Source organism: Erigeron canadensis, chromosome 8, assembly GCF_010389155.1.
Source record: "Erigeron canadensis isolate Cc75 chromosome 8, C_canadensis_v1, whole genome shotgun sequence".
Classification (NCBI taxonomy): domain Eukaryota; kingdom Viridiplantae; phylum Streptophyta; class Magnoliopsida; order Asterales; family Asteraceae; genus Erigeron; species Erigeron canadensis.
The window spans coordinates 448,326-509,273 of record NC_057768.1 but is presented as its reverse complement, the minus strand read 5'-3'; the positions used below and the strand labels follow the sequence as shown (position 1 = coordinate 509,273).

General features: G+C 32.7%; 5 protein-coding genes and 1 long non-coding RNA gene across 10 annotated transcripts; 2 read left to right on the top strand and 4 right to left on the bottom strand.

Moving 5' to 3' along the window:
- Positions 1 to 3,520: 3,520 nt before the first annotated feature.
- On the bottom strand, positions 3,521 to 5,693 carry LOC122580472. The gene is made up of 4 exons (XR_006320800.1): positions 5,596 to 5,693; positions 4,480 to 4,587; positions 4,351 to 4,399; positions 3,521 to 3,784 (listed from the first exon to the last, which is right to left on the bottom strand). It is a non-coding gene; the product is annotated as an uncharacterized LOC122580472 (long non-coding RNA).
- A 6,911-nt stretch (positions 5,694 to 12,604) lies between these two features.
- LOC122579748 (nudix hydrolase 2-like) lies at positions 12,605 to 19,710 on the bottom strand. Of its 3 annotated transcripts, none has more exons than XM_043751975.1 (9): positions 19,631 to 19,710; positions 18,608 to 18,819; positions 18,288 to 18,353; positions 17,741 to 17,878; positions 15,777 to 15,848; positions 15,313 to 15,363; positions 15,156 to 15,190; positions 14,251 to 14,359; positions 12,605 to 13,064 (listed from the first exon to the last, which is right to left on the bottom strand). In XM_043751975.1, exons 2-9 carry the CDS (start codon positions 18,758 to 18,760, stop codon positions 12,858 to 12,860), a joined length of 831 nt encoding a protein of 276 aa, XP_043607910.1. In that variant the 5' UTR covers positions 18,761 to 18,819; positions 19,631 to 19,710; the 3' UTR covers positions 12,605 to 12,857. The 3 variants fall into 3 exon arrangements, with proteins under 3 accessions (XP_043607910.1, XP_043607911.1, XP_043607909.1); XM_043751976.1 differs by lacking the exon at positions 19,631 to 19,710 and adding an exon at positions 19,299 to 19,568 and having other exon boundaries at positions 18,608 to 18,787; XM_043751974.1 differs by lacking the exon at positions 19,631 to 19,710 and adding an exon at positions 19,299 to 19,567.
- Positions 19,711 to 24,788: 5,078 nt separating this feature from the next.
- Positions 24,789 to 28,909, top strand: LOC122609991 (GDP-mannose transporter GONST3). 2 transcript variants are annotated; one of them, XM_043782958.1, is made up of 3 exons: positions 24,789 to 24,970; positions 25,137 to 25,215; positions 27,504 to 28,909. In XM_043782958.1, exon 3 carries the CDS (start codon positions 27,508 to 27,510, stop codon positions 28,624 to 28,626), a length of 1,119 nt encoding a protein of 372 aa, XP_043638893.1. In that variant the 5' UTR covers positions 24,789 to 24,970; positions 25,137 to 25,215; positions 27,504 to 27,507; the 3' UTR covers positions 28,627 to 28,909. The 2 variants fall into 2 exon arrangements, with proteins under 2 accessions (XP_043638893.1, XP_043638892.1); XM_043782957.1 differs by having other exon boundaries at positions 25,137 to 25,230.
- Positions 28,910 to 29,517: 608 nt separating this feature from the next.
- Positions 29,518 to 33,506, bottom strand: LOC122609992 (nudix hydrolase 2-like). The gene is made up of 9 exons (XM_043782959.1): positions 33,409 to 33,506; positions 33,182 to 33,324; positions 32,890 to 32,955; positions 32,662 to 32,799; positions 32,192 to 32,269; positions 32,055 to 32,105; positions 31,606 to 31,640; positions 30,153 to 30,261; positions 29,518 to 29,929 (listed from the first exon to the last, which is right to left on the bottom strand). Exons 2-9 carry the CDS (start codon positions 33,311 to 33,313, stop codon positions 29,744 to 29,746), a joined length of 795 nt encoding a protein of 264 aa, XP_043638894.1. The 5' UTR covers positions 33,314 to 33,324; positions 33,409 to 33,506; the 3' UTR covers positions 29,518 to 29,743.
- Positions 33,507 to 35,203: 1,697 nt separating this feature from the next.
- On the top strand, positions 35,204 to 41,665 carry LOC122579003 (NAD-dependent protein deacetylase SRT1). Its single transcript, XM_043751081.1, has 14 exons — positions 35,204 to 35,505; positions 36,422 to 36,451; positions 36,551 to 36,643; positions 36,933 to 37,052; positions 37,215 to 37,315; positions 37,530 to 37,638; positions 37,926 to 38,005; positions 38,209 to 38,287; positions 38,378 to 38,431; positions 38,719 to 38,815; positions 39,028 to 39,110; positions 39,733 to 39,797; positions 40,369 to 40,474; positions 41,189 to 41,665. Exons 1-14 carry the CDS (start codon positions 35,407 to 35,409, stop codon positions 41,489 to 41,491), a joined length of 1,419 nt encoding a protein of 472 aa, XP_043607016.1. The 5' UTR covers positions 35,204 to 35,406; the 3' UTR covers positions 41,492 to 41,665.
- Positions 41,666 to 42,232: 567 nt separating this feature from the next.
- Positions 42,233 to 55,443, bottom strand: LOC122609996 (transmembrane emp24 domain-containing protein p24beta2-like). Of its 2 annotated transcripts, XM_043782965.1 has the most exons (12): positions 55,062 to 55,443; positions 49,937 to 50,255; positions 49,667 to 49,807; positions 48,920 to 49,039; positions 48,630 to 48,842; positions 48,075 to 48,293; positions 47,331 to 47,678; positions 46,732 to 47,223; positions 44,489 to 44,692; positions 43,374 to 43,560; positions 42,764 to 42,871; positions 42,233 to 42,510 (listed from the first exon to the last, which is right to left on the bottom strand). In XM_043782965.1, exons 1-12 carry the CDS (start codon positions 55,376 to 55,378, stop codon positions 42,377 to 42,379), a joined length of 2,802 nt encoding a protein of 933 aa, XP_043638900.1. In that variant the 5' UTR covers positions 55,379 to 55,443; the 3' UTR covers positions 42,233 to 42,376. The 2 variants fall into 2 exon arrangements, with proteins under 2 accessions (XP_043638900.1, XP_043638899.1); XM_043782964.1 differs by lacking the exons at positions 46,732 to 47,223; positions 47,331 to 47,678; positions 48,075 to 48,293; ... (3 more) ...; positions 49,937 to 50,255; positions 55,062 to 55,443 and adding an exon at positions 44,841 to 44,990.
- Positions 55,444 to 60,948: the final 5,505 nt, after the last annotated feature.

Below are 60,948 nucleotides of genomic sequence, written 5' to 3'. Positions count from 1 at the left end.
CAAATCCTGGAACATGTCAAAGAAGACACACTCCTTCAAAATGAACTCTCTGGGGAACTGCTTTACCTACGGAAGAAGAGACACCTATGCGACCAACAAGTTCAGGAAATGGAAGCACCAGGTCGCACGGTCTCGAAACACGAAGAGACATATTCGTATTATCTGCAGGCGGAGAGCAAAATTGTGAAGAGGGCAATCAATCATGTTTTTAAGGCCGGTCACACATTGACCGACCAATGCACTTGGGCAGAATCGTTCCACGACAACTGCGGTGAAGACAAATCAACATGGGAAGTGAAATGTTCAGAACACGACAAGTGGTGGGCCAATGAAACGGTTCACCGTGGAATCGGAAAAATGTCAATCAAAGACGACGAAGAGTAACCGTATCATTATTATGTATTTCTTTTTTTTTTCCAGTACTGTTTTTTTTATTATTGTAGTATCTTTTATTTTTAAGTAATGTAATGTGTTTTAATTATAATAAAATGTGTTTGTTTAGTTTTGTGAAAAATAAAAATGAAATAATATAATAATGGATAAATAGTGTTAAAAGTGGGGGTTATAAGGAAGGGGTGTTCTTAGTGTGTCTGGAAGTGATGAATAGTGTTAGAAGTGGGTTAGAAGTGGTTCCTTATAAGTATAGGCCTTAAAGGTGCTAATGTAGTTATTATAAGGGTTGAGAGATCTATAATATAGATTATTTTATTAAGGGTGTTATATGTATATTTTTTTTTTAACAACAAAATAATAATTTTATTGATAATGACCATTTTAACAAGGTGCTAGAGGTCTAAGTTACAAACAAACAGAAACAAAAAACCTAGAAAAAGTTGAAAACTATGTAGAGATGTTTAAGTTAATAAATAAAAGAAGGAAATATTTTTTATTTTACAAAGGTTAAAAGTTTAAAGTGAAAAGAGAGTTATTTGCTTTATTAGATAATATATTTATTAGATAATATAGATAATTATATTAAAAAGGAAAGACAACCAAAGATAGTTAAAAGTTAAAGAAAGGATTTTAATTGTATTTTATGTATTATTATTTTCATATTTTTATGCATTACAACTTTTTAGCTTAACTTAAAGTATTAAACATGCCATTTTTAAGTTGTATAATCCACTTCTTAATTGAATTTTTTTTTATTCTTTGAATAATGATATGTGTTTGCACAGGTCTTTTCCCTTTGTTTACTTTGTTAAACACATGTTAATTAGGTGCATTTAGTGCACCAAAATTCTTAATCAAATTTGAAAAAAAAAAAAACTCATTATATATACATTCTAGACTAGATGTTATCAATATTTTATCTTAAAATTTCTAAGGTTTTATTAATGACAGCTTAAAAGTTACTCGTATTAGTAAGCATTCATCCGATGCATTCAAATTTATACATCGTTGTTAGAAAAATCAAAAGTGGGTTTTAATATAAACTATCACTTAGGCCATTAATGATGGCAAGTAGTGTTATTGTTAGCATTCCCAAATTGCAAAAAGAGAAATTATAAGGGTTCTTTTTTTCATTTTTCATTTTTTTCCCCTTTAGTTGTACAAAATCATGTGTTGTATATACTAATAACCAGAATTTACGTGATCCTTATCTATTCCATGTGTGTTTTACTATTTTAGCAAAAACAGGTGAATAAAGGATAAGGAAAAGAGGCAATGAGTTTTTGGTCATGTACAAAGACACTCACATGCAACACCTGCTATCACATTGTTATATATCTACCTCAACATTTTTGTTTGGAATGTAAATGTTACAATTGTTTCCACAAAATAAAACTCATCCACACATTAATGTAAGGTAACAACAACGATACTTAATTACACAACCATACACGAATGTGCATAAAATAAAGAAAGTGCATCTAAAAAAAATATCAACCTGAGAACTAGAAATGAAACTATTGTGCATAAAAGGTCAAAATGAACAAAAAAGACAATTGTGTAAAGAAAAGACCTGAAAAATATTGTGATTACCATTAACATTTTGCAAATACGTGATTACCTGAAGATAAAAAGAGTGCTTCCAAAAAGCAAAATGACTTAATAAATATTGTGCATAATATGGAACAATGAATTTGATAATTTATTATTGATGCAATAAGGGCTTTAAATAGCCAATTACAACTTGTTCTCCAAGCTAAACATTATTAAATAAATAGAAGATAAACACACACACACATATATATATATCTAATAACATATATTAAGTAACTTCCTTAATACGCCCCCGCAAGATGGCGGACCCATCAGTCACGCCCAGTTTGGATCTAAACTTGAGAAATGGACTTTTGGCAAGAGGTTTCGTAAGTGCATCAGTTGGTAGCAGAGTGAATGTGAAGAACTTTCAATTTACCGGCAATTACTTGCACACACAAAGTGATAATCAAGTGCTATATAAATTAAAAAAAACGAAAGATGAGCATGAACAAAAACAAAAATTGTATAAATTAAAAAAACGAAAATTGTATAGAAAAAAGACCTAAGCTACCATGTGGGTGATGTGAATACCAACATGTCATTGGCTTAGTAATAGTAAATAGTGATTATCTTAGATACACACACACATAACAAAGATTAAGGTCGTTTAATCTCTTTCTAAAATGAATGATGAACAACATACAAACCAAGTCTCATGAACCGTTACTATTAATTTTGATTCAATAACTTATGTGAATGATAAAAAAAATAAAAAATAAAAAACCACAATTCATCTATAGACCTCCATTTCTCGTCAATGGTTATAATCTATAAGTGGATGGCAATGGGGTGGGGATTGTCGGGGATCTCAATCTCCATCCATGTACTTGATTTTCACTTGTAATCCACATTCCCGTCTCCATCCTTGTCGGGGAATGAAATTACACCTCCATACCCGTCCCCATCGGGTATCGGGGATACCTTTTTTGAATGAACATTAATTTATCTTAACAGAAGATATATAGGAGAATGTGTATTTCGACATTTTCTTTCTATGTATAAACTAATATATATGTTAAGTAAATGATTAATAAAGTATAACACATAAAAAGTATTAAACAAAAGCTTTAAATTTGAAATTGATTCTAGAATATAGATAAGAACTTAAAATGATATTAATAAATATATATAATATTTTTCGGTTCGGATATGGGGATCGGGGATTTACGGTTTCCCATCTCCGTTCCCATCGCCATCAGGGATTAGATTTACATCCCCATACCAGTCTCCATCCCCGGTCAACTCGGGGATTCCCCGGTCAAATCGGATGCGGGTATCGGGTTCTCCATCGGTTACGAGTATTTTTGTCATCCCACCAGAGAACAATGGTTGGTAATGTTTAGCGAAATTTTGATAATTGGTTAACCTTATATTGTATTAAACCCCAATTATCATCAAGATTGAAGAGTATTCCTTGCACAAATACGTGTATTAAGTTCATGATGTGGATACCAAGATAAACTTAATGAATATTGTAAGATAAGAGCATATTTAGAAAATTAGAACTTATATTTTGTTAATCTCATAAGAAAAACACTTGTTACAAACTGCTCACCACATCCATGGTGGACAATACCACCATTTACAATCCAACTCAATAACCAAACAAAATCTATCCTATACAACAATTCAACATCCAATCTATTCTAAATATGTAAATGCTACACATCAAATTAACACCACCAAAAGCCATCTGCAATATGCAAACCTCTACAAGACCATCCTTCCAGACCTGCTCACTTGTCATTTTCAACATCACTTGGTCATCCAAGTCTTCTCATTTACACACCAAATCCTGCTCACCAAACACTTTTAATTAAAAAAAAAAAAAAAAAAAAAAGAATTCTCTATTTTCATCTCCTAGCTCTAGCAGCCACAAGACTTAAGGATTTGCTTCAGTTTTTTAGCCACCATGCAATCACTTTCTATAATGTAAGTTCACCAAAACTACACATTATTGGCCCCTCATCATAGAACTGAGAGTACCTTCTTTGCACAAATTAAAAGTGAGAGCAACATGAGACATTTTATGCTTTACGGTAATGATAAGAGTTTGAATCGTACTAAATGCGCTAATTATTTTTCATGAGATTGTAAACACCTACAATGAAGAACTTCTGGGTAAACACCGACAATGAGCATGTGGCAGCTAATAACACTCATCCAGTGATTATTCACCCAACTCTTTTCACTCATCACAAATCCATTAGCCGTAACCATGCCATCAGTAGTCCCCTATACACACCCCAATACTGTTGGCATGCCTTTAAATTGTTTTCAAGATGCTCTATGCCAAAACACATACAGTATGTCGTAATGTTTGTCATTCGTGATATGCAATTGTACCTAGTTAACACATACCTTAGCTTTTTGGAAGCATCAACTAACTTTCTTCCACTTAACAGAGTTCCTATGGAAAGATTTACTAATAAAAGTAAATATATCATCACAACTAATTAATAAATGCACTAACATGATAATTTGCTATACCGGATGATTTACCAGCATACTCGTGAGCTAAATAGATATACAGAGTATCCAAAACGATAGGCGCCTTAATCACTTCAACCAAGTATTTACAAATGGTCCAAGTTAAACCTGCTCCCCAAATTGAAAACTGGGTGAGAATGGATCAAATTAATAAGTTGGAAACTTAAACATGCAATATAACAAACCAACTATGTGCTAAGAATTAAAAAACCAAATTAATCCTCTATATGAATCAGCTTATTTCCAAAACCATGAAGCATTCCGACTCTAAGCATCAACCATATAACATTATCAATTTCATTCAGGTCAATATGAGCCAGATTTGGGTCTACATTCAGGTCAAATTCGGGTCTAATCCAGATTTGCTATGACGTTGATAACTTTAAAATTTTAACTTCTTTTTTTGTGACATAAGCGTTAATCTTGCTCTTTAAGAGAAGAGGATTTAATATGAATTGGGTATATTTGATATTTATAGGGTTTAATGTGGGAAAATGTGAAATTCTCTCTTTGTAAAAAATCACATTTCATCTCCAACCACCGGTCGTCCTTATTAGAAAAAAAAAACCCTGCCATTACTTTGAACTATACCCATTCACAACACCAAAACCCCTTGCAGCAAAGAATTAATTTTACTAACCAACATCCATACAAATGCCATTAATTACTCTAACAGAAAACAAACCTAGCAAACCAACATAAATTGAATAAAAATGTGAAAGTGAAACCAAGTAAAAACAAGATTTAAGATTTTTTTTTACTAAAAAGAAGAAAAAAACAAACTCGAGACCAAAAGAATTAAAACAAGTTGATTCAGAAGTTAACTTTCATGATTTTGTTCATGGTACAAATACTTAACCCATTTTTTTCCTCTTCCAAATTAGAACACTTGCAGCAAAACAATGTAACTCAAACACCTCTATGAACAATATAAATATACCAAAGCAATAAACAACAAACACCCATCTAAAACCATATTCCATAGCTAAAATAATGATTACATTAAGAAAATTCACATTACAATCTAGGTTATGATATTTAATTAATTATATATCATAACCTAGATTATATTTCGAACGACCATGATTTCAGATCCGTTTAAGTTCCACCACTCACTTTAGCACCACTGTTGGGTTTGTATTACTATCATTATTCTTCGATGATCATGATTGCGATAAATTAGAAAAGAGATACAAAATAAATCTGGATTCAACGATATGAGGAATGAGGGTTGTGAAAGAAGAACTAGATGTTCATTATGTATATATAGGCGTAGTACTATAGTAGGGTTACAACCCAAGTTTGTGCTTGGGCCTAAAACCATCCTCATTCATGAACTAGTTTTGTGGGAGGTCATCTCATATTAGTTGGCCCATTTTTTATTATTTATATTTTAAATGAGAGCACATGTACTATTATTTAGGATATCTCCAATGGGGTGTCCTTAGGTGCCCTTGAATATCCTCTGCCGTTGAAGCTTGTCAAAAATTAAGGATTTTTTGAAGGATACCCATGCATCGGAAAAGAATCGATGAAGTAATGATATATTTGTTTAGGGGGAAAATTGTTACAATGCCCTCTTATAAAATATCAAATATCCCCAAAACACAAATTTAGCTAATATTAAATCTAAAAATCAATAATAGTTATCTCTGAATAATAAATACTTACAATGCCCTCTTAAAATAAAAACTTTCTTGCTTATTCCCCAAAATCAAGATGGAGGTTTGCTTCTAAATGAAGACTCACTTCGTACTTGATTTACCAAAGAAAAACAAAAAGACTCATAGGTCTAAAATGTAAAGACTAAAAAGTAGATCAAGATTCATGAGATACCTACACAAAATATTTTTATTCAAGCAAAGCCATTAAATATGATTACAATTTAATTATCGCATATTTGTTTTTCCCCCTCAAAAGAAATTGTTTTAGATGGTTTTATGTATTTCTGATTACTTTGAACTTGTTTGACCTTTTTCCTTGATAATATCGTGTACTTACTATGAAGAAATAAGCATCTTTAAAAGGGTATTGTACTCATTATATATTTTGAAGATAATTATTATTGATTTTTTAGATTTGATGGTAATTAAATTAGTGTTTTGGGGACATTTGATATTTTAATACGAGATGGGTACCCGCTGGCGGTGGCGGCAACGAGTGTTGCTAGTGGCGGTGGTGGTAACGATGTGGTTATTAATCCAAAAGCAATTGACGTAAATGGTAGTGTATTTATTTTATGCTTAAGAGATGTATCTTTTGTAAATACTTTTATTAAGAGTATTTTGGAGATATTAGGTGGAACATGAATTGAATAAAAATGTGAAAGTGAAACCAAGTAAAAACCGATTTAAGATTTTTTTTTTTATTAAAAAGAAAAAAAACAAACTCGAGACCAAAAGGTTTAACACAAGTTGATTCAGAAGTTAACTTTCATGATTTTGTCCATGCTACAAATTCTTAAACCATTTTTCCTCTTCCAAATCAGAACACTTGCAGCAAAACAATGTAACTCAAACACCTCTATGAACAAAATAAATATACCAAAACAATAAACAACAAGCACCCATCTAAAACCATAGTTCATAGCTAAAATAATGATTATATTAAGAAACTTCACATTACATAGCTAAAATTAAAAATATTATACAACAATTGCATCAAGCAACTGAACATACAAAGCTAAAACTTAAAAGTTATAATAATAATAATTATAATAATAACAACAACAACAACAACAACAACAACAACAATAATAATAATAACACACCCAGCAGTGGTGCTGGTATGACTTAAACGATTCAGCAATCATGGTCATCGAAGAATAATGATAGTAACACAAACCCAGCAGTTCAGAGGTAGAACTTAAATGGATCTGAAATCATGATCGTCGAAATACAATCTAGGTTATGATATTTAGTTATTTATATATCATAACCTAGATTATATTTCGGACGATTATGATTTCAGATCCGTTTAAGTTCCACCACTCACTTTAGCACCCCTGTTGGGTTTGTGTTACTATCATTATTCTTTGATGACCATGATTGCGATGAATTAGAAAAGAGATACAAAATAAATCTGGATTCAGCGATCCGAGGAATGAGGATTGTGAAAGAGGAACTAGATGTTCATTATGTATATATAGGCATAGTACTATAGTAGGGTTACAACCTAAGTTTGGGCTTGGACCTAAAACCATCCCCATTCATGAACTAGTTTTGTGGGAGGTCATCTCACATTAGTTGGCCCATTTTCTATTATTTATATTTTAAATGAGAGCACGTGTACTAGTATTTAGGCTATCTCCAGTGGGGTGCCCTTGGATATCTTTTGCCGTTGAAGCTTGTCCAAAACTAAGGATTTTTTTAAGGATACCCATGCATCGGAAAAGAATCAATGAAGTAATGATATATTTGTTTACGGGGAAAAATTGTTACAATGCCCTCTTATAAAATATCAAATATCCCCAAAACACAAATTTAGCTAATATTAAATCTAAAAAATCAATAATGATTATCTCTAAATAATAAATACCTAAATGCCCTCTTAAAAATAAAACTTTCCTGCTTATTCCCCAAAATTAAGACGGAGGTTTGCCCCTAAATGAAGACCCACTTCGTACGTGATTTCCCAAAGAAAAACAAAAGACTCATAGGTCTAACATGTAAAGACTAAAGAGTAGATCAAGATTCATGAGATACCTACACAAATATTTTTATTCAAGCAAAGCCGTTAAATATGATTACAAATTAATTATCGCATATTTGTTTTTCCCCCTCAAAAGAAATTGTTTTAGATGGTTTCATGTATTTTTTATTACTTTGAACTTGTTTGACCATTTTCCTTGATAATATCGTGTACTTACTTTGAAGAAATAAGCATCTTTAAAATGGTATTTTAGTCATTATATATTTTGAAGATAATTATTATTGAATTTTCAGATATGATGGTAATTAAATTAGTGTTTTGGGAATATTTGATATTTAATACGAGATGGGTACCCGCTCAATGTGGTGGCGGTGGTGGCAACGGGTGGTGCTAGTGGCGGTGGTGGTAACGATGTGGTTACTAATACAATTGTAATTGACGTAAATGGTAGTGTATTTATGTTATGCTTAAGAGATGTATCTTTTGTAAATAATTTTATTAAGAATATTATGGAGATATTAGGTGGAAATATTTAAATTAATTAATAAAGGAGATAGATAGTTTGGATAAATATGGGTGTAAAGTATTATAGGGATATATTAGGTAAAATTTAGTGTGTGAGTTAAGAATGTGTTGAAAATTAAGAGTATTTTAGGTATTTTAAAGGTAGAAATTTAAAATAAAAAAAAAGGGTAGTTTGTTTATTAATATAAAAAATATAGATTTAGGTTGGGTACCATGCTAGTTTACAGGTAATAAATGTAAAATACATCAACATAGTAATATATTAATAATATAATTTTAATAATACTTGTATGTTTTTGGATATTATATCTATACTACTATATAAAGCAAACTGTCATTCCCCTTTAAGTAATTAAGAACCTGAAATGACCACATTACCCTTCTTATTTATTCACTAATTTAAACATCTTTACATATATACCTATAATACCCTTAATAAAATAAACTACAACATAGATTCTCCAATCCTTAAATAACCATATTAACCCTTACCGCCGCACATCATCGCCACAATTGCCGCAGCCACACCTTTGTCGTTACCACTATCATCGCTGCATCGCGCGGGCACCCCGTCTCGTTAGAATATGAAAGGCTAATATTTTCAAACCATATATATTTTAACATAATTAAATTATAACAACGGATGACTGATAAGTTGGAAATGTATTCATTGACAATATTTAAGTTATCTGTTAGAATATTGTATGCAAGTAAGATAAATTGAAACAATGTCTGATATTAGTTTATTTATGTAGCCCGATTTTAGCAAACTTACATAAACCACAATTATTTGACACGGAGTTATTTTACATGTTACGGACCCGTTCATATTATCAAGAGAAAATATCACAAATGGTCCCTATGGTTTGTCATATTCACATTTTGCCCCTTATGCTTTTTTTCGTTGCAAATGGTCCATGAGTTTTTCATTTTCGTTGCCAGCGGTCCTTGACACTAACTTCTGTTAGTTTTGACCGTTTAAACCCTTCACATGCGAACCACGTGAGGGTATAATCATCTTTTTGCTAACCACAGGAACTATATGTGATAAAAACCTTTTTAGTTATATATATGAAAAGAAATCTTCCAGACATAATCATATATACATATACATATACAGGAACTATATGTCTATATGCCAAGTGCCAACAACTCATTTATCCCCACCCGCATTATTCTCTATTCCTAAAGATAATTTTCTAGATCTTCTTCAAGAATCTCATTTTTCACCAACTCCAAACATATACATATCAGTATACATATATAAAGCACTATACATATATAGGGAAAAAAATCCATCAATCTATACATAAATATCATCTGTTCCATATATATATATTACCGGCGAGATGAGATCCAAAAATTTTTCTTCTCTTACTCCAATCTTTCATCTAACAAAGATCTGATTGATGGAACTTTTTTAATGGGTTCGACTTTGAAATCTGATGGTGGGTTTGGGTGTTGGATAAGTTTGGGTTCCTGTTAAATGTAGGCTCGGCGGTGTACCAAAGGGGGGATGGTGGTGGCGTGGTGGTGGTCGGCCGTAAGTTTTAATTTGTGTTATATTTTCATCTTTATATTGTAACAAATTTCTAATTCTAAATTATGTTATTGTTTGATATCTTATTAAATAGAACCATTGTTTATAGAACCATTATTTACAGTAAAGTTGAGATCTTTATTTGTTAAAGTGTGTATTTGAATTTAGGATTTTTAGATTGTTTGGGATTTTTTTGTGCTTAGTTTTGTAGATATGAAAATTTGTTGAAAACCAGAATTTTATTATATTTCAAAATTATTGACTGAGTATGTGTAATATTGTTTTTTTCAAATGTGTTGTTTTATGTTTATGGTGTTGCAGCTCAACATATTACAGGAGAACATGTATTATTATTGGAATCAAACATTGTTTTTCTTTATATTTAGTGTATATCAATATATTTATTTGTTTGGTTTATATATGAGATAGAAGATAGATATTGTGGATGGTGGAAATCTGGGTTGTGTTTTGTAATAAGATGACAAGAATTGGTACAAAAAGTTGAAGAAGATGATTAGAATGGATTGATTGAAATGGACGATTATACCCTTACCAACGGGCTAAAACTAATGGAAGTTAGTGTCAGGGACTGCTGGTAACGAAAATGAAAAACTCAGGGACCGTTTGCAACAAAAAAAAACATAGGAGGCAAAATGCGAATATGACAAACCACATGGACCATTTATGACATTTTCTCTATTATCAATGTAGTTAAATTTATGCCCCCTATATACCTTTTTTTTTTATCCGCCACTGAGCCCATGTATTCTTTCAAATAAATACGTATAGCGTATAGAGATACAAAAAACAATTTTTTCACATAGTATAAACATTCTCAAATACATAGCAATTTCATCACCACATTACATCATAATCTGGTGTGGCAAGGCTGTTTAATTGACAGCGCTTATTTTGTGACATAAGCTATAATCCTGCTCTTTAAGGGAAGAGGATTTAATATGAACTAGATTTAAATACCGCGTAAAACACGGGCCTGTTAATTTAAAATTTTGTAGTTATTTATGATTAGGCGATAGAATTGACACTCGGAATTTTATAATTTATATCCGGACTAAGTTCTTAACTACCGGCTACATCAAGCTAAACGTCACTACGCCAGTTTTTTCTCGCGCCCGACCCCAAATGTCTTATCGCTCTACTCGGTTCCTTAACACCGCTTTGTTATACTTGAATACGACATACAAAAAAGTCTTCGTTTTAATGAAATGGAGACGGTACTATTGCTAAAAATAGAAAGAAAATAAGTAAAACACGTTATGTGAAAAAGTTAAAGATAGAGTATAGTAGAGTTCACCATATCGACTTTATTCACTTATGTTCCCCCACCTACAATCTAGCTTTGTAATTAAACTATATTCATACATGCCTTGTGCAGTACAAAACAATAAAATACAGCTAACTAATAATAAATCTCATTCGTGTATCAGTCACTTGTAAAGTTGTCACTTGCAAGTACAATTAATCAAACTCTAGTGCTAAAGAAATAAGTGTTATTGATTCCCATAAAAAAATATACATAACATAATATGCATCCATTTTTCTATTATGATGATTGAGAAGTAATATAAGCGTAAGAGAAAATAAACTAAACTAAGGATGATTATTTAGACCTAGAAATGAAGAAACGCAATGAACATTAAAATTGATATATGTAAGCAGTTGAGGGACATATATGATGCAGCATCCAAAGGTTGATAGATATCTGTATTTGGATTGGGATTGGGATTGGAATTGGGATCTGGAGGAGGGTAAGCACAGGTTTGCATAGGTGGTTGACAATTCCCGGGTAGTGGTGATGGTGGTGGTGGTGCAGCATACAGAGGACCGGTAGGCAATTGTGGTGCTGGGGGCGGTTCACATGAAGGATCAATAGGTGCAGCTGGGGATTCATACACAGGCTCACTTGGTGGCGGCGGTAGTGGTTTTGGTGGTGGCGGACATACAGGGTCACTTGGTGGTGGTGGTGGCAGAGACACAGGCGGTATTGATGGGGGTGGTGGTGTTCCATATAAAGGCTGAGAAGGCGCTGGTTCACATGGATATTCACAATGTATGGGCAAAGCAATGCTACTAGACCCCATGAAACTCAAGTAGAAAAGAAGTAACAAAAACATTTCTCCCTTGACACGATGAACAAAATTATAAGATGATTAATAAGCACTGATATGACTCTAGACAATGACATAAATAACATAGAAAGTGACACTAGGGAAAGTGTGGTTTGACAGATATACCCATCGGCGCGAACATATATACGGTAGAATTACACTTGGAAATAGTGAATTAAAGCCATGTGGCGCACCATTCGTCATTTTGCTTAGTTGGTGGTTCAAGGCTTGACCTCAGCTAGGTGGTGCACAATTTGAACACATTTAGCTAGGCAATGCATTCAATTACAAACTTACAGCTATTCATACAATTATGAATATGAATGTTACATAAATGCTTATTCGAGTTTGAGGGTTACAATAGACCATAAATGGTTCACACTAAAAATCGGATTTGAAGGTTACACATTACTATCAACTATGAAGGTTAAGATAGACAATTTGAACAGTTTATTTGAGCTAGGAAGAACTAAACAAAAAGTTCAATGAGGAATCCTAATAATCAAGTGTGAGGTATATCGTAACCTGGTTTGTTAGGATAGTTCATTTAACTTTTTATTTAGTTCTCCCTGGTTCAAATAGATATAACTTGGATTACCATCAGCATCTGATGCTACTGGCACTGGCAAATATCCAGAGTATCTCCCCTTGACCTTTGCCATGCATAACTCAGTAATGTACTTTCTTAAACCTTTTTCGTGGGGAGAAAGTTGACTTGCATATTCCTCCAATGGCATCCACTGCGGACATGCTTTTGTTAGTAAAGCGTCCTCACTTTTAGTTTAAAAACTGCTGAGATATTTTTTTAGGGGTGGCAATGGTAGGGCCGAACAGGTCGCTAATGGGTCAAAACCTATGCTTTCTAATGTAGGTCATAACAGGTTGGTCAGGTCAGGTTGGACAGGCATATAATATATTTTGACCAGAAAATTAATAACTAAATGATGTTTTAAATATGATTACAGAACTATTTTGCTTCCATTGAACTTAACTTTATCTACTAAAGAACTTTCAAAAGTATCTAAGCATTTAGATACAATTCAGATGACTTCAACCAGTTTAACCCACTGCACTATAGTTTGATATATTCTTTTAACCTGTTTGACTTGTTTCTTTTTTAGTTAAATAATTCCCCCCTAACCCATTTGACCCATTAGAGATTGGAATATTACCCAAATAGGCCCATTTATATACAAATGGGCAAAATACAGGCCTCTATTAGATTACTGCGATAAACATTTTTAATATATAATTATATATGAGGCTATGCCTTCTACGCCATAAAGTTTTCTTTGGCTAATGTGTTGGTGGCTATCCTAGGATTTGCGAAGAACAAAATAATACTAGACTTTATCAGTTACTTAGTTATTATGAAGTCAACAAGGAATAGACAAACAGCTACTTTGCTTAGTCGCTTAGGCCTTAGGGAGTTACGGCTGGCAAAATGGGCAGGCTGAGCAGGTTGGGTAACAGACCGAAACAGAGAAACTTTGGTTCAAAGGTATAATATATAAATAAGTCAGTTTAGGTAAAGCTTTCTTCTAGAGAGGGCATACACAATCCACTAGTCTGAGCGTGGATCATTTCGGTACAAATTTTATTGATAAAAGGTACAACTAGAATAAACTTTATGAAGCGAACAAGCTAATCGGTTTAAAATTTGCCCAAAGCATATACAACCCTGTAAATTGATTTATTCAAAAGAATGGCTCATTTAATTAATAGCAGCTATACTGATCATGTTTAAATTTTGGTTATTTATGGAATAAAAAATGGACAGAAAAAAGTAAGCAGGTCAACCCGACCCACCCATTAACCAACCTGCCCGACATACCCATTTTCTTACCACTTTCTTCCTGACAGTGCATAGCTGTTAATAATCATACAAAAATAGATGTACCGAGGAGGATTAACACAAGTCAGTACCTGGGCAGCCTCAATTTCTGTTTCTTGAATCTGGATGTCAAATGATAATGGGCGCATCATGCACATGAAGAGTATTTCCGATTTCCCGAAGAAGACCTTGTGCTCTTGACTGCCAATTGGATCATTTATATGCATAAAGATGGGATATACATAAAGCCACAATCTACAAGAACTGAGGAGATTTTGGATGTGTTTCGAAAGTGATTGTATGACGTTAACAATCAGAATCAGATAATTAATTGTAATGAATGGATGTAGTAAATTGTGTTTGATGTGATTCTACTGTTTGACAGTGTAATAATCAGAATATCAGATATTTGAACGTTTGGTAAACTATAATTATTTTATACAATTAAATATGTAAAATGATAAAAAAAAATAAAAAATAAAAAATAAAAAGACATTTTTGGGAAAAGAAAGAAGCTCTGTGAAGTGGTAGACTGGTAGTGAATGTCTCCCAAATTAACAAAAACAATGGGTAAATTGGTAACTTTGTAACTTCGTTTATCTTTAGATAATTGGTTTCTTTGCAGCTAGTGTGAATCTAACTATCCAAAACATATACTTTTAATTGCTTACAAAGTTATTAATCATGAGCAGAACTTAGAAATCCAAATATAAGAAGTTAAGTACTCAGACTTCAGTGAGTTCAGTCTCAATAATCAGTTCCAAGATGAAAATTCAAGCAGCCCTTTATATTTTAATTGTTTTTTTTATACTATTTCTTTTGGGTAACCATGGGTGTCCTACTCGCTAACGAAACATATGACTATCTTTAGATACATTAATCTTCATGCAGTCTCAGAGTTAGTAAAACATGTACGGAAGTAGCTCTACATTATTTCTACTTTGACTTTTTCAGCTGGAATGGTGACATTCAGAGGATAAGGCTCAAATGTGTATACCTGAATGCCAGTACTTCGACAAACTCTGTATCTATCTGAGACAAGAGAAATCATCAGCTTTATGTAAAAGATAAAAGTTATCACAAGATTTGGCATGTAAAAGTAATAATTAAAAGTTACAAGTACCAAAAATGCACATCAGAAGCATAAAACTTACTCCTGTCTCTTCTTTGACTTCTCTAACCACCCCTACACAGATATCCTCACCCTGTATAAAAGACTCTCAATCAGAATAGTGGGTCCAATTGGGTTACATTTGACCACATTTACTTTTGAGTGAGTCGAATTAGGTTATTTTTATTCCTGGTGGATCAAACGGGTAAAACAGATAACTAAAAAGAAAAGGATTAAACCATTAAACACGTAGAGAGCCAACCAAAGTGTATTTAAATCACACAACCTACTAAATCACTTTAATCAAACAGTCAGAACTGATTGTAATACTAGGACCAGGAGAAAGGTGTTCCCCGAGTAAACCCAGCCCAAGAGGTACAAAAATTAGTTATTTTGACCTGAACCTGTTTTAACCAATTAGCCAACCAGCCTGATACCGCATTTATCCACCTTTATATATATGTACCTAGTTTTTGAAAAATAATGAACTTCCATTAAAACATACACCTCATGAATAATACCAGTAGAGATCTTCCAAATTCCACGTAGAATCCCCATTTTCTCCTGGACAACAAGCATCTATAACACAGCAAAAAAAAAAAAAAAAAAAAAAAATTCAGTGTTGGAGAGACAAAAATCATCTATTCAGCTTCTATATTAGCCAACTATATATTTTTGGGTTGAGCAGGGATTTGCCAGTTGCATGCTGAATTTTAGAAACACAAGCTGGTGGGTTTGCCGATCCACTAAATGTACTACGATACTACAATAATATTTAGACAAGTGAGCATGACTAGGGAAACACACATATATCTGACCTATGAAACTGAAAAATCAAACTGATGTCACACCAGATAGGACTGAAAAATAAAAAGGTAAAGGAAGGCACCCTATCCCCGGAACCACAATTGGATCCCCATCATGACCTCTCCATAAGGTATTTGATGCCAGTGAAATACCTTCACTTAATACCCACATGATTGTGCATCCCTAAGGATTGAACCCGTGTCCCTCAACTTCACATGTGGGTCCAAGCTGTAGTGGACACGGGTACCACACTACCGCTCCGTCTATTCATGGATTCGTCACCAGACCGAACTGGTACCTGCTATATATTTGGTTTAGTTGTCTGTTCATGATAATTTCAATATATGGTTCTCAGTCCAGTCCGTAAACCAGAACCAAACCCCGTTCTTTGCTAGATTTTCCAAACTATGAAAGCTCAAGTTTGTATTCAGGTTACAGTCACCAAATCTAAACCAGATCTGGACCGGTACCAAACTAGGTTTAGATTGGTCCAGTTATTAGTTCATTTATTAGTTTATTCCTCACTTTTTGGTTTCATTCTAGTCTGGTATGAAGCACATTCCAAAAATTACCTGGTTTCATCCAGATTAACACCCCTAGGCAACGCTGATATAGTGATATTAGAAGAGGGTTAAGAGGTTCCTTTCAGCACATTCATGAATCACAGAACTGAACAATTATTTTTAATGCCTAGTGTACACAAACAGGTACAGCTATACCAACAACCAGGAAAGAAAGGTTCTACCATATTAGATACGAAATTCAGGGCATCACAAATTGGCCCCTCCGAAACTGCATTTCTAGTCTAACAGGAAAAAAAAAAAAAAAAACATCCCCTAGTAGTTCTTATGGGGACTATCGATACCAAATAAGCTCCTCTATCTAACAGCTATTGAAGTCTCCTACTGCTAATTAAAAAGGCATTTACTCAAAACCCAAAAATGGGAAAGAGCCCGAAAAGACACATATTTTTTTAACTTAATTTAATCTGTACTATAAACCTTTACCTTACAATACAAACATATTCTTTTTATCAGGCTATGGTGATGATGATCGCATGGCTTGTTTGATGAAACTTATTAATAGTCGTTAAGTGACCATTGTCAACTAGTTCGGAGAACAATCTTTTAGTTATCTATGAATAACATTACTTCTATTAAGTAAGAGATTCCTAGAAGAAAGATAGATGCGGGTGATCAACTTTCACCACACAGAGAAACCAAAAGAGCTACATAATCAGTTAGATATCATCCAATAATCATGGTCGGCAAACAACTCCTACAATGTATGATATGAGAGACTCTGATCATACAAACAAACATAATAGCAAAACAATCAATACAAAAAACAGAGATATGAAAACTTGTCCACAAAATATACCAGTTAACAGGTGAGCTTTCAGATCCAAGTCATCTAACACAAATATACGGATAGAGATTCTCTAAAGTTGGTATCAACTACATAGGTAAAGTTGGACAATCCTTAACCTTTGGATTGAAATCAAAGGTTAAGATTCAAAGATCAAGTTTAAATCTTGACCTTTGATTTTAATCCAAAGGTTGAGATTCTTTCGACTTTACCTATAAAGTTGGTATAACTTTAGAGGATCCATATCCCAAATATATTGACTGTTTACTGAAATGATGATAGCAGCTGCAACATACCTCTCGCTTATCATTTAAGACAATGGCACCAACTCGAGCTATATGTGAAGCATTTCCCGGGATGGGATTTACTGTCTGGGGAATCCAGTAAAGAAGCATTAGATACTTGGGTTCAGCATGATGGTACCAGAAACCCTCCTGCCAATAGCATAGTGCATTTCAGCAGAGATAGAAACCTCCTGAATTGTTTGATGGACTATAATTTGATTATCACTAACAGTATCATTTTTGTGATCTTATACTTTTAACACATTTAATATTTATAAAATTGAAAGAAGGAAACAAAAGGTGTTGACATGTCATCCCAATACAACTCCACCATTCTGGTCCCGAATTAAAAATGGCTTGTTACTCAACCAACACAATTTCCAACCTTTACATCTCAAGAAGGAAAAACATGATCACAAAATTACTATCAAGAAGGAAAAACATGATCACCATATTCAGAACATGGTTGATTTAACATGGTAGGTTATCAGTTTCTATCCCTAGCAATATCCAACACTAACAAGACGAAATGACAAAGTACGCGAATGGAGATAGGTACCTTAACTGCAGCATCAACGAGATTTGAAAGTTCAATAGGCAATTTAATCCAAACACCCTTCTTGCCCTGTCAAACCCATTTCAAAACGATAACAGGATAAATACCAGAGAAGTTTCATGCATCATGTTCAAAACATCTCAGTGACTAGTTGCATTATGTATTGAATTATGGAGCTTAGATGTCGGTATCAGCAACAGAAATATGTGGTTTAGCAATATAATAAGGGGATAGCATAAAAAAAGGTACATCACACAAAGATAAGTAAAGCGAAAAAGATAAACTTTTGTAGTAGCAGAATGAATATATTGAAAGGAAGGAACCTGCAAGGTCCAGTGAGACATGGAAGTCTTAAGGAGCATACGAAAGACATCAGAGTCCATAGGTTGTTTCATCTCTACGACAACACCACCAAACTCATCATCAATAGCAGGAAGTCGTTGGGCGTCATTTTCGATAGTCACTTTGTCGTCCATCAAAACGATAGGGGTGTACAAAACTTGCTGCTTCAATCGATCCAAGGTCTAAGAATCATCTATTTAAAACATCATCATGTGTAAATAATAAACAGCAACAACAAACTCCTAAAATTGGTATATTTACTGAAGCAAGGTCTATATAAACCAACTACTGCTAGAATCATGAAACATATATAGGCCTAATTAATTACGTCACAATGTACGTATCTATCTCTCTACCTACTATATATGCAGGGTATCCATTGAATATATTAGACTTTCCATTATATAATATGTAATTAGCAAAAACAATAATTGGAACATTTTACACGGAAACACATGTAAAAATTGGTAAATATATATATCAAGTATTAAGACAAAAACATCGAAAGACTAACATCCCTACATTATATAAATTTCACATCAAAATTTGTTAGTTATTGCCTATGTGACATGTTTAAAAATACAAAAAAGCCCAAAAATCATTACAATATTGCTCCTTAGAAGGATTACAGATTAGTTACTTTTATTAAGACAAAAACATCGAAAGACTAACATGTGAATTATATATCCTCCTCCGAAATTAAATTCTGTGTCTTTTCTTCTTCTTTGTTGTTTTGGTTTTTCACATAGATAGTTTAATGTGGTTAAGTGGATAGGTATTAGTAGGACAATTTTAGGCTAGAGAGAGAGAGAGAAAGAGAGGGAGTGGTTGTGAATTTTCATTGATTTGATGAAGAATCAATCAAACAAGTTGCTTGTTTTGGGGTGTAGCGTAGACCACCTGCCCCGTGCACGGCAGGCAGGACAGGACAGGAAGAATCATGCCCACTGTTTGTTACAAAACACGGTAATGTCAAATCATATGGGGTCTTTTTTTCATGTTACCTGTTAGTCGTCCCGCGCTAAATGTATTGAACTACCGTGTCAATGGGTTCGGGTCGAAGTGTAGAACATATCAAACCCAAACTGATTGATATTAAAATCGGATTGGAAGTCTCAATGAATAAAACGAGTAATGAATTCCATTCTGGGAGAAAGATTCCCTTAAAGTTTCTTCAATTTTACTAGTAATCAAGGGCCAAGATTCAATGATACTTATTTAATTTTATCTTTTAATTTTCAATCAAGGGTCAAGATGTTCCCAACTTGACTAGTTTAGATGGAAAAACTTGAGGGAATTTTTATATGAACAATGAATAAAACATAGATAAGATGAAAATACTTTTCTTTCTTAATTACGAAGGTTGCGAAAACCTACTCGTTGTTTTCCAAGCAAACATTAAAAACATAAAATACTCTTTGAGCATAGTGTTCTTTGAAAAATTTTAAAGAAAATAGATAATACAATTTTTCACCTTTCACTAGAAAAATCTTCTTTTAGTGAAAAATAATTATATCTTTAAAAAAAAGTTATTAAAGTGGAACAGTCCTTGTGTGACCCAACTTGATTCTCTATCATCAATCATTTTTTTCAACTTAGATTCAATGCTATAAAAACTATTGATGGTGCTTGAAAATACTTGTTTCGGTATAATATTAGAATAATTGAGTTGTATTCATGTGCATACATGAATTTTGGTGCAAACAAAGGGATGAATTTGAGCCCTTGGATCAACAATCAAGATCAAAAGGACATTCACAAATCACAAGTATCTTGGATCTTCCTCCCGGATCTGCTTCCTTCGTCATCTCCGGTTGTCATTTTCATCTCTGGCGATCTTCAGTTCGTTTTCCGGTGGATACGGTACGGGCATTACCCTTATCCGTTCTATAGGGATGTCATCGGACGCATATGAAAATGGTATGAATTTGATGGGTGGCGATTCAAGTAATTGTGGCGGTTGGATACGGTACGGGCTTCTCCCTCGCAGGCACCGTCGCTGGAAGAGGAAAGAGAGAACAGATGTGGTGGCCGGAGATGGAGGTCTGAACGGGGATGATGGTGGTTATAACCGCTGTCGCTGGAGATGACGGTGGTGGTGGTGGTGGTGGTGGTCGCCGACAAAAGAGGGCAGGAGAGGAAGTGATGGGAAAAAGGGAGAAAAGGAGGGTTAATCCTAACCATTTAATAGGAAAAATTCAATGGCTGAAAATTGATCCTTTATTTGCACACAGAATTTCATATGTAAATGAATAATCCTATACAATAATTACATGAAATTTTTCATAGTCCACAATTGTGTTCTCATTTTTCAATAAACATTTTACTCCATCAATATTTAACTAATTGTATTTGTCTAAAACTTTTTCTTTCTTTCTATTATTTTTAAATATGTGTTGCAAGTTGTGGTTGTTTTACATTTTTAAATGAGGGCAAGTTGTGGTTGTTTTACATTTTTAAATGAACTTTCTCCCTTCCATTTGCTTTCTTAACTTCCAAATTCAAACACAGTACTCACGCTGTCGGTATCTCCCATTAACAAAAGCACGTGTGCACACACATATTATGTATCAGCTACGCATCACTTTTTCCTTCTGTTTATTTATTTTTTAGATGAAACGAGAATTATATGATAATAATCAATGGAGTAAGGTTTTTGTCAATCAAAATATAGATTTGATTATCATCATTACATAACTTTTGAGCCTCTCTGTGTATGCCATTTTTTATTTTTAATTGGTTAGGGATATTGGAAAGTTCATCGAGCCAACATCGATTAGATCATAGTGTTCTTTGAAAATTTTTAAATAAAAAAAAAACAAAACTTTACAATTTTCATTAGAAAAATTGAAAGCATCTTTTTATTATTTTTCATTTTCATTTTTCATCCCCATTTTCGTCACGTCTCGAACATTTTTTTTTTATTTTATAAAATGAACAATGCAAATAACATTTTCTAATTATAACTCGTTTTAAAATTTTAATGTGTTCCTCTGAAATGAACCCCTTTCATCTTTTAAAAAGTTAATATGAAAAATTAGAAAATATTTTTCATAGTTAAACACATATTTAAATAGGTGGAAACAAATGTAGACATCTTCTTCTAGTGAAGAGTAATTATATCTTTAAAAAAAATTATTTAAGTAGAACCCAACTTGATTTTCTATTTTCAATTATCTTTTTCAACTTAAATTATATGCTATAAAAATTATTGATGTCGCTTGAAAATACTTGCTTACGTATAATATTACAACTAAATTATTTTCCTGCGTAATATGCGAGATAAACATATTAAGTATACAAACATTATTAGAAATAAAACATATTTGAAAAGTGATAATACTATTATTCGAAAATCATTTGTATCAAAAATGGTTAGTAAGAAATGTATGTTTTGTATAATGATGGTATACCTTTTAAAATGGTGATATTATTATTTTGAAATGGTTATCATTGAATAGAGTATACCTTTTAAACGGTGATATTATTATTTTGAAATGGTTATCATTGTATAGAAATCTTAAAATATTTTTGTTATATTTTTTATATATTGATGAAGTAAATTAAATGTAGATAAAAACATATTTAATACAGTTATAAACTTAATAAAAAACAGATTATTTCCTTATACAAAATCAAATATCAATACTAACTTTAAACTTAAAATATATCTTCTATTTTATTTATATGTAAACTAAAATTTTATTCATACTTATTAACTTTTTAAATATTTATACATTATTATCATATACAAATTACTAAAACTAAAAAATCTAGCCTAAGCAAAGTGTTAGCCGAGGTGAAATAACCACTAGGACTGTATCAATCACATAGTGAAAATTTTTTTAAATAGTAATAAACTAACACCATGAACACTGAGTTTAAGTTGAGATGAAAAATTAGTAATCGATAACATCTATATACTTTGATGAAATTTATCCATATTTTGTCAAAAAAAAATACATTTTTTAGCGGTAAAATTGGGCTCAATATCATTTCATCTTCATATAATGAACACCAATATTAGGAGAAATCTATCATAATAAACCTCCACCATGCATAAAGCATTTTTTATTTTGCTCACATCATGATAAAGTCTCAAATTTTCCCAATTTCAATTCATGTATTGATAAGGTAAAAACACTTACATCTTAAATATATGCAAAATACTTAATATACTCAATTTATTTTTTAACAGGTATTGTAAGATAAGTTTAAAATGAGATGAAAAATGGGTTTATCATACCATCTATACACTTTTATTAAAATTGTTTTTGTTTTGTTAGAAAACTTACATGTCTTTTGAACAAAAAATTTAGATTAAACGATATTGCTTCTTTATATACATAATCTCAATTTCAGGGGAAATCTATTTTAGGAAAACCTTTGTCTATCATCTTATATAAAAATTTGAACTCAAGACCTCAATATTTAAACTTTTTCTCAAATATGAATTTATCTATTGATGGTTAGTAAAAAAAAATTTACTTTTTAAATATATGCAAAATACTCAATATACTTAATTAATTTTTGAAAATAAACATAAAAACTCAATACTTTTTTAAGATAAGTTGAAATTCAGATGACAAATGAATTTATCATACCATCCATACAGTTTATAAATTTGTTCATTTGTTGTTTGAAAACTTACATTTCTTTTAAACCGAAAATTTAAGCTAAACGACATTGTTTCTTTATATATGTAACTTCAATCCCAGTGAAAACCTATTTTAAGAAAACCTTGTTTGCAGTCCTGAAGCATTTTGTTGCTCATATTAGGATTTACACCCAAGGCGTCAAAGTCTCAAGTCTCTCTAAGTGCTAATTCATTTATTAATGATTAGTTAAAAAACCTTGCATTTTAAATATAGAAATAGTCAATATAATTTTATTTATTTATTTAAGTAGAGATTAAAACTTAACACTCTTTGTAAGATTTGCGTCTATGCTTGACTTACTCAAAGAGATATAAATAGTTATCGACTCGTTATTTTTTACTCAAATCGAAACCTGCTTTTTCGACTCGATCATGACTCTAAACGTGAATCGAATCGTAAGAGTTAAGATATTTGATAATATATAAATTTATAATTATATATAAGTATTTATTGTATAGCTATAGCCCTATAGTATTGTATTGATATATTAAACTAAAAATAAAAGTACTATTAAAATAAAATAAAGTTTAAAAACATATAAAAGATTTATGTTTTAAAAAGGTAAACAGTTAAAAAAAGTATTATTGGAAGTCAAAGATGGAATTCATCGAAAGTATACTTTAAATATTTTAACGTGGATGTACTATTTAATATCAAGAGTATATATATGAAGAATATATTTTAAATAATTATCTAAAGTATAAGTATTAATATTGTCATTTATTAAAGATAAAATATTTGAATTTGATCTAATGGTTTTAAATCAAAGATGGAATTTATACAAGAATTCTTATTTGTTTAAGAATGAATTTAAAACCTTCTTATCTATATATCTATTAAAAGAGTAGTTATACTAACATTTTAAAACCTCTTTCAATTTAAAGCTATTTTTTAAAAATTGACACATAAGCTTTTATCCCACGTGTCATTTTTATAAATTTTTATAATAATTATCTTATTTAAACATCTTTAATGAATTTCAAAAATTCTATATATGGCAAAGATATTTTAATAAATTCTCATCAAATATAAATATTAATAAACTATTTTGGGGTTTATGGAATTTTTTATGGTCATCGTTTGATTTTGACAAAAATATATAAATATTATTTAGATTTTTACATGTATAGTCAACTTAATCAGGTTCAATAAAATTATTAACATGTAAGTTTGTTGTTACTCAGACATATAAATTATACTCGGTAATTTATAAATAAATTTTTTTTATCATTAAACCAATTCTTTTTATTATCCGTGTCAAAATTATTTTTAAAAAATAAATTTAATAACCGCATATTGTGCGAGTAAAACACCTAGTATATATATATTGGTAGACAGATAATTACATAGAAAATTTTCAATTAACAATTTAAGTTCTCATTTTTCATAGTCCACAATTGTGTTCTCATTTGCTTCCGTATAATATTACAACTTTTTTTATTTTATTGTTTTTTCAATATTACAATAATCGTTTTCATAGTCCATAATTGTGTTCTCATTTATCTATTAACCCATCAAATTTAAGTAATTGTATTTTTGTCGAAAACTTTTTCCTCTCTATGAGTATTTAAATTTGTGTAGCGAGTTGTTTACTTGTTTGAGTTCTTTCTCCCTTCCAATTACTTTCTTCACTCTGCAGTTCTCACTGTCGGTCTCTCCCACTAACACATATTATGTGCCAGCCAGGTACGCATCACTTTTTCGTTCTATTTATCCTTTTTTTTAGATGAAACGAGCATTATAATTATAATAATCCAATAGAGTAATGTTTAGTCAATCAAAATATAGATCTGAGTATCATTCATTACATAACTTTTGATTCTGTTTGTGTATGCCATTTTTATTTGGTTAGGGCTATAGGAAAGTTCATCGACCCAACATCGATTAGACTGAGGCCCAAGAGTTGCAGCAGCTTACGTGATTCGTGTTAGGTCAGCTTCTCATTGGTGAGTTAATTATTAGGTGATATGTGTGTGTGTGTGTGTGTGTTTATATATATTGAATCTGATGCCCAGAGTGAGTGACCTATTATATATATATATATATATATATATATATATATGAAGTTTGAGAGTAATATTGAATCTGATGCTCACTCTTTTTTTATTATTAGGAGATGTGTGTGTGTGTATACATATAGAATCCGATGCTCGCTCTTTCGATTTAGCATATCTATTATTTAGATATATAAGGTTGGTTAGTGTTGTGCTTGCTTTTGGCTAGTTTTTGACCTTTATTATGTAATGGAAATATGTAGATAGATGTTTAAAAAGCTCGTAGGTTAGGTTGGTTAGCGTTGACTTAATTTGTTATTATTATCTATATCTATATTATCTTATAAAGCATTTTGCCCTTTTTTAAAATCTCAGAAGATGATTTAAACTACCTAAATTACCCTCATTCTTTATTCACTAATTTAAATACTCAACCTAATATACCTATAATACCTTTAAATCCCAACAACTCATTTTTTTCTTTCTCCTCAAATCTCAAGCACTCATTTTTTTCTCTCCCCCTCATAAATCATTTTATTCCTCTAACTTATTTAAAATCTTTTATCTGAAAAACCGTATATCGATAAATTATAAAAATTGTATGGGTGTTCTTAAAATTTCATGCTCTTTCATTAGAGATGTCATTTGATATACTTTCGACGAATTTTTAAATCCGAGTACGGAGCCCGTACGACTAATGCATTTGGCTATCACACTCTATGACTTATCACCTCTATGATCTATCACCCCCACCATCTCATCGCCGCATTGTGCGGGTACTATTGCCCGTAAATAATAATAAAGTAGTAATGGCGTTTTTAATTCGCATAACAAACACTTTTTTGAAAACTGATGGAATTGAAGTTTGAATCTCGTGGTTGAAAATGTGCAGAATTGGAATCCTTTAGATGGAATCCTACCACTCTTATTGATCTATCTTACTTCTATGTTGATTTAGTCTCCTCATCTCCGTCTGCATCTCATTTTGATCTTTAATCTGCTCCATACTTTGTATTTTCGGTGCTGCTCTATGATATCTAGCTGTTTTTTAAATTGATATTGGTTTATTGCTGTTCAAATCGGCATGTGTTTGCTGCGCACTCATGTTTTCAGTTTTATGCCTGTATCTGTGTATAATATTTATCTGTTAGTCGTTAAGCTTATGCGTTGAAAGTATTGGAGTCAAGTACGGGTGTGTTAAGAGACTTATTAGATTTATCCAGTTCTACATTTCACACACAAAGTTTGAGTTTGATTAAAGTAATTCTATCAGTCAGTCCTTTTTTAATGGCTTTAATTTGCTGGCACAAGTATATGTCACATTGTATTGCTATGAAATTATTGCCCATTGCAATTTACTTACTAAAGTTCTCTAGGGTTGTAAGAAAGTTGGTAGTGGGTAATGTCTTGATTTATGTTGTCATGTTTCAGTAAGACTCATGTATCTTGCTTGAGTATGTGTATGCCATTTTTTTGTTTTTGTTGATTTCGGCTATAAGAAAGTTGTATCATTGAAGCCAAACTCGATTAGGCTGAGGCCTAAGAATTGCGGCAGCAGCTTACGTGATTCGTGGGGTCCGCACCTCATTGGGGTCTTCAGGGGATAGTTTAGTTTTTTGAGTTAATTATTAGGAGATGTGTGTGTGTGTGTGTGTTGAATCTGATGCTCAGAGTGAGTGACCTAATATATATTGCTCATGACAATTTACTTGCTAAAGTTCTTTAGGATTTTCAGAAAGTTGCTAGTGGGTAATATCCTGATATATGCTGTCATCTTTCAGTAAGAGTCATGTATCTTGTTTGTGATAAGTTAGTATCGGTATTGAAGGTCTTACTTTTTGTTTGCTCAAAAGTAGTTCACTTGTAAAGATTGAGCAGAATATATACGTTTATGTGACCATTAAGATTTAGGGGTATTGTTAGAAACAAAGAATTAAGATCTTTAATGATGGCACAAAGAATTTCCAATATCTTGAGTTCTTATCTAATGTTCAAACACTGTAATTCAGGGAAAGATATTAATTCTTGTAGTGTAGCAAAAAATACTGTTTGATGCATGGTTGTAAATCTCGGTTATCTCGGCCGATATATCGCTTATCGGTGGTCGACCGAGACAATACCGAAAAGCGATATTTACAACCTGGGTTTGATGGCTGTCATTCTATTTTGTGTTTGCAGTACAGTTAATACAGAGTTTCTTAATAACTTTACTTATATTCTTGCAGAGTGATGTCAAGTGACGTTGAAAACCCTCAAAAGAATACAGTTCCCACTCCTGCTGTTATTGAATCAGAATCAAAATGGTATAGTGGTTTACTTCAGCAAGTTTCGGTATATGGTATAGCTGCTGGATATTGCTTATCAGCCTCACTACTCTCCATCATCAACAAATGGGCTGTTATGAAATTCCCTTACCCAGGCGCCTTGACTGCATTACAGTATTTCACCAGTGCAGCAGGTGTCCTCCTTTTTGGGTCCTTCAAGCTTTTAGAACATGACCGTTTGGATCTGATGACAATGTGGCGTTTCCTTCCAGCGGCATTTATATTCTATCTATCCCTCTTCACAAACAGCGAGCTCCTCCTTCATGCAAACGTTGATACCTTTATTGTTTTCCGATCAGCTGTCCCAATTTTTGTTGCCATAGGAGAAACCCTATACTTGCATCAACCTTGGCCTTCACTAAAGACATGGCTTTCACTTGGTACTATATTCGGTGGCAGTGTGCTCTATGTCATTACAGATTACCAGTTTACCTTCATGGCGTATAGCTGGGCTTTGGCCTACTTAATAAGCATGTCCATAGATTTTGTCTACATAAAGCATGTGGTAATGACTATTGGGTTGAACACTTGGGGTCTCGTGTTGTACAACAATCTTGAAGCTCTTCTACTTTTTCCACTGGAGCTTTTAATAATGGGAGAGCTAAAAAAGATAAAACATGAAATCTCAGACGAGACAGATTGGTATTCTTTTGATGTGATGTTGCCTGTGGGGTTATCTTGCTTATTTGGTTTGGCAATTTCTTTCTTTGGATTTTCTTGTCGTAGGGCTATATCTGCCACTGGTTTCACTGTGCTTGGTATTGTGAACAAATTGTTAACCGTTGTGATCAATTTGATGATTTGGGATAAACACTCGTCGTTTATTGGAACAATTGGGCTTTTGATTTGTATGTTTGGTGGGGTGTTGTACCAGCAGTCCACTAGCAAGCCCAAGCCTGCAACTGTCAAAGAAATAGACACACAAGAGGACCAAGAAGAGGAACAACAAAAACTCCTTCAAATGCAAAGTTTCACCGAAAGCAATGATCATGAGAAACAAGTTACTGGCGAGGAAGCAAAATGAGGGTATTTCTCAAAAGTGCTGTTTCATTACATTGGTGTATACATGACAGTTGTTAGCTCACTTAATCTCTCATAGAAGGTAGAAGATCCATTCTTTATTCCACCCATGAATGACACATGTTTTTTTTGGAAGATATCATAGATGAATGTTTTAGAACAGGGCTGTATTTCTGTTACTATTGTAGCCTTATAGGTACACTGTTTAGGCTGTTTTTTTTTTTGTTTGACTCAAACCTCAATAAGTGTTCAAAAGTATAAGATGGTGTTGATATTTTACGCACATATTTTTAGGTTTTGTGCCGTATGTTCCATGTTCAAAAGTATAAGATGGTATTGAAAAATTTTGTATTCCATTAATTTCAGCTGTTTTTAAAGATTGTTTGGGTGCTATTTTCAGCGGTTTTTGACACTTTCGCCAGTAACCATTTCTCATTTCAAAAATACGTTTTCATAAGTTTCATTGCTAGGAAAGTCTTTCTAAAATTGGGTAAGTTTCATTGCTAGGAAAGTCTTTCTAAAATTGGGAGTATCTCATATTCTTTTTTATCCGTAGAATTAATAAATAGCACAACATATTTTAAAAAATTCACATTATATGATTTGAACGGACTCGTAACCTGGGTCCTTATTTCAGGGTAGTTACACTTACACCCCTATGTACCTCATTCAAACGCAGATGTTTCATGAACCCCAGGTTACAGGTTTAGCTTGTTTCAACTATCATATTTAAGACTACATCCGATCAATTTCAGCCTTTCACTACATTCAATCATTTTCAGCCTTTCACTATGTTCGAATTTTAATCCTTGTCTGTCTTCCAGGTTTAAGACCCCAGTTTCTAACCATGAACCCCGGCTTGTGACCACAAACTCAAACTCAAAAGGTTATTTAATTTAAAAGAAAACCAATAGTTTGATAATTAGCATTAAATGTATTCACTAACAGATACATAAGAAAGGAGTATATATCTTCATATGGACTCTTAAGTTTAAATGTCACTACAGACAATAAATGTAAATAGATGAAGTACCCAAAAAATTGATTATACAGGCAAAAAATGTCACTATAGACAATAAGTGTAAACACCAGATCTGTAGGATTGTTTTTTGTATATTTCTTTAGTTCAGATCTCGCTTGTTGAAATACATGTAACTTGGCCTATCGTTGAAAAATGATGTTACTGGGTGTGGAGAAAAACCAGAATAATTCCTTTCTGCCTTTGCTATGCACAACTCAGCTATGTACCTCATTAGGCTTTGTTTCTGAGCAGAGGGTTGAGCTGCAAACTCCTCCAATGGCATCCACTGTACAAAAGCTCTTAATAGTTAAAAGATGTCTCACTTGTATTTGAAACTTTTGTTGTAATAATATTCGGTAGCGTCATACAGAGTTTTTGTTTGCCTATTCTGGCTTCCTAAAGAATTCCACTTGTGAATTGTGATATCTTCCTTTTATGACATTCCATAACTGTTATTTTGATCTTAAATAGTAAAAGTTACTGTGAATAAACACAAGCCAAGTCAGTACCTGGGCAGCCTCAATTTCTAGCTCTTGAATTTGGATGTCAAACGATAGTGGCCGCATCATGCAAACAAAGAATAGATCTGACTTCCCAAAGAATGCCTTGTGCCATTGCCTGTCAAGTATATCCTCTTTAATGTATAAAGACAGCATATTTATCAGCATTTACACTGTCTAATAATGCAAGTAATGGTATCAAACTCATTGAAAGTTACTCGTATATACTAGTGCTGGGCAAAAGAATGACTCGGATGGGTTGGGAAACGAAACTGGAAGAGTTTTGGTTCCAATTTTCCAAATAAACTTGTTTACTTTGTTCACTTCAGGTAGGGTGGACCCTCCTTTTGGCCAAAATCTTTAACAGTTAAACTCTTAGATATACAATTAGCATCTTAACTTGCTAAGCATGGTAGAAAAGTTATACATGCACTAATCATCACAATTTTTACATAAAACTATTTAAGGGTTTTTACGCATGAAAAATACACTATGTGACTTTCAACCCGTACGATCCAATCCCAATTTAGCTATCCTTATCTGGGATTTTGCTAATTATGGCACTAAGGGATACTGTTGAAGGATAGTGTCTCATAAACACCATGTGGTGGTTGGTTTGGTTTTTAGAAATGGTTATTAATTCGTCATCAAATGAGTGAAACTACAATTATTAGGTAAAGATAACTCTTTTTTATTAATTATTACCAAATGAGTGAAAAGAGGCACCTCTGTGATTACAATTCATTGAGTAAATTTTATGCATAAGGATTGTACATAGCTTAGTAGCTACCGCTAACAATATGGAGTCATGAATTCAAGTATAAGACAAATGGACAGTTAGAGGTGGCATATTTGGTCCATTTGCTTGAGAATGGGTCATTTGGGGTTACCTTTTAATCCTTTTATACTTAATAGATCAAATGAGCCCAAAAAAAAACTCCAACAGAAAGCGAAACACGTCATATGGGTTTTAAGTTGCCCTAAGTGTGTTTTTGATGCATACATGATACAACCTCCCGAATCACATTGTACAAAGAAATGTATTAATACTGCAGATTTGACGTTTTTGTACTTATTTTACCAAAGTACTTATTTCTCAATTTTTATTTTAAAAAAAGGTTGGCCAAAAAGTGTTTTAGTCAACCCAACTTTATCCGTTTTAAACCCTAGCAAAACTAACCTGTTTTAATGTGCTATGCATCTGCCCGAGCCGACCATTTTGACACCATTAAAACAGTGGTATGAGTTTTCATAGCAATTTATGATGTTAAGGATTCACCACTTTGAGGTACAAGTTTATGACCTGTAAACTGTTTTATTTTTATCATTGTGTTAACTACAAACTACACATCTATAAGGGGTGAACATGATGCCAATTACTAATTCTTTTTACCGTTGAAACATCAACAAAGTTATTCAGGAAGTACTTCATAAATAAATTTCCCAATTCGGAGGTACATACCTGAATGCAAGTACTTCAACAAACTCTGTATCTATCTGTAACACAAAATCCATAAGCATGAAGTTGATACACCGATCTTTGACATGTAATCCAAAGTTACATGATTCTAGATGTGGAGATTTAATCCATCTTCTTATAATTGGGTTGATTTGGCTAATCACTTATGATTTATCTCTAACTGGTTGAAGGAGTTAAGCTAAAGAATTTAACTATATAAGGAACGTGTCAAATAGGTTGAAGAGGCTGAAAGTCATCCAAAGAGACAAAGAGTATCCAAAGACATAAAGAGCTCCTAATTTGCTTTATTGAGAAAGTAAGTTCATACTATCTATGTCTGTATAGTTTTTGCAATTATGATTAGCAAGCTGTTGTTAAAAAAGGACCCAATCCCTTTCGATCCGCACTTGAAATTGATAAGCAGACTATAGAGTTAATAACTTAATACTTACTCCTGTCTCTTCTTTGACTTCTCTAATAGCCCCTGCAGAAATATCCTCCCCCTATAAAAATAAACCATTATCAGTCTATGGAGAAAGTTATGTATCTCATGCTAGCAACTTATAAAAACCTCTTCTAGAACATATACCTCTTCAACAATTCCAGTAGGGATCTTCCATATACCTTTTCCCCGCAATATTCCATTCTTCTCCTGGACAACGAGCATCTGTAAACAAAAAGAAAAACAGGAGGGTGTCTCATCAACAGAAAACCATCTCGTCAACTGATCTTACAGAGATGCATTTGGAGACATGTGTGGATTCCTGTAGTTACATGCTAGTAATAAATAAAATTGAGGGTTATGAATGTGGAGGCAATAACTTTATTAGATAGTATGTTCTTATTTGGATAGGTACACATAAACGCGGAGTCTTTTTTTTTTTTTTTACAGAATCTAGATAAGTGATTTATATATAGAAAAGGATGAGCAAATACCACTATAATCAACAAAAGAATACAAGGAAACATAAAATAGGGAACTAGGCCATCAAATAAATCAACGGATACCGAACCTTTATAGGATAAATACAATGAATGGCAGCTGATATATATATATACCTCTCGTTTATCATTCAAGACAATAGCGCCGATACCGACTCTATGTGAGGCATTTGCAGGGAGGGTATTTGTTGATTCAGGAATCCATTTAACGAGCATGAGGTAATCAGGTTCAGCATGGTGATAGCAAAAACCCTCCTGTGAATCAAGTAAACATCGATAAGGGAAAAAAGCCTATCAACCTAATGAAGCTATTAGAGGTAACAAAGCAGGAATACATATATTTACCTTCACTGCAGCTTCGACAAGATTTACAAGACGGATTGGCAGTTTGATCCAAATGCCCTTCTTTCCCTTTCAAAACATCCGAAAGTTAGAATAAGTCTAATGATGTAACATACTACAGAAGTTTCATGTATTCAGTAACAAGGATCAGCACGAATAGGTATAATTTCAGCAGACCCGGTATCAGCAAAGAACAAATAAATATCATATCATACAACTATACAAATGGGGAAAATGAAGATATACACTCTACATTCCAATATAACTGTACGAAGAATGTATATATGGATAAAACCTGTAGAGTCCAGTATGACATTGAAGATTGAAGGCGATTGCGAAAAGTGTCAGAGTCCATACGATCGTGTGCGTGGAGGTCAACAACCACACCTCCATGATCATCATTCTTTGCAGGAAGTAAGTGCTCCATATATATATAATCTGAAATCCAATTACAAATAACAACTTGTAGCAAATGAAATTCATACAAAAAGAAGAAAATACAACATACTAGTGAGTACTAACCTGTGTAAGTAAATGGAAAATAAGGAGGAGGTTGGATTGATAAAAAGGAAGGGATTGTTTGTGAATAAAGAAACAAAAGAAGCTGTTGACTTCACAAGTAGTCGGAATAAATACATATGTGGATGATAAACAACATATTTTTTAACCCGACCAGACTATTAATGACAGCGGGCCGTTTTTACTCTACCATATTTACCATTACAGACAGGGGCCCATACTATTTTGGAACGATATGGTCAAGATACCAAAAATGTTGGTCGGTATACACAAGACGTTAAATAAAAGTCAAACATTATTACGAGTATATCATCATGACGTTGTTATATCAGATTTAAATGTTTTGACATTTTGAGGTGCGTGTTATATATCTGATCAAAGATATTCTGATTTCTGCTTCTCTAAGTTAGTCGACAAAAACAGTTAGAAAATTTTTGGTTTTGCTTAGTTGATAAGCGACTTACATCGGGTTGTAATACTTAGTTGTTAAAGCGTTAAAAACAACTTAGATATGTGTTCATTTTTTATGATAAAAGGAGTGATAAGCTAGTTAATAGAAACAGCTAAAAAGTTTCTAGTTTTGTTTAGTTGTTAAACGACTTAAGTCGAGTTGTAATGCTTAGTTGATGAGCATTAGACGTTGAAAACAACTTAGATATGTGTTCATTTTCTATGAAAAAAAGGGTGATGGTAGCCGGGAAAAAAAACTAATAACAATTACCCTACAAAGCAAGTCGACAATTCAAGTGTAAAACTAAATGTGCTTTCTTTGTGAGAGGATAGTGTGTTTTCTTTCTCTTTCGTATTATAATTGAATCGAAATTTTGGAGAGTACATCATGTGAAAATTAAGAGGAGAAAAGATAATGATGAATATAAGATTTGAAGAAGAATGAATAAGAAAAATAAAGTTATAAAAGAGAAAGGATGTTATAAATAAATAAAGTACTCACCGGTTACATAAAAAACCTATTTTTAAGGAGATATAGGTCTACTTTTAGGAAAAACATGTGAAAAGGTATCAATCCTCTAAAGCACGATTTGTGACATATCTAATGACTCAAATTTATATCCTATGATCTTGAAAATTCGAATAATACATGGCTTAGATTTAAGTTGGCCAGTATATTCGATTTTAGATGGTTGAGATTTAATCATATCCTTGATCCAATGACTATGGATATTCGAAAATAAAAGGCTGAGATCTAAAGCCAACAGAATCCAATGATCCACAATGATTAATCTTAGCTCTTAACCAAATAGCCTAATAATTCTTTTAATTATGAGATGATGACATGTGAAAAAATCAATGGGCAAAATTAATACAGAAAATTAGTGGATACCACATGTCATATTCTTAATATTTTCGGAGGATTATTAAACTATTTAGTTATGAGAGACATGGACTTTTTTATTATCCCATCCGGTCACTTAACACATATTACCCGATCACTTACATCTTTAAGACATAATAAGTAGTTAGTTACATAAGATAAAATAATCGTAATAGAAGATATACACACAACATAGATATTTTGATATAGTTGCGTACACTCGGTAGGTAATAATCCCTAATTTAAAAGTTTATAATAGACCCAAAAGTTTCTTCCCAAATTATCATTTTCATATAATATAAATTACCCTTTTAATCTGTATACTTGGTAACATTGTAGAACTAGAATACACAACAAAGGAAGCAGAATTACATTTTACAGATGAAATTTGAAAAAAGAAAACTGTATATATTTTAAGATGCTAATGCTAACATAGAGTAGTAGTAACCAAGTACGAAATTTTATATTCATAATATTTTCACTCTATATTACTCGTGATTAATATATATGCGACAGCACAAAAAGCAAGCAGCCAGAGAACCAAAGACGTTCATCAGCGGGGCGGGTTTTCCTGTAGAAAAGACTCACCTCCTCCCATCACCCCTTTTTATTTATTGTATGTTTTTTTAAAAAAACAAATATATCAATACATATATATATATATCATTATGTCATTAGGGTATGCAGAAAAACTATCTTATATTGAAGATGTTGGTAATGTTGGAATGTCTGAAATCTTTGATCCACCTAACATCTTACAAACCAAGGTCCTTCTTTACTTCATTTATTTGTTTCAATAATGTTATTTACTTCAATCTGTGTTGTTTGTTGACTTAGGGTTACTTGAATTTATGTCTGCTGTCTTCTGCATTCATAATTTGATGATTCGGATTGTCGGTTTTTTGGGATCATAGGTTTTTATTATGGTCTTGTGATTTAATCAATAGTATTCCAGAGTTTTTTTAAGTGAATGCACTTAAAGGGAGGTAGTTGAAGGGTTGGAAACTTTTGTGGGCAGGCTGCAATATTCGGGAAGCCGTTTTGCAGGCTTGTGGTTCAATTGGTTTTCGATGGGAGGGTCTTTGGGAATATGGTCAAGTTTTCCGCTGAGTCAGTCTGGAACATGTCTCAACGTTGCCTTCCACATTGTGGACTGGACAGGGATTCTGATTATCAATGATCTGCAAATGCACTTAATATCAGGGTTCGAAAAAAATCATCCAATAGTTGGAAGAGTTGATTACCAGAATTGAATATTTATGGACTAAATTTGTTTGGATTGTTTAGCATAGTAAAAGGGTGCTTGTGGTTATAGTTTGGATTGGGGCAGATGGCCTGCAAACACAATATCTTGTCACAGTACTTTGTTAAAATTGTTGAATTTCCTGGGAACTTATTGTTATTTTATTGCATACCGTGGTCGAGAATCTTGGTTCCACCACTGGTTTGGGACATTTAGCAAGAAGGCACTGGAAACCCCTCGTATATTAAAAGCATTCTATAGAACAAAAGTCAAGCAAATAGGTGTAGATAGAAACGGGTCCTTGTGATAGATGAAAACATTTTTTTTATTTACTCTAATTTGACTGGGATGTATTTGTGATGTCTTATAAACTGTTCATGTAAGATAGTTTTGATATGATTGTTATTCACATTCACATCTTTGCTCTTTTTTATTGGCAGATTGAACAGCTTACTAAACTGATTCGGAAGGTTCGTTCTAATTATAAATATGTGCCTTTCAAAGTGTATGAGCTTCCTTTAAGTATATCTTAACTAATAATGCTGACCTCCTTATCGTATTACTTTCAGAGTCGGCATTTAGTTGTGTTTACTGGAGCGGGGATATCAACTTCTTGTGGTATACCTGATTTTCGTGGCCCCACAGGGATTTGGACGCTTCAGGTACATACATTCAAACCTCCCCCCTACATGTTATGCTATACTTGCACAAATAATATTATACAATACCTAAAGTTAGTAACTTATTATACTAAAACATTATGGTACCACATGGTTACATGAGGTTTAGTCATGAGATGAATTCATTCAGGCAGGCTACTAAATGTGCTTAGAACCAAATTAATAATCAACCCTACATTTTGAAGAAAAAAAGAATAACAAAAATAAATCTGACATTCTGTAAATTTTACTTGGATGGTTCTGTTAATCCTTGTGTTTTTGACTAATGCAGCGGGGAGGCAATGCATTGCCAGAAGCAACACTCCCATTTCATCGTGCAATGCCAAGCATGACTCATATGGCTTTAGTTGAACTAGAGAGAGCTGGCATTGTTAAATTTGTTATTAGTCAAGTACGTGTCCCCTAATTTCTTCTCTAATGTAGGCTTCTACCATTTTATCGTATTTTGGTACAATATAGGATCATACACTCTATTTGAGTGTATCTTCATCCAAATTGACAATTAACTTATATCAAGCATGCCAACTTTATGCCTATTGCTGTTAAATTACAGAACATTGATGGCCTCCATCTTCGTTCCGGAATACCAAGGGAAAAGCTGTCAGAATTGCATGGAAATTCCTTTATGGAAAGATGCACTTCTTGTGGTACTGAGTAAGAGTTCATCCTAATCTGCTAAAACATTGTTTGGTTAGTTTCTAATATTACACTTCATTTTGTTCAGCTTTATAAAGAGTTACTTGTATAAACTTTGTGCTCAAGTAAGAAAGTCAGCATATAATTGTTTTCATGTATAACAAGACTTTTGCTTTTTGCCATAAAGCTTTATTGGAAACTGATTTCTGAGAAGCAATTTATCATTTTGAAGGTACTTTCGAGATTTTGAGGTTGAATCTGTTGGACTGAAGGAAACATCACGAAGGTGCTCCAATGCAGATTGTGATGTTAAACTTAAAGACACAGTTCTTGATTGGGAGGTATAGTTTATTGCTCTACTGATCCAGAACTTGATGCTAAAATGTTTTATTTTTAATCACTTATCTCTGTTTGGAGCAACTTATGGTGTGTCATATTGGCTATTTGGCTTACTATTTTATCTTGAACTTATATACTGTTATAAAGGAACATTAGAATATTAGATCTGGTTGAATTTCATGGTCCTACATTGGTTCTGCAAGTTCACTCTAGTTAGATTATGATTTTGATACACAAAGAGGAATATGATATAAATGACTGAATATGTGTGTGTTGTGTGTTCTTTCAGGATGCATTACCCTTTGAAGAAATGAATCCAGCAGAGGTGCACTGTCAAAGGGCTGATGTTGTATTATGTCTGGGGACGAGGTAATCATAGCATCTATCTCTTTTTTGTCACTAAAATGTGCACCTTTTACTTGGAGTGTAAATGTTAGGAGTATAAACATATACATTATCAGTGTAATAATTCACCGTCACAACGAAACAAGCATCTTATCAGATGTTCTGTTTCCTGCTTCACGTAATGTGGCCATGAGTATCAGAGTATATTGAATTTCTGCTCTGCACAGTTTACAGATAACTCCTGCTTGCAATTTGCCTCTGAAGTGTCTCCCTGATGGTGGAAAATTTGTTATTGTGAATCTTCAGGTAACCTTTCATTCCTTTTCTTTAGTAGCGGTAGATTTATGTTATTCTTATCTCAACTCTCATTTTCTTTTATGTTCTCAAATGATGCAGAAAACTCCAAAAGACAAGAAAGCGAGTCTGGTTATACATGGATTCGTAGACCAGGTACCATATGAAAATTAGTCGTTCTAATTATACATATGTGCCTTTCTTATTCACTCTGTTTCATTAGGTTTAAAATGTTCGAGTAACTATATATCTTTTAAACAAAATAGTGAAGGCGTATAATGGTCTTGATTGCTTGCAGTATTGGTTATGGCTGTGTTTCTTTCGTAATTCAGTAATTGTTACTGTAAATATGCCATGGAAATATATTGTGACACTCTTTTTCAAGTTACAATAATTGTAAGTATGCCCACTTCCCTTTAATTGATGAATATCAATCCACACAGGTAATTGCTGGAGTCATGGAGCTTCTCAATATGCGTATTCGCCCATTTGTCAGAATAGATCTCATTCAGACCATTTTTACTCATGCATTGAGTTCAGGTTATTTCTCTTAATTTTTCTTTTCCATGATAACCTTCCGTTCACACGTTTTGATTCCTGATTTCCTCTTGACAAATTGCATCCAGAAAACCCAACTAGTTACTTTTTTCTTTCAGATTATGAGATTATTTAAGTTAAAGTTCTTGTAATAACCCTGTATGCGACATTCATATCCTAAATAGTTTTCTCAAATCTGTCACCTTGTTTATCAGATGAGCGATTTGTAAACTGGACACTCCGGATAGCGAGTATACATGATAAGAGGGCTGTGATTCCATTCATCAAGTCTGTGGAGGTGAGTCACCAATTATGATAATTTCTTTTTTAAGGTCTGTGTCCATTGTATAGAGGTGGAATTTTAAACACTTTTACTTACTAACGGGTACACTGCGTTTGATATCAGATGAGTCAAGAAAAAGTTACTGCTAAAGTGCAAATGGTTCAGAGGGTTTGAACTGGTTGAAAGTCAGCCAAAGTGTTCTTTAAATGCATATAAACCTCCCAAGTGGTTTTGATCAAAATTTCAGATTACTACTGTGATGACATCGGTTTTGTAATCATAGAAATAACAATTAGCACATAAGTTATCTATAAAGAAACTTTAGAGACTAGACACAAAGTGTTTATGGCTCATCCCAACCCTGTCCCATTGTTACCCAGCCTTCACATCTTATCATGTCTACATCTGCCTGGTATTAAGTATTAAGCTACATATTTAACATGTATAGACCATTCAAAGATTGGCAATTGGTTTTGAAGATATGCAATTATATATTAATAGGCCATACAGTTTGACAACTCGCTTTTTATATTCTGTAATCCAGATTTATAGATCATTTGTCAAATGCAGAATCTGTTTTTTCATTGTGTCGTGAATATGTGGTTCTCTGATCTCTGAACATGAAATTGCATTTTAGGTATCGTTTTCAGATCAGACGATGAAAGGCGCGGTACTAGAAAAGCACCCTTTTCTCCTTAAAAGGTATAAATTTGGACGTTTGTGTTATATCATATTATTCATATGTATACTTAGTTTTATATGCTCCAAATGTTTACACTATTTGCTTGTCAAAGTCGATCTATTTACCTTCAAATGGGCTGTATTCTATCTGCGATGGGTAAAACCTAAAACCTTGGCAAAAGATTAAGCATGTCAAATGATCAAGCAGGTCGAAACTCCCCACTGGATTCCAGTGCATACATCCTCCCAATTTATTTTGTTTAGAAAAGTTATATTGTTATTTTACTACTATTATTTTAAATTTCTCATAGTTTGTATTTACATATTACAATACTATTTACTGATAAAATTGAAAAATATGCTGGGAGGTTCAGTTCAACCCTGGCCATTTTGACCTGTACTGGAGAAATGACCCATTTCAAGTCGAATCCATTACCTAACCTGCTTAGCCAGTGACCCATTCATTTTAACCAGATAAACGAGTCAAACTAAATGTATGTTAACAAATTTGTCTTAAGGCTACATTAAAGTAAATGCAAAGATAAAACCCTAAGGCTGTATTTAGTTTATGCTTAAATGTGTAACATTTCAGGAGAAATGTTCGTAAGATTGAACCATTTCATGTTATCTTCAAAGTTAACTTCAGCGAGGGATGTGGATGTGCATTTAGCCGAATAAAAATCCCTATTGATTTTCAGGTTAGAATTTTATGCTTGTTTTATTTCTCTTATTACGCGATTTGATCCCATGAAACTTGCCCTGGCGCACAGAGCTAAGAAGTGATTGTTGAGGGGGAAAACATAAACATGTAAAACAAAATTCTCCTCAATAATATTTTTTAAGGGGGCAAATTCACAAAAATACTATTTAAAATTGTTAATGGGTATGGATGTGCACGGAACAAAAAAACAATTAAGTACCACCATGTGGATTGTGAAGTTTTCTGTAAGGTTGGCAATAAGGCAGTTGTGAGTCTATACCTAGAAACAGTCCAAAACTGGAAATGTACAAATTTCCTTGGATAGAGAAACTATTGTTGTTAAAGGTGGCATTGTTGACCATTTACTTATGAGTTGGTGGATTCGAGTTATCTTTTGAGAGAGTCAAAATGTTAAATTTGGTACAAAGTGGTGTATAAAGGTAAACCAGTTAAAATGTTAATGGGTTGATAGCCATGGAAAGTGTGTTTTATTCAAAAACTTATTAAATTTTGACATACTTGTTTTTTGTAGAAAGTTTGAAACTTTCAGACAAAACATTTTGATACAATCCGGCCTGACCCATTTTGAATAGCATAAAGAAACCGTGTTGACACATTACCCTATTTTTCACCTCTAACTAGTATCAATTTTAGCATCATGCCAACTTTTAGAAAGTATTGTCTAATCTTGTAACATTGTGTATATATGCAGGCAACAGCAGACAACTTAAAGCGTGATCAAGACCATGTCTTCAGCAAACTGAAAACTAAAGTTATAAAAGATTCATGTCGTGGGCAGAATTCTGTAGTTGAGAGAAAAACGATTATAGAACCAAAGAGTGAGGTTGTAGTCCGTGCCATTGTGACAAATGTTAGATGGTATGATGAGATAACAGTCAAAACCGCAGGTGCTGGTGCTTTAACCAATTTCTCAATGAAACGTAAGAAAGAAGGCAAACATGAAACTGAAATTGCTCGTAAGTTCCCAAAATGGCCAAGACATAATGGTAGATAAGCAGCATTTTCTTTTGACAGTGTACATACTTGAATATTTAGGTTTTCTCTTTTGGCATAGAAGCATTATATAGTGAAGCAAGCAAGTGAATCTTTATAGGTCAATGCATTTTTTCTTAGCCATTTGTTGCCTTCTCATGAAGCCCCACTTGATAATGAAAAGATGGTTTCAGTATGTCAAATGGTTATTTACATTAACATATGCCAATTGGTCATCTTCTTTGATGGACAGCATCAATTGAAGAAATGTTATTTAAAGCAAAAGCAAAATAAATCATGATTTGCCAGATTGCAAATTACTCCGGATAACTTGTCGAGAAGTCTATGAACCTGGGCTGACACATGGAAATCTGCTGGTAAACTTTTTTTTTTTTTGATGATTGCCTGGATCACATTTGTTAGCATAATATGCAGTATTTGTGTGTGAGATCATTGTTCCCGTCACAGCACAAATATACATCCAATCTATTTATTAAGTCCATTATCTTAAATCATCGTGGAATATACAACTCTGTTACAGCTCCTTTCAAGTTTGCAAAGTTTATTCATTTTGGCTTCTACAAAGTACAAACTCAAAAGCAAAACGTTTGACCAGTTTTGTTACTAACGATCATTTTGGAATCGTTATGTCAAGTTTTGATACTCATCCAAACACCCTTTGGTTTGAAATTTGAGATGTGAATTAACTTAGATGACTACATTCTTTGATAATACATCGAACAGTATTTAAAAGACTAAAGAATTGTGAAGTAAACACATGGTGATAAATATTTTATACACCCTCTTCTGAAATACAGTTTGAAGTGCAAATTTTGTGTATATATTAAGCTCGTAATAAAAGGTCCGCATATTAAAGAGCACTAAACATTCTGCAATCAATTACATGTTAAACTCTAGACATCCCAAGCTTTCTTTCAAACAGACGTATAAGAAGATACACCTGCAACACACTTGCACCGATCAAAGCTGCTGATTCCACAAATGCTTTGTGCATTGCCCTCTTGCCCATTCCTTCATTTACTGCAAACCGAACACATTTAATTAATCATCGACCAGATTCATTGAGAGATTTCGATGAGTCAATAGACCAGATTCATCCGTTTTCAAATGACATCATAAACTCTTTTTAGATTTGTAGAATACACTGAAGAGTTTAATGATCGTTTTAGCTGTATAATCAAGTAAACTCTTTATTTAAATATAAGTAAGAAAAAGCAGACGTGTAATGATCGTTTTAGCTGTATAATCTTTCATTAAGAGTCAAAGACATTACTCATTGCCTGCCGGTCAGTCTCGGCTTCGAGCCAATGTTGTTCAAATTGAATGTTATATAGAGCATCTTCTAACTTCGATATCTGTTCCAAAATCGGTTTGAAATGATCTGCAAAAAAAGATCATAAAAGACTTTACTAGCATGTCCCAAAAAAGCAGGCACCATAAAGTCATTAATTCCATATATGCATTGATACATATAATTATGACATTTGAAGCATGTTACAAGACTTTATATTGCAACCTAACCATAGTTTCAGTAAAAAATGCCAATAAGCCGCTTTAGTTTGCAAGAATTAACAGTTTGAAGAAATTGCATAAATGAAAGAATGGCATCACATGCGCATTACAGCACACATTTGCTTACTCTTTCTTTCTAACTTATGTAATTTATTTTCATTTCCTCTCAAATTCTAACTCAGATGGTTTTGATACAACTAAAATCCTAGTAAAATGGTTCTATTTTTTTTCACCTTGCATATACGCTCAATTAACTAGACTTAGAGTCATGGTCTTTAGACTAAACATAGAAAGCAAACAATCCTCGGTTTCTACCATTGTGTCGTTACTTATACATGAGTATAATATAAAAAAGGAGGCAAAGAACTCACCATCTTTAGCATGCTCAACATCTGCATAGAAGTGGCTAGAATGGACATCAAAGTCTATAGTTTCATGGTAAGGAGATTTGTTCGTGAAACAGAATTGATAAAGGCCTTCGTTATGTGCCACAAAATCAGATTTGTCACTTGTTTTGTCACGAAAATCTTGAACTTGTTCACCCTTTGGTCCTTTCACCTGATAATCAGAAATTAATATGATAATCAAGACCTTTGACCAATAAAACATATTACAAACAAAATGCAAAACAATGAATGGTACAACTATTCTATGCAAGAATTGAGTGGTTGCCAAAGAAAATTTATGTAGTAACTAAAGATCATTTTAAATCTACATTTCTTATGCTTTTTTCTATGTATTTGAACTTGCATAACGAAGCTAAGGAGCATCTTTTGAATTTTTATTTTGTAGGAACCCTCTATCTACCCTCCTAGTGAAGCCGGACACACAAAATGAGCTAAATCATTTAAACCCTTCCTTTTTTTTTCTGCTACACAGTCTTAACCATGATGAAACGGACCAAATGGGGATTCAAAATTTCGACGAGACAGATTTAAAAAACCGTTGAGGTCAAAATTATGGCTATCCAAATGGAAAGTGTAAATTTTGCTACACTAAGGTCTACGGTGCTACAAACTTGAGGACCTGTTGTCAAAATACTAAAAGGTTAATACAGCTCAAAATAAAAATTCAATAAAAGTATAAATCCACACAAAATCTGAAATTGAAAATAAGCCCTATGATTCTATGAAACCTCACATGCCAAAATCGTATCATTCTTTTGTATCGGAACGAATAACGACTCAGCTAAAACACGTCGACAGATTCAAAAATTGCCACAAAGTCCAATCAGATTCCAAAACCAAAACAAATCATTTTTTGGAGATCACGGATAACAATCAGAATTTCATATAACATGCACACTATTATCGTTCATGTATGACTCTTAAAACTATACTATTATCGTTTGTGTTCTAAATCGCCATCCCTGCACCAATAATTTAGTCGGCTATGGAGTTTAAGTGTTAAACAAATTGGTAGTGTACTAACAAATATGAAACACATCATAGTAAATATCGAAATTTACAAATAGAAAAAAATATACCACAAGATCAACGCCGTCTTCGTTATAATGCCAAGCAGCTTCAACCTTAATAACAACAAAAGAAAACCGAACCGTGGAGCCGTATTCGGCTTTATGCGAAAAGCATTCGTCTCTGTCTATCACAAACCTGATCCCAAACACTCCTCCGCTCACGTTTGCCATCACCGCCACCGCCAACAACACCCCCGCCCACGACAATCTCATCTGGAACCATCAATCGTAAAAATTCAATTGATAATTAATTATTATCCACACACAAAAACAAATAATCAGATTCTTGATTTACTATAACTGTAAGAGTGAAATGCTGGTAATTAAGAACAGATCAGTCAATGAAAGTCGTTAGATTTACCTTTGATTTGAATTTTGTTTAACGGATTATGAAGGGGGTTGGATTAATTGCAAGTACGATTGAGGATGACGTCACAACACAGCACAGCACACAGGAACAAGGTTTCGCCAAACACTGGACGGAAGTCGTAAGTAATAATGACTTTTGACTTTTGACTTTTGACGCCTTTGGTTGATTTGTTCTCTCACTGAGCTCAGCTGTACGTAGTTTTGTTTGTTTTTGGGCTAAAAGGTAAAGTTTTCATGGCCCAACTAGTTTTGTGAAAAAGTCTTTTAAGTTTTAAGCCCAATGGCGCGTTAAACAAAATTAATAGACATTAAGGCCTTAAGGGGGTGTTTGGGCTTTGCTTATTTTCCTAGTTATTACTTCTTTGGTAGCCGTGCACAAAAGTCGGGTTTTGCCCCACCCTACTCAAACCAAACCGGGTTTAGTCAACGGAGCTAGAAACCGGATTTGATCAAACTCGAACCGGGTTGAACCCAGTATTTGGTCAATGGTGGATCGGGTTTTTACTGCTTTTTACCAAAACCAAAACGACCCGATTTTGAACCCGATATTCACCCAATCTTGAAAACCCGAACCATCTCAAACCGCCGGGTTTTTTAAAACCCGAACCGGTTTTGGTCTTTAACGACTTTCGACGCGGGGTCTTTCAAAACCCAAACCATTCGGGTATTCCGACCCTCTTTTCTCTGGAAAACTGGTTTTTATGTGTATCTTTACTTGTTAGCTTGTTGCTAGGTTTTAAGTAAACTAAAAATAACAAAACTGCCTTGTTATTGTCACTTTTGATGGAAATCGAATCCCCCTAATTACAAATTAGTGACCATAGTTATACCTCAGAGTCACCCAGTTGAAGGGTGTCCCACCTGGAGTCATCCTAATTGACCGATAAGAAACTGACAATGGAAGCTCTCATAATAAATATGAATAACTAGTTTTTAGTCCCGCCTGATAGATGGATAGTTTCAAAAATAATAATTTATATATGATGTGCAGAGCCGGCTTAATAGTTTTATGGGTTTAGGCATGGGCCTAGGCCCACCAATAACAAAGGCCTCCAAATTTTTAATAGTTTAGCCTATAACTACACTGTTATAACTAGATTTTTCCTTAAAGTTAATAATTTTATAGTTAGGGCTTGAAAACATCTCACTTGTCTATGAACAACCATCAACACTTTTCTTGGAAATTAAAATTCTATCACTCTCCTAAAGAAATTCGAATATAGATTTGTTGATTATGGCATTTAAGGGTATAAAAGACCTTCAAAGGCCCCTAAAAACATTATGCCGACACTGATGATGTGTATCATAGTTAAACAAAATTACACAACACAACCACTGGAAAGTCGTAAGTAATGACTTTTGACGGTTTTGTTCTCACCGTGTCGTACATTTGTTTACTTTTGGGATAAGTTTCTATGGCCGAACTAGCATTGAGAAAGAGTCTTTAAGCCCACTTGTATAAAACAAATATAGTGGTACTAAATAATTAGAAAGAGTCTTTAAGCCCACTTGCATTGAGAAAGAGTCTTTAAGCCCACTTGTATAAAACAAATATATGCTAAAGAGTCTTTAGCATTGAGAAAGCATAAAAATTATCACCTCTGTAATTACATAGTATGCTTTTTAATTTTATATGTAAATTGAAAAGTTAAAAATGTATATTAACAGTTACGGGGTATTTTATGATTGCTTATACACAATGCTACAAAAGACACAATAATATGTTATTATAAGTTGTAGAAATACGTATGCTTAAAATATACCAAAATTATATAACAAAACAATACCAACTTTGAAACGGACTTATATCTTGTATCGAGATATACATACTACAGAAAGGAGAAAACGGTACAAATGAACAAAGCAAGAGAAACCGATTTAACAGAGACAGAATTTGGAATCTTCCCTTTATCTTTACGAATGAAAAGAGCCGAGTACAATGGTATGTTTAGTGCCACCAATGCAACACAAACTAGGATTTGAAATGCCATTGTTTCATAGTATGATCTCCGAGTTTTTGTGTCCATCAACATTGATCTGATGACGAACTTTACCAAGCACAACAAATAGACCATTGATAGTGTCACAACTGTGGTCGATAAAGGAGATGACGCTCCAAATTCCATCATTTCTTTATTGTACCTATCTTGAACGTCGTCATCCGCCACTTTTGAGCTGATTACAAACGATAAGTCAGAGCCCAAAACTGTGTCGAGAAATGCAAAGAGATATGAGCTTGTTCGTTTGTAGGTCCAGATTCTTCGGTCGTTCCACCACCCTCTTATGGTTCCACCAGATTGAAGGAATTCAAGGCAGTCAAAGATGGAGACGAAGAGTAAGATGTATGCAAATGGGAGAAACCATCCACTTGTTACCTAAATACACCAACGACGTACGTGTTGTTTATATAGTTAAGTACATCTCACAGCTTGTGATAACATAAGGTAATTAAGTGAATGGTGCAAAAGGGATGACCACATACCGGAGGGAAGAGTGAAATGCCGCATAGGAGACTAAGGCAAGGGACAATGGTGTAATAGAGAGTTGGCAAGGAGGTAGGGGACCATAAACAATAGATCAAATAGCCCATCAACTGTACAGGATGAATCTTTCCAAGCCCATACCAAGCCGGGCTATATTTTGAGAGCAAAATCAAAAGATCACCCTCGGACCACCTTTTATGTTGCACGAGGATCTGGTCAAGAGTGGTAGCAGCAACACCTAGAAATGCCTCCTTATTTGGATTGTAAAAAACTGACTTCCAACCTCGGCAGTGGATTGATAGGCCTGTTATCACATCCTCAACTGGACACCCATATTTCAACCCGATCTAAAATACACAAATGGAACTTACAAAATGAAATGCAAATCCAGATTGGGCTAATCTCAATGCTCATGAATAACGAAACACAAAAACTGAAATGATTTACGTTTATCTCTAAGGAATGAACTGCTGATACAATAAAGCATAGAAAAGATTACGGTTATGTTTTATTACCCATAGTTTAACATTTACTGGAATTGAACATAATCAAATAACGAATGCTGACCCAAAGTGTGATTGTAATTCATAAAACACTGTAATTCATAAAACACTGTAAATCATGTAATTAATAATAACAGTTTGGATTGGACTAAAATTCGAATCTGTTATATGTTGCCTCCTATATCCAAAATGAAGATAAATTTTTTGGAGATTAAGAAGGAAAAATAAACGACGCAATACCTCTTTGCCCCATTCGGTGTCAGTTTCAAACGTGCAGCTTGCAAGACTCTTTAATTTTTCAATCGTATATTCAATATTCTTAGTGTGATGATTCTCCGGTTTCCAGTTGATTTTACTTCCATCATTTAAACTTTTTCCTGACAAAATATCTCTCCGGTGAAAGCAGTTCGTTCCAACATATAAAGGCCCTCCAACACCATCAAAACCATGGAAATCAACCTTCATCAATTTACACAAACTTTTAAGATTGTATAAAAGCTTTTCATTTATTCCGCATATATAAGTAAATCAAAGGTGGCAATTTTGACTCTTTTATGGTTTTTCGTTATCTATAGCAAATTAAACCTGAGTCGCTCAAAGTGTTATCATTTGCATATTCCAAGGTCGTTAAACTATAATTGGCACACTAATCATTTGATAGAATTTGGACAAAAGTGTTTCGTGACAATCTAACCTGCCCAAACCAACGGGTTTCAGTTCTTAACAAAAGATTACTAAAGTATTACCCAACCCACCTAATTTGCCGCCTTGAATTTATAAAAATAAATCTTTCACCTCACGGATTACTCGAAGAGAACCACCATAAAGTTCATTCTTTGTAAGATTTCCAAACCACTGTGGGTACTGAACGAAAGCAATCTCATGGCCTTTTTCTTCATTCATGAAGAAGCAAAGGGCATCCCTTACAGTAGCACTGCAATTCGAGTACATATCACAGTCGACATTTAGAATTATCGGTCCATTGCTTATCATAGAAGACACCCTTATCTGCATTATATTGTCATCTTATCATGGGAACCACAAACTGAAAAGAAAATGAATGTAAATTCTAAATACTCAGTTACCAATGTATTCATGGCTCCAGCTTTGAAGTTATGGAAATGAGTTGGTCTCTTTTCCCTAGCTATATATACCAACTTTGGAAGGATTTTCCCCTCTATATCTTGATTATGATCAAGTATAATCTGCAAGAAAAATGAAATTTGGGAATAATCTCATTAGAGATGACATTTTTAGTTTTGATGTGTTTCTTATGTGTTGCTTGATTCGGGTTATGAAATATTTTGAATTAATGAAATAGGTAAAACTAAAAAGTGTAAGTACTGAAGTCGTTTAAAATGTATTTTTAATGGGAATATGATCCGTACTGCAGACTTTACCTAAGCTTAGGTACTGCCACTTTAAAAAAAGTTATAAATTAAACCTTTGAATTTGATAAACATACATAGCCTCCCGCCTGAACTTTTACATAACCTCCCCTGAATTATACATAATTCCCCCTGCTTTACCTAAAATAGGTACTGCATGCTTTACCTAGCCTTTCCCCATTTTTAATACATAAAATCACATTACTCATAAATTGTAACCTGCAAAGTAATTTGTGTAACTATATTTCTGTTTAACCTTTAATTATTTATAGAACATAGAAAAATGTTGATAAAACTTGCTTTGGGTCAGCCAAAACCTTCATGTACTTATCCAACCTACTTTGTCTACTAATTTTGTCACCACTCTAAGTCTAGTTATCGAACAACCAAAGTTATTTGAGTTGGAAACAGGGTTCAATGCCACATAAGACCAGAAGTTCTTACTTTGATGATGGCATTGTGATCACGTGAAGATGTAAACGAGTTCCATTCTGCAAACCCTTCATGTTCTAAGCGTAATTCTTCAGGAACTCTTCCAATCTTAGTCACATTTTCAATCCGAGTCTTCATGTCTACAAACAGTTTCTGCAAACCGAATGACAACACTTATTTTTAGGTTAACAAAAATGTTATGCATAATCTTGCTTTATGCATACTCATACCGCCTCATTTTTATAATGTTGTTAAGAATGCTAATTCAAATATTATGATTACCTGAATGGAGATAAAATCTTGAATGTGTGTTGTGGTTAATGGTTGAGACGCTGACTTAAAATAGGCTGCAGGAGATAGTGGCTCCACTTTATAGTTTCGGCAGTATGGCAGCCAGTGCTTGGAAAACAGGGCTGCTTGATTGAGAGCGTAGAAGGTAAGTTCGGATCCACCATCATCAGAGAGATAGATAGCAAGTTTCTCTGGTGGGTAGTCATATGCCATAACCGATAAAACAGTGCTGATCACCATCATTGGTGGCTCAATCACAGGGTCAGCCGTGCAAACAAATACGTCCACCCCTGGCAAATTATTTTCGTACCTGTTTAGTTTGCTAAACAGCTTAGATAACTTCATATTACGCAACACAAAAAAATCAGTGTCTAATACTCGATATTTGTTATAATGGTGCAAACCCCACTGAAATGATCATATACTAATTACATGTTTTATACTTTGTATTCAACTTGTGACTTTATACAACAGATATTACGAGAATATCATCATCATCACTAATATAAAAAGTGATACTGATAAAAAAATATTGAAGAGGAGGTTATCAAGTATAATAAGGGTTATAAACAAATTAATTAGGCGTTCAATTAACCATTCATTACCTGCTTCGGGAACCATATGTGTCCTATTATATAATTCACCCATTTCAAATGCTTCGAAATGCATACTTTATAATTAAATAGGTCTAATTCTTTGGATCACATATTCAAACACAATTTTCTATATATACTCACTGAAAGTTTTTCAACATTATGGAACTAAGTATCTAAGATTATAGGTGGAACACTCACATATTGGTTTTTTAATCCATAAATATCATGAGGCTCAAACATTTAATCATTAATATTAAAATATATAAAAAAAAATTGTATGTGAGGGGTTCTATTCACTTTTCCCTATATGTATATATATAAGTTTTAGGTAAAATAAAACAAGTATTAAAGTAAAACAATAGGTTTTTATTAACTGAAAATCACCGTGCATCATTAAAATCATTGTGTATCAATTGTTTCGTGAATTTTCGTGCATCAATAATATAACCATGATCTAAAGGTCAAGATCTTGTCTTATTTGTTTTAATTTAATACTTGTTTTACAATACCCAATATATATATATATATATATATATATATAGGAAAGGTTATTTAAGAACTCACAAATAAAAAAGAACACGAGAACAATTCTGGACCACTCATTTTCTTATATTTTCTCTCTCTTCCATTAAATAAGAAAATTCACCCAAATCATTTAAAATGTTTTATCTCACAAACCGTAAATCGTTAGACGAAACAAAAAGCATAAGTAGTTTTAAAATTTCGTCCTTTTTCATTAGAGATCCAATTCAATATAATTTTGACGACTTTTTAATTTTTGTTTTTTTTTCCCATCGCGTTCATCCTACACATGTGTAGGTTCATCCTACACATGTGTAAGATCATTTTTTTCACATGTAAATTTGTAAATGAACATATGTACACAACAATGAAGGTCAAGGGCGGAGCCCGTCAATCCATGGCAGAGCCATGGTAGCCAAGGACGGAGCCCGTCAGTCCATGGCAGAGGAATAGCGGCTAAGGGCGGAGCTCGTTAGGTAGATCACCCCCACTGGTCACCCCCTATGACCTATCACCTTCTATGACCTATCACCCCCACTAGCTTTGGTTTATGAATATCCTTAAGGGCGAAGCCCGTTCCGAATCATAATTTTTGTTCAACCTACACATGTGTAAGTTATGTGTAACTACAAAAAAAAAAACGAAAATTAAAAAGTCATCAAAAGTATATCGAATTGGATTTCTAATGAAAGAGAACGAAATTTTAAGACTACCCATGCTTTTTGTTTTTTTTAACGATTTACGGTTTGTGAGTTAGAACATTTTGAATGATTTAAGTGAATTTTATTGTTCAATTGAAGAGAAAAAAAGGAAAAGAATGTGTGGTCAAGAATGGTTCTTGAGTCCTTTTTTTAGGAGTTCTCAAAATAACTCATTCCTATATATATATATATATATATGGGTAACACTCCGGTGAGAACACTCTTAAAATAAGAACGGTGAGAACACCTTAAAAACATCATTTTGATGCATTAAAAGTCCATAAAACTAACATAGTACATAACTAATTATCATTATTTAAGTGATTAACAACACATTCATCCGTCAAAATTGAAATAATCATGTTTTTTGTTTTGTGCATCCATCTTGGATGCATATTCATCAAAATGATGCATCCAACAAAAAACGTGATTTTTTCGATTTTGATGAATTAATGTGTTGTTAAACACTTAAATAATGATAATTAGTTATGCACTATGTCAGTTTTATGGACTTTTAATGCATCAAAATGATGATTTTAAGGTGTTCTCACCGTTCTTATTTTAAAACTGTTCTTATTTGATTGTATATATATATATATATATATGTGTGTGTGTTTTTTTTTTTTTTTTTCCTTTCCTAAGGTGTTTTTGAAAACCCATGTCGGGTTATCTAATATTAAAATCATATTTAAACATGCCGCGTAACTATTTCTTGTTTATGAATGGTTTGCATTTTGCATATGTTGAATCTAAATCCTAAAGCTTTACTTTATATGTTAGTTGGTTTGTGATACTTTTGTTTTCAATTAATGCAAACGAACGAACATAATCAAATCAAATTTCATAAGGAATAGGCATAAACGGCAGTTCAATTTATATTCGTTGACTATTCTTAAACTTACATCTGTTACATGCACACAAATTTTTATGTGCAAATGAATATTTACCTAAACTTTCTATCCTATAAAAAACGGTGTTTACTTTAATTACTTACTTAATACTTACTTTCTATCCTATAGATTAAATTAATATACATATTATCAGTAAAAAAAAATAATAATAACCAACATACAAGTTATAATTAACTGATTCAAACACATTTGAACATCTAAAATTTCATTATTTGCATTTATGAGGGTGGAATGATATGATGAGGGGTTGCATATTCTATGTTTTGCTAGTTCCCAACGAATGATAAGAGGGTTTTTGTCAATAAGTTTCCATAATGTCTTTGACATTTTGTATCAGTTTCATCATGCATACTTCATTACTTCTAACTCTCCTTATATGACATGCTAAACTAAAAGAAAATCATCATTCATTCATTATCTCTATACATGATAAGAGATATAAAGAAAGCGTGTGTGTATATATATATATAGGATCCTAGCTAGGGGATCGATATATAAAAGATTGACGAATGTGGATTTTTTTAGTGTAAAGACAATTGAGTAAGTATGGGATAAAGGGGATTTTTTTTTAGTTAGATGTCTTCACTCACCACCATCTCATCTCCCTAAATTATTGGAAGCTAGATTAGATACACATCTTTTTCTTTATGAACTTCACTAGCTAGGGATTTGAAAGAAATTAACCATTCAAAATGTATACATAGAAAGAAACATGTAATTGAAATTGATTAGTGATTAGTGATTACGGAATTAAGAGAGAACGATCTTTTTTAGACATCTATGTAAGAAAATCAACAATGTCAATTGACAGTGATCATAAGAAACCCAAAACCCTATATTTTTGGGCCCATTATTTTATTTCTTGGGCCATAGTCTCTACTTTATAGTGGAATTTGTTGGGATTTCATTAACCGAATAAGATAAAATGGGTCCAGTGACCGACCCAATTTAGGTGACAAATGAAAACTTTTAGTTTTAATAAACAAAACAGAGTAAGTAGTGGAAACATGTTAATGAACCGTTAGCAACTATTAAATTTATTGTACTATTAAATTTATTAAACATATCAAAAGTAAACAAAAAAGAGTAAACAAAACTTTTAATTTTTTTGGGACTATTAAATTTATTAAACATATCAAAAGTTTTTTAAAAAATAATTCTTAGGGGCTGACATAATAAATAATAAAATTTTTTGGACAAAATACGGATATATTAGTACCACTCAGCGAAAAAACGACGATGACCCGGGCCCCACTGGTCTACAAAGAGAACCGCCCCCTGCTTACATATAATGTACACTCTTGTCCTTTTAAATTAGTTAAACACACTTCAAATTATATTCGTTGACTATTCTTGAACTTACATGGACATATATGAAAAAGCCTCATTCGTAAGTATAAAATGGTTAAACTCTTAATTAACGTGCAGATCAAAGTTCTAAGCAATGAATTTACTTAGAAATGATACTCGTATTTAAATTTTGTTGAAGTTGTTAATTTAGGTCTTTGACTTAATTGAAACACTAGAAAACTTCAATTATTATATGAGTATTATTGTAGGATTCTTTCAAAGTATTCTTATCTCTAAAACAACTATTTGATTAATCAACCTAATTAACCTTGTCTTTACATACCAACTAAAAGTGGACCAAGTTACATTCCATTTCTAGACAATGAAAAGAAAGTATGTATTATATGTGTTCAATCATTAAACATCAATCAAGAATTCAAAATAATAAAAAGTTTTATCTATCTCATATATACATACAAAAATATATATCTAAATAATCTTGTGGCTATACCTCGATCAATCTAAAGTCACGTACCTACGCTATTGATCGAGTAAATTCAATCTACATATCATTTGAATATACCTTTTTAATTACTTTAATTAGTTAGCAACTTGAGTGAAATATATATACTGTACTTTGGTAATCTACTTTTAGACTAAATTCATATGCTGCTACTTATGTCAAAGATATAATAGAATAATCTTATACAGAAAGAATAACAAGAATTAATACAGCTACGTTATATGTATTTTTTTTTTAAATTAATAGCATTGTACGTATTACTACTGCATAAGAAAATTGCTAGAGCAATCAATTATTGATACAGCTACATATAGTAAAGAAAACATCAACATTTTTGTCGCTATACATAACAAAATCACGAATAATATATCATTGCTTGCTTAAAGTAGTACTCGTAACTTAAACTAGTCAACCGGCCAATGAATTGAATGATCGAGTAATTAAAACAGAAAACAAAATTCAATCTCGTCATGATCGATCAGGATAAGAACGTACAAATTATAAACAAGAAGCTAGCTAGCTAGGAAACGTTAATTAAAATTAGCCCGAATTAAAATGGAACGACGGACGTACCTTTGGGACAGCCTTTGTTTGAAGGTGCGACGATAGGCCGGGTTCCATCGAACCGACTGCGTCAGCACCCAATACACACCCAAACATATCTCCGAAACAAACATCCCAATTACAAAGATGATGATGAGCATACTAGTCCAATAACTACTTGTTGTTGTGCTTGTCACATGTAAATACACTTGGGTTGTTCTGTATATCCATATCCATATTATACTTAGCAACACCGTTGTTGCAAATACTCTTTTTATCTTCTTTCCTTTCCCGTCAACTATTGTTGTCTCAAATAATGGACCAACTTCTTTTTCATCTTCTTCCATATATATATTCTAGCTAGCTAATTTCTTCCTTCTATATATATATATATATATAATGTTTCTCTAATTTATATATATGATGATCAAGTTAAGTGTCAATATCCATCGTCTATATATACCGGATGGATCAAGTGTTATTATTATTAAAATATAGTATATATAAAACAAAATAATGTAATTAAAGTTTGACTAGGCCAATTAAAGCAATATGCAAGTGGGCTGCGAGTGTTTCAGCTAACCCGATTTTGTGGACCGTCTTAAGATACCAACAACCGACCCGTTTTATATAGTGGGGCCAGTAGTCTTATTTTGATGGCTGCATTATCCTTTATAAATATTAAAAATTAATATATATATATATATATAAATTTTAAAACAATAGTTATCTTAACATTTTAAAGCCTTCTATAATTTAAAGCTATTTTTAAAAATTACCACATAGGTCTTTATCCTATGTGGCATCTCTATATTTTTTTACAATATATAAATCTACAAAATTATATTATCTAAAACTATTAAATTAAATAAAAATAAAATCTATATATAAACAAAATCTTACAAAAATAAAAGAAAAAATCACATTCTATATCATAATAGAAACCGTATGAATTTAAAATCTATTTTTAAAATTAGAAAATATTTGGTTTTCAAATTATTTAGTTCTTAATTTTACTATTTAATATAACCAATATTATATATCACATTGTAATATAGTTTTTTATCCTTTTCGTGGTGGTGTTTTTACGTTTTATAAAAACTATTATCAATTACTAGGTGAATTCAACATAATTTGAATCATAGGTTTGTTCTTTGTAATCTAATTATAATTTGAATTTGGTTTCTAACTATATCTAATTAAAACTTTTCAACTTTTATAAATTTTATTATTTGACGAAGTAAGTTTTATGAAACTATTTTCTTTGAAAGAGTGTGATGAAATTCTAATAAGTCACATATCACTTTGCAAAAAATAAAAGATCGTTATGATTTTACATTATATTTACATTTTAACTTCATTTTATGTTCATTAGTATTGCATGAAGTATAATATGTGATAGTTAATATGAATATTTGATAACGTATGTTTTTATATAAATGCAAAGATTTTCATAAATAATAAGAGTTATATTTGAATTTATCTATTTCAATAAATATAAAAATTTCCATTTAATGATAATATAGATTTATATGTACATGCCTAAATAATGGTAACTGTATCGGCGGCCGGGGTCGGTGCTCCGCCTTCTATCTAGGTTCCCCTCTTATAATGTATAGTTGTTAAAAGTTATTATAAATATTCATATAATTACTAAAACAACATTTTTAAATAACCGCACATCGTGCGGGTAAAAGACCTAGTATATATATATATATCAATAATAATATAACTAATTAAAAGATGGGGTTGGGGTACACTTGGCACCCTTAATCCCCCTACTTTAGCCTAATCCTCCATCCTTATTAATCCTCTAATTTTTTAATATTAATCTTAGTTAATTTACACTTTTTACTTTTCCATCACCAATTCACACTTTAACCCAATCTAAAATAATTAATTTACATTGTTTGGTTTCTCGTCACCAATTTACACTTTTTAACCCAATTTTAAAATAATTAACTTACACTTTTTGAATTTTCATCACCAATTTACACTTTACTTAATTTAAAAATAATTAATTATACTTTTGGGTTTTTCATCACCAATTTACATTTAAAAATAATTAATTTACACTTTTTGGTTTTCCATCACCAATTTACAATTTCACCTAATTTAAAAATAATTAATTTACACTTTTCGGTTTATTGGTAATCTATAATATAGCTCACGTACGACAACAAAAGAAGAAGTTACGATCAACTACAAAAGGGTTTTTCTTTTTATATACTTTCACATAATTAATCATTATTATTTTTAGTTAAATTTTTTATTTAACTAAAGTTGAAAAAAATGGGTAAACTGGAATCAATATTTATATGGACTTAATTTTCATATGTTTCTTCTTTAGTTTTCGTATTGATTAAGTTGTGATATATGACTTAACTGATCTAAATATATTATATATTAAATTTTGTATTTGTAACCTATATTAACTCTTAGAATTTACGATTATATCTTTCTATAACCTTTTAGATATAAAGTTTAAATTTGCTATGAGTAGGGTTCTGATTACTTTAATATATTGACTCTGATTATTTTGATATCGTTTTGAAAGTAGCTAATTAATGGTGTATACTTAAGATTTACGATTATATCTTTCTATAAGCTTTTAGATAAAAAGTCGAATTTTGCTACGAGTAAGATTATGATTACTTTAATATATCGACTATGATTATTTTGAATCTGTTTTGAAACTAGCTCATTAATGGTGTCATTTTTTAGCCGCTATTATTCTATTAGGAGAAAATGCTACATATTCAGATGGTGTTGAATGTTTTAGTATGATTATTTAGCATGGTGGAACAATTCATCATTTTAGTTTGTGTATGATAGATATACTTCGGATCTTACGAAAAACACGATATCAATTTTAAATAATACATTTAGATAAAACCCTTTGAACCACGTTATGTTTAGAATTTAACACAACAGGAGATGGCTTTGCAACGTTTTTGGCTCGACTATTTTTTTTTTATCAAGGATTTGATTCCCTATCTTTCTTCCATTAGCCGATAAAATCATTTGATCCACGTTTAGAATGTCCTTGGTTGGGTTCCCTTTTTATCCTGAATAATTTTTCTAGATCTGTATGCAATGATGTTTATTCGATTCTTATGGTTAATTTGTTTGGGGTTTATTTTTTTCAAATTGGATTAAATACATAGAACACACTAAGAGAACTTACCAGTTTTTCCATTTTTTTTTTGCTATTTGCAGGGCACTATCATACATGGCTCGGTCAATAGTGAATGGGCGAAAAATTTTTGGAGTATTTTGACTGATAGAGTGGCTATTCAGCTAGCAAATTTCCAAGATGATTTTGGTATATTCATTTAATATATTTGAATTCCACTTTTTTAGCTTTGATTAATATATTTTGAGACTACCCGTCCATTGGACGGGGCCTGAACACTAGTATACATACATACATACATATATATATATAGGTGTTGGGTATTGTAAAACAAGTATTATACTAAAACAAATAGAACAAGATCTTGACCATTAGATCATGGTTAAACTGATGCACGAAGATTCACGAAACAATTGATGCACGATGATTTTCATGATGCACGGTCATTTTTAGTGAAGGGAATCATATTGTTTTACTTGTTTTACATTAATACTTGTTTTATTTTACCTAAAATGTAACAATTGTGACTTTGACCGTTTGACCACAAGTACAATAAGAATAATTATTGAGTTGGCCAATATAGTTCAATTGCAATTTGGAGTTCATTTAAGTGCAATGTGTTCATATAGATCAATTCATCGTTCAATTTGGGACTTATGTGCAAGTCGAGGTCATTGGTTAGTGCTAGTTGATTCTTTACATTTTTGATGACACTTAAACTTAGCTAGTAAATGTAAATGGATCCTATCCATGGGTTATACCCAACCCATGACCCCTCTAAGATAACCCAACCCTATCTCACTCACCCTCCCATTCATCCACTCATTCTCCATCTTATCTCTCTCTCTCTTTCTCTCTAAACTCTCTTCATTAATTAATGTATTCTAAGCTAGATTAGTGCAAGAAACATCATCATCATCATCATATCTTCATCATATCAAAAATTTGGGTGTCAAAGTGCAAGATTTCTAATCATTTCGGGTCAAATTCGGGTTTGGAGACTAGGAGAAGGTTTTGGTAAGCTAAAATCATCTATATTCATCATTTTATGTTTACTTTCATGTTTTTAGTTGATTCCAAGTAAATTCGGGTCACAAATCGAGTCAAAACACGAATTAGGGTTCTTGATGGTTCAATTAGGGTTAAAAACGATTTTTGGCATGAAATTGATGAAATGAAATGGATTTATGAAGTGGGTTGTGTTTATTTGGCATGAAATTGATGAAATGAAGTGGATTTATGATTTGGATCATGTTTGGCTGCAAACCTGCAACAACTCGCGCCGCGAGGAGGATAGCTTGTTCCGCGAGTTTTGTGTCTCGTCGATCAGTGAATTATCTTGTGCCGTACCTCGTGCCGCGAGGAGTTGTGTAGCTCGTGCCGCGAGTTTGTATCGTTTTCATATCAGATTTTCAAATGTGCATAACTTTTGATCCGTAAGTCCAATCGAGTCATATGACCTATCGTTGGAATCATGAGAGAGTCTACCTTCTCATGGTATAGTCCTTTTGGTCTGAGTCCTTGTCCGTTTTAACAATGTCGAGTCAGAGTGTTCTAGTCCATGCTCGGGAGAGTCATTAAGGCGTTTGTGGGATTTTGGCATGACTCAAACTTACTTAACCAACTTGTGTAAAGTTATAGAGTTGAATTTAATATGATAAACATTGATAGGTTGTGGGCACGTGGCGGTTGTTTGACATTTATAGCTCGATTTTAACTTGTTGTTTTGCTTGGAAATCAAGGTGAGTTTCGTAGCTCCCTACTCAATTGAGATTCGGGCTGAAAAGTGTACAACTTTTGTGTGTTGACTTATTTTGTGCATCTATATGTTTGCTTTGATTTATGACATAGTTCAATTGTGCATACGCTTGATTTCTTGATCGATGATATGACTTGATTGTGCATATGTTTGAGTGTCTTGGGTGATGACATTATGAAGGACAAGAGGACAATATAGGGACATTGTGAGTAATGCATGAAAATATAGGACTTGTTAGAATAATTGTTGTTATCATTATTATTTGTTCTTGCTTACTATGTGTGCTCTAAATATCTTGAGGTAGTACACGTGTGAGGGCCATTGATGTACATGGTTGTTATGGAGACATTGATGGATTTATGGATTTACATGTTGTGTAATGGTTTTGTAGATGTGCAATTATGTTATTTGTTGTATGGTTATTGTATATGTATGTTGAGTTGTTATAGGTTAGTTGTGTATATATGGAGGACGGTAATGCCTTTGAAAGGTTGGAGATGTGGTGGGAAGGTTGCGGGTGACCCTATATATAAGCATCAAAGGCCTTTCAAAAGTAGTATCGTACAAAGTATATACACATGGTGTTATTGGTTATGTGAGTACAATGAGGTGCATGATGTGAAATTGGGTACAATGAGGTGCATGATGTGAAATTGGGTACAATGAGGTGCATGATGTGAAATTGGGTACAATGAGGTGCATGATGTGCAATTGGGTACAATGAGGTACATTATGTGCAATTTAGTACAATGAGGTACATTATGTGCAATTGAGTACAATGAGGTACATTACGTGCAATTGAGTACAATGAGGTACATTACGTGCAATTGAGTACAATGAGGTACATTACGTGCAATTGAGTACAATGAGGTACATTACGTGCAATTAAGTACAATGGGGTACGTAACGTGCTATTAAGTACATTGGGTACAAGTGTGCAAACTCAGATCATGCTTGATGTTAATTATGTATTGGTTGACATCGGTACGTGTTTTTGTTCATTCTTTTCTACGAACTCACCA

Coding starts and splice junctions, on each gene's coding strand:
- LOC122579748 (XM_043751975.1), bottom strand. CDS start 18,760: ATGGACGACAAAGTGACTATCGAAAATGACGCCCAACGACTTCCTGCT. Junction 18,354..18,607: donor TGTCTCACTGGACCTTGCAG/GTTCCTTCCTTT, acceptor TGGGTTTGACAG/GGCAAGAAGGGTGTTTGGAT. Junction 15,364..15,776: donor CTACTGGTATTATTCATGAG/GTGTATGTTTTA, acceptor TCTTTTATACAG/GGTGAGGATATCTGTGTAGG.
- LOC122609991 (XM_043782958.1), top strand. CDS start 27,508: ATGTCAAGTGACGTTGAAAACCCTCAAAAGAATACAGTTCCCACTCCT.
- LOC122609992 (XM_043782959.1), bottom strand. CDS start 33,313: ATGGAGCACTTACTTCCTGCAAAGAATGATGATCATGGAGGTGTGGTT. Junction 32,270..32,661: donor TCTTGAATGATAAACGAGAG/GTATATATATAT, acceptor TTTTGTTTACAG/ATGCTCGTTGTCCAGGAGAA. Junction 31,641..32,054: donor AAGTCAAAGAAGAGACAGGA/GTAAGTATTAAG, acceptor TTTGTGTTACAG/ATAGATACAGAGTTTGTTGA.
- LOC122579003 (XM_043751081.1), top strand. CDS start 35,407: ATGTCATTAGGGTATGCAGAAAAACTATCTTATATTGAAGATGTTGGT. Junction 38,006..38,208: donor GTATTATGTCTGGGGACGAG/GTAATCATAGCA, acceptor TGCTCTGCACAG/TTTACAGATAACTCCTGCTT. Junction 39,798..40,368: donor CACCCTTTTCTCCTTAAAAG/GTATAAATTTGG, acceptor GTAACATTTCAG/GAGAAATGTTCGTAAGATTG.
- LOC122609996 (XM_043782965.1), bottom strand. CDS start 55,378: ATGGAAGAAGATGAAAAAGAAGTTGGTCCATTATTTGAGACAACAATA. Junction 43,561..44,488: donor AAGACGGCGTTGATCTTGTG/GTATATTTTTTT, acceptor TCTGATTATCAG/GTGAAAGGACCAAAGGGTGA. Junction 42,511..42,763: donor GACTGACCGGCAGGCAATGA/GTAATGTCTTTG, acceptor TTCGGTTTGCAG/TAAATGAAGGAATGGGCAAG.